This window comes from Dendrobates tinctorius, unplaced genomic scaffold, assembly GCF_039654945.1.
Source record: "Dendrobates tinctorius isolate UK_male_01 unplaced genomic scaffold, ASM3965494v1 ptg000065l, whole genome shotgun sequence".
Classification (NCBI taxonomy): Eukaryota; Metazoa; Chordata; class Amphibia; order Anura; family Dendrobatidae; genus Dendrobates; species Dendrobates tinctorius.
This window is the reverse complement of record NW_027361733.1, coordinates 28,249,780-28,321,868: the sequence shown is the minus strand read 5'-3', so window position 1 is coordinate 28,321,868 and position 72,089 is coordinate 28,249,780. Positions and strand designations below refer to the sequence as shown.

General features: G+C 43.4%; 1 protein-coding gene across 1 annotated transcript; it reads left to right on the top strand.

Annotated features, from left to right (window-relative positions):
• The first annotated feature begins 39,626 nt into the window (after positions 1 to 39,626).
• On the top strand, positions 39,627 to 64,446 carry LOC141094917 (uncharacterized). The gene is made up of 3 exons (XM_073580962.1): positions 39,627 to 39,775; positions 40,023 to 40,617; positions 64,326 to 64,446. Exons 1-3 carry the CDS (start codon positions 39,673 to 39,675, stop codon positions 64,444 to 64,446), a joined length of 819 nt encoding a protein of 272 aa, XP_073437063.1. The 5' UTR covers positions 39,627 to 39,672.
• Positions 64,447 to 72,089: the final 7,643 nt, after the last annotated feature.

Genomic DNA, 72,089 nt, shown 5'->3' with positions numbered 1-72,089 from the left:
CATAATGCTGTGTGATGTCACTATGTGATGCTGTAAATGGGACATAATGCTGTGTGATGTCACTTTGTGATGCTATATATGACACATAATGCTGTGTGATGTCACTATGCGATGCTATATATGGCACATAATGCTGTGTGATGTCACTATGCAATGCTGTAAATGGCACATAATGTTGTGTGATGTCACTATGCGATGCTGTAAATGGCACATAATGCTGTGTGATGTCACTATGTGATGCTATATATGGCACATAATGTTGTGTGATGTCACTATGTGGTGCTATTTATGACCCATAATGCTGTGTGATGTCACTATATGATGCTATATATGACACATAATGCTGTGTGATGTCACTATGTGGTGCTATATATGACACATAATGCTGTGTGATGTCACTATGTGATGCTATATATGGCACATAATGCTGTGTGATGTCACTATGTGATGCTATATATGACACATAATGCTGTGTGATGTCACTATGTGATGCTATATATGGCACATAATGCTGTGTGATGTCACTATGCGATGCTGTAAATGGCATATAATGCTGTGTGATGTCACTATGTGATGCTGTAAATGGCACATAATGCTGTGTGATGCTATATATGACACATAATGCTGTGTGATGTCACTCTGTGATGCTATATATGGCACATAATGCTGTGTGATGTCACTATGTGATGCTATATATGACACATAATGCTGTGTGATGTCACTATGTGATGCTATATATGGCACATAATGCTGTGTGATGTCACTATGTGATGCTATATATGGCACATAATGCTGTGTGATGTCACTATGCGATGCTGTAAATGGCACATAATGTTTTGTGATGTCACTATGTGATGCTGTAAATGGGACATAATGCTGTGTGATGTCACTATGCGATGCTGTAAAGGCGACATAATGCTGTGTGATGTAACTATGCGATGCTGTAAATGGCACATAATGCTGTGTGATGTCACTATGTGATGCTGTAAATGGCACATAATGCTGTGTGATGCTATATATGACATATAATGCTGTGTGATGTCACTCTGTGATGCTATATATGGCACATAATGCTGTGTGATGTCACTATGTGATGCTATATATGACACATAATGCTGTGTGATGTCACTATGTGATGCTATATATGGCACATAATGCTGTGTGATGTCACTATGTGATGCTGTAAATGGGACATAATGCTGTGTGATGTCACTATGCGATGCTGTAAATGGGACATAATGCTGTGTGATGTCACTATGCGATGCTGTAAATGGCACATAATGCTGTGTGATGTCACTATGTGATGCTATAAATGGCACATAATGCTGTGTGATGTCACTATGTGATGTTATATATGGCACATAATGCTGTGTGATGTCACTATGTGATGCTATATATGGCACATAATGCTGTGATGTCACTATGTGATGCTGTAAATGGGACATAATGCTGTGTGATGTCACTATGCGATGCTGTAAATGCGACATAATGCTGTGTGATGTCACTATGCGATGCTATAAATGGCACATAATGCTGTGCGATGTCACTATGTGATGCTATAAATGGCACATAATGCTGTGTGATGTCACTATGTGATGTTATATATGGCACATAATGCTGTGTGATGTCACTATGTGATGCTATAAATGGCACATAATGCTGTGTGATGTCACTATGTGATGTTATATATGGCACATAATGCTGTGTGATGTCACTATGTGATGCTATATATGACACATAATGCTGTGTGATGTCACTATGTGATGCTGTAAATGGGACATAATGCTGTGTGATGTCACTATGCGATGCTGTAAATGGGACATAATGCTGTGTGATGTCACTATGCGATGCTATAAATGGCACATAATGCTGTGCGATGTCACTATGTGATGCTATAAATGGCACATAATGCTGTGTGATGTCACTATGTGATGTTATATATGGCACATAATGCTGTGTGATGTCACTATGTGATGCTATATATGGCACATAATGCTGTGATGTCACTATACGATGCTGTAAATGGCAGATAATGCTGTGTGATGTCACTATGCGATGCTGTAAATGGCACATAATGCTGTGTGATGTCACTATGTGATGCTATAAATGGCACATAATGCTGTGCGATGTCACTATGTGATGCTATAAATGGCACATAATGCTGTGTGATGTCACTATGTGATGCTATATATGGCACATGATGCTGTGTGATGTCACTATGTGATGCTATATATGGCACATAATGCTGTGTGATGTCACTATACGATGCTGTAAATGGCACATAATGCTGTGTGATGTCACTATGTGATGCTATAAATGGCACATAATGCTGTGTGATGTCACTATGTGATGCTACATATGACACATAATGCTGTGTGATGTCACTATGTGGTGCTATATATGGCACATAATGCTGTGTGATGTCACTATACGATGCTGTAAATGGCATATAATACTGTGTGATGTCAGTATGCGATGCTGTAAGTGGCACATAATGCTGTGTGATGTCACTATGCGATGCTGTAAATGGCACATAATGTTGTGTGATGTCACTATGTGAAGCTATATATGACACATAATGCTGTGTGATGTCACTGTGGTGATGTAAATGGCACATAATGCTGTGTGATGTCATTATGTGATGCTACATATGACACATAATGCTGTGTGATGTCATTATGTGATGCTATATATGGCACATAATGCTGTGTGATGTCACTATGCGATGCTGTAAATGGCACATAATGTTGTGTGATGTCACTATGTGAAGCTATATATGACACATAATGCTGTGTGATGTCACTGTGGTGATGTAAATGGCACATAATGCTGTGTGATGTCATTATGTGGTGCTATATATGGCACATAATGCTGTGTGATGTCACTATGTGATGCTATGTATGACACATAATGCTGTGATGTCACTATGTGATGCTATATATGACACATAATGCTGTGATGTCACTATGTGATACTATATATGACACATAATGCTGTGATGTCACTATGTGATGCTATGTATGACACATAATGCTGTGTCATGTCACTATGTGATGCTATATATGACACATAATGCTGTGATGTCACTATGTGATACTATATATGACACATAATGCTGTGTGATGTCACTATGTGATGCTATATATGACACATAATGCTGTGATGTCACTATGTGGTGCTATATATGGCATATAATGCTGTGTGATGTCACTACGTGATGCTGTAAATGGCACATAATGCTGTGTGATGTCACTATGCGAGGCTGTAAATGGCACATAGTGCTGTGTGATGTCACTATGTGATGCTGTAAATGAGACATAATGCTCTGTGATGTCACTATGCGATGCTGTAAATGGCACATAATGCTGTGTGATGTCACTATGTGATGCTATATATGGCACATAATGCTGTGGGATGTCACTATGCGATGCTGTAAATGGCACATAATGCTGTGTGATGTCACTATGTGATGCTATACAGTATATGACACATAATGCTGTGTGATGTCACTATGTGATGCTGTAAATGGCACATAATGCTGTGTGATGACACTATGCGATGCTGTAAATGGCACATAATGCTGTGTGATGTCACTATGTGATGCTATACAGTATATGACACATAATGCTGTGTGATGTCACTATGTGATGCTGTAAATGGCACATAATGCTGTGTGATGTCACTATGCGATGCTGTAAATGGCACATAATGCTGTGTGATGTCACTATGTGATGCTATAAATGGCACATAATGCTGTGTGATGTCACTATGCGATGCTGTAAATGGCACATAATTCTGTGTGATGTCACTATGTGATGCTGTAAATGTGACATTATGCTGTGTGATGTCACTTTGTGATGCTATATATGACACATAATGCTGTGTGATGTCACTATGTGATGCTATATATGGCACATAATGCTGTGTGATGTCACTATGTGATGCTGTAAATGGGACATAATGCTGTGTGATGTCACTTTGTGATGCTATGCATGGCACATAATGCTGTGTGATGTCACTGCAATGCTGTAAATGGCACATAATGCTATGTGATGTCACTATGTGATGCTTTAAATGGCACATAATGCTATGTGATGTCACTATGTGATGCTGTAAATGGCACATAATGCTGTGTGATGTCACTGCAATGCTGTAAATGGCACATAATGCTGTGTGATGTCACTTTGTGATGCTATATATGACACATAATGCTGTGTGATGTCACTATGTGATGCTATGCATGGCAAATAATGCTGTGTGATGTCACTATGCAATGCTGTAAATGGCACATAATGCTGTGTGATGTCACTATGTGATGCTTTAAATGGCACATAATGCTGTGTGATGTCACTATGTGATGCTACATATGACACATAATGCTGTGTGATGACACTATGTGGTGCTGTAAATGTCACATAATGTTGTGTGATGTCACTATGCGATGCTGTAAATGGCACATAATGTTGTGTGATGTCACTATGTGGTGTTGTAAATGGCACATAATGCTGTGTGATGTCACTATGTGGTGCTGTAAATGGCAAATAATGTTGTGTGATGTCACTATGTGGTGTTGTAAATGGCACATAATGCTGTGTGATGTCACTATGTAATGCTATAAATGGCACAAAATGCTGTGTGATGTCACTATGTGGTGCTATATATGGCACATAACTCTGTGTGATGTCACTATGTGGTGCTATATATGGCACATAATGCTGTGTGATGTCACTATGCGATGCTGTAAATGGCACAAAATGCTGTGTGATGTCACTATGTGGTGCTATAAATGGCACATAATGCTGTGTGATCTCACTATGTGGTGCTATATATGGCACATAATGCTGTGTGATGTCTCTATGCGATGCTGTAAATGGCACATAATGCTGTGCGATGTCACTATGTGATGCTATAAATGGCACATAATGATGTGTGATGTCACTATGTGATGCTATATATGGCACATAATGCTGTGTGATGTCACTATGCGATGCTGTAAATGGCACATAATGCTGTGTGATGTCACTATGTGGTGCTATTTATCACCCATAATGCTGTGTGATGTCACTATGTGGTGCTATTTATCACCCATAATTCTGTGTGATGTCACTATGTGATGCTATATATGACACATAATGCTGTGTGATGTCACTATGTGATGCTATATATGGCACATAATGCTGTGTGATGTCACTATACGATGTTGTAAATGGCACAAAATGCTGTGTGATGTCACTATGTGATGCTGTAAATGGCACATAATGCTGTGTGATGCTATATATGACACATAATGCTGTGTGATGTCACTCTGTGATGCTATATATGGCACATAATGCTGTGTGATGTCACTATGTGATGCTATACTGTATATGACACATAATGCTGTGTGATGTCACTCTGTGATGCTATATATGGCACATAATGCTGTGTGATGTCACTATGTGATGCTATATATGGCACATAATGCTGTGTGGTGTCACTATACGATGCTGTAAATGGCACATAATGCTGTGTGATGTCACTATGTGGTGTTATAAATGGCACATAATGCGGTGTGATGTCACTATGCGATGCTGTAAATGGCACATAATGTTGTGTTATGTCACTATGTGGTGCTGTAAATGGCACATAATGTTGTGTGATGTCACTATGTGGTGTTGTAAATGGCACATAATGCTGTGTGATGTCACTATGTGGTGCTATATATGGCACATAATGCTGTGTGATGTCACTATGCGATGCTGTAAATGGCACATAATGTTGTGTGATATCACTATGTGGTGTTGTAAATGGCACATCATGCTGTGTGATGTCACTATGCGATGCTGTAAATGGCACATAATGTTGTGTGATGTCACTATGTGGTGCTGTAAATGGCACATAATGCTGTGTGATGTCACTATGTGGTGTTGTAAATGGCACATAATGCTGTGTGATGTCACTATGTGATGCTATAAATGGCACATAATGCTGTGTGATGTCACTATGTGGTGCTATATATGGCACATAATGCTGTGTGATGTCACTATGTGATGCTGTAAATGGCACATAATGCTGTGCGATGTCACTATGTGATGCTATAAATGGCACATAATGCTGTGTGATGTCACTATGTGATGCTATATATGGCACATAATGCTGTGTGATGTCACTATACGATGCTGTAAATGGCACATAATGTTGTGTGATGTCACTATGCGATGCTATAAATGGCACATAATGCTGTTTGATGTCACTATGTGGTGCTATATATGGCACATAATGCTGTGTGATGTCACTATGTGATGCTATAAATGGCACATAATGCTGTGTGATGTCACTATGTGGTGCTATATATGGCATATAATGCTGTGTGATGTCACTATGTGATGCTATAAATGGCACATAATGCTGTGCGATGTCACTATGTGATGCTATAAATGGCACATAATGCTGTGTGATGTCACTATGTGATGCTATATATGGCACATAATGCTGTGTGATGTCACTATACGATGCTGTAAATGGCACATAATGCTGTGTGATGTCACTATGCGATGCTGTAAATGGCACATAATGCTGTGTGATGTCACTATGTGATGCTGTAAATGGCACATAATGCTGTGTGATGCTATATATGACACAATGCTGTGTGATGTCACTATGTGATGCTATATATGGCACATAATGCTGTGTGATTTCACGATGTGGTGCTATTTATGACCCATAATGCTGTGTGATGTCACTATATGATGCTATATATGACACATAATGCTGTGTGATGTCACTATGTGGTGCTATATATGACACATAATGCTGTGTGATGTCACTATGTGATGCTATAAATGGCACATAATGCTGTGTGATGTCACTATGTGATGCTATATATGGCACATAATGCTGTGTGATGTCACTATGTGGTGCTATATATGACACATAATGCTGTGTGATGTCACTATACGATGCTGTAAATGGCACATAATGCTGTGTGATGTCACTATGTGATGCTGTAAATGGCACATAATGCTGTGTGATGCTATATATGACACATAATGCTGTGTGATGTCACTCTGTGATGCTATATATGGCACATAATGCTGTGTGATGTCACTATGTGATGCTATATATGACACATAATGCTGTGTGATGTCACTATGTGATGCTATATATGGCACATAATGCTGTGTGATGTCAATATGTGATGCTATATATGGCACATAATGCTGTGTGATGTCACTATGCAATGCTGTAAATGGCACATAATGTTTTGTGATGTCACTATGTGATGCTGTAAATGACACATAATGCTGTGTGATGCTATATATGACACATAATGCTGTGTGATGTCACTCTGTGATGCTATATATGGCACATAATGCTGTGTGATGTCATTATGTGATGCTATATATGACACATAATGCTGTGTGATGTCACTATGTGATGCTATATATGGCACATAATGCTGTGTGATGTCACTATGTGATGCTATATATGGCACATAATGCTGTGTGATGTCACTATGCGATGCTGTAAATGGGACATAATGCTGTGTGATGTCACTTTGTGATGCTGTAAATGGGACATAATGCTGTGTGATGTCACTTTGTGATGCTGTAAATGGCACATAATGCTGTGTGATGTCACTATGTGATGCTGTAAATGGCACATAATGCTGTGTGATGTCACTATGTGATGCTGTAAATGGCACATAATGCTGTGTGATGTCACTATGTGATGCTGTAAATGGCACATAATGCTGTGTGATGTCACTATGTGATGCTGTAAATGGCACATAATGCTGTGTGATGTCACTATGTGATGCTGTAAATGGGACATAATGCTGTGTGATGTCACTTTGTGATGCTATATATGACACATAATGCTGTGTGATGTCACTATGTGATGCTGTAAATGGCACATAATGCTGTGTGATGTTACTATGTGATGCTGTAAATGGCACATAATGCTGTGTGATGTCACTATGTGATGCTATGTATGACACATAATGCTGTGTGGTGTCACTATGCGATGCTGTAAATGGCACATAATGCTGTGTGATGTCACTATGCGATGCTGTAAATGGCACATAATGCTGTGTGATGTCACTATGTGATGCTACATATGACACATAATGCTGTGTGATGACACTATGTGGTGCTGTAAATGGCACATAATGTTGTGTGATGTCACTATGTGATGCTACATATGACACATAATGCTGTGTGATGTCACTATGCGATGCTGTAAATGGCACATAATGTTGTGTGATGTCACTATGTGGTGTTGTAAATGGCACATAATGTTGTGTTATGTCACTATGTGGTGTTGTAAATGGCACATAATGTTGTGTGATGTCACTATGTGATGCTACATATGACACATAATGCTGTGTGATGTCACTATGCGATGCTGTAAATGGCACATAATGTTGTGTTATGTCACTATGTGGTGCTGTAAATGGCACATAATGTTGTGTGATGTCACTATGTGGTGTTGTAAATGGCACATAATGCTGTGTGATGTCACTATGCGATGCTGTAAATGGCACATAATGTTGTGTGTTGTCACTATGTGGTGTTGTAAATGGCACATAATGCTTTGTGATGTCACTATGCGATGCTGTAAATGGCACATAATGCTGTGTGATGTCACTATGTGATGCTATAAATGGCACATAATGCTGTGCGATGTCACTATGTGATGCTATAAATGGCACATAATGCTGTGTGATGTCACTATGTGATGCTATATATGGCACATAATGCTGTGTGATGTCACTATACGATGCTGTAAATGGCACATAATGCTGTGTGATGTCACTATGCGATTCTGTAAATGGCACATAATGCTGTGTGATGTCACTATGTGATGCTGTAAATGGCACATAATGCTGTGTGATGTCACTATGTGATGCTGTAAATGGCACATAATGCTGTGTGATGTCACTATGTGATGCTATAAATGGCACATAATGCTGTGCGATGTCACTATGTGATGCTATAAATGGCACATAATGCTGTGTGATGTCACTATGTGATGCTTTATATGGCACATAATGCTGTGCGATGTCACTATGTGATGCTATAAATGGCACATAATGCTGTGTGATGTCACTATGCGATGCTGTAAATGGCACATAATGCTGTGTGATGTCACTATGTGATGCTGTAAATGGCACATAATGCTGTGTGATGCTATATATGACACAATGCTGTGTGATGTCACTATGTGATGCTATATATGGCACATAATGCTGTGTGATGTCACTATGTGGTGCTATTTATGACCCATAATGCTGTGTGATGTCACTATATGATGCTATATATGACACATAATGCTGTGTGATGTCACTATGTGGTGCTATATATGACACATAATGCTGTGTGATGTCACTATGTGATGCTATAAATGGCACATAATGCTGTGTGATGTCACTATGTGATGCTATATATGGCACATAATGCTGTGTGATGTCACTATGTGATGCTATATATGGCACATAATGCTGTGTGAAGTCACTCTGTGATGCTATATATGGCACATAATGCTGTGTGATGTCACTATGTGATGCTATATATGGCACATAATGCTGTGTGATGTCACTATGCGATGCTGTAAATGGCACATAATGTTTTGTGATGTCACTATGTGATGCTGTAAATGGGACATAATGCTGTGTGATGTCACTATGCGATGCTGTAAATGGGACATAATTCTGTGTGATGTCACTATGTGATGCTGTAAATGGGACATAATGCTGTGTGATGTCACTATGCGATGCTGTAAATGGGACATAATGCTGTGCGATGTCACTATGTGATGCTATAAATGGCACATAATGCTGTGCGATTTCACTATGTGATGCTATAAATGGCACATAATGCTGTGTGATGTCACTATGTGATGCTATATATGGCACATAATGCTGTGTGATGCCACTATGTGATGCAGTAAATGACACATGTTTTGTGATGTCACTTTCGATGCTGTAAATGGCACATAATGTTGTGTGATATCACTATGTGATGCTATAAATGGCACATAATGCTGTGTGATGTCACTATGCGATGCTGTGAATGGCACATAATGCTGTGTGATATCACTATGTGATGCTATAAATGGCACATAATGCTGTGTGATGTCACTATGCGATGCTGTGAATGGCACATAATGTTGTGTGATGTCACTATGAGATGCTATAAATGGCACATAATGCTGTGTGATGTCACTATGTGATGCTGTAAATGGGGCATAATGCTGTGTGATGTCACTTTGTGATGCTATATATGACACATAATGCTGTGTGATGTCACTATGCGATGCTATATATGGCACATAATGCTGTGTGATGTCACTATGTGATGCTATAAATGGGACATAATGCTGTGTTATGTCACTATGCGATGCTGTAAATGGCACATAAAGCTGTGTGATGTCACTATGTGATGCTGTAAATGGGACATAATGCTGTGTGATGTCACTTTGTGATGCTATATATGACACATAATGCTGTGTGATGTCACTATGTGATGCTATATATGACACATAATGCTGTGTGATGTCACTATGTGATGCTGTAAATGGGGCATAATGCTGTGTGATGTCACTTTGTGATGCTATATATGACACATAATGCTGTGTGATGTCACTATGTGATGCTATATATGGCACATAATGCTGTGTGATGTCACTATGTGATGCTATAAATGGGACATAATGCTGTGTTATGTCACTATGCGATGCTGTAAATGGCACATAAAGCTGTGTGATGTCACTATGTGATGCTGTAAATGGGACATAATGCTGTGTGATGTCACTTTGTGATGCTATATATGACACATAATGCTGTGTGATGTCACTATGTGATGCTATATATGGCACATAATGCTGTGTGATGTCACTATGCAATGCTGTAAATGGCACATAATGCTGTGTGATGTCACTATGTGATGCTGTAAATGGCACATAATGCTGTGTGATGTCACTATGTGATGCTGTAAATGGCACATAATGCTGTGTGATGTCACTATGTGATGCTATATATGACACATAATGCTGTGTGGTGTCACTATGCGATGCTGTAAATGGCACATAATGCTGTGTGATGTCACTATGCGATGCTGTAAATGGCACATAATGCTGTGTGATGTCACTATGTGATGCTACATATGACACATAATTCTGTGTGATGACACTATGTGGTGCTGTAAATGGCACATAATGTTGTGTGATGTCACTATGTGTTGTTGTAAATGGCACATAATGTTGTGTGATGTCACTATGCGATGCTGTAAATGGCACATAATGCTGTGTGATGTCACTATGTGGTGCTGTAAATGGCACATAATGTTGTGTGATGTCACTATGTGGTGCTGTAAATGGCACATAATGTTGTGTGATGTCACTATGTGGTGTTGTAAATGGCACATAATGCTGCGTGATGTCACTATGCGATGCTGTAAATCGCACATAATGCTGTGTGATGTCACTATGTGATGCTATAAATGGCACATAATGCTGTGTGATGTTACTATGTGATGCTTTATATGGCACATAATGCTGTGTGATGTCACTATACGATGCTGTAAATGGCACATAATGCTGTGTGATGTCACTATGCGATGCTGTAAATGGCACATAATGCTGTGCGATGTCACTATGTGATGCTATAAATGGCACATAATGCTGTGTGATGTCACTATGTGATGCTATATATGGCACATAATGCTGTGTGATGTCACTATGCGATGCTGTAAATGGCACATAATGCTGTGTGATGTCACTATGTGATGCTGTAAATGGCACATAATGCTGTGTGATGCTATATATGACACAATGCTGTGTGATGTCACTATGTGATGCTATATATGGCACATAATGCTGTGTGATGTCACTATGTGGTGCTATTTATGACCCATAATGCTGTGTGATGTCACTATATGATGCTATATATGACACATAATGCTGTGTGATGTCACTATGTGGTGCTATATATGACACATAATGCTGTGTGATGTCACTATGTGATGCAATATATGGCACATAATGCTGTGTGATGTCACTATACGATGCTGTAAATGGCACATAATGCTGTGTGATGTCACTATGCGATGCTGTAAATGGCACATAATGCTGTGTGATGTCACTATGTGATGCTGTAAATGGCACATAATGCTGTGTGATGCTATATATGACACAATGCTGTGTGATGTCACTATGTGATGCTATATATGGCACATAATGCTGTGTGATGTCACTATGTGGTGCTATTTATGACCCATAATGCTGTGTGATGTCACTATATGATGCTATATATGACACATAATGCTGTGTGATGTCACTATGTGGTGCTATATATGACACATAATGCTGTGTGATGTCACTATGTGATGCAATATATGGCACATAATGCTGTGTGATGTCACTATACGATGCTGTAAATGGCACATAATGCTGTGTGATGTCACTATGCGATGCTGTAAATGGCACATAATGCTGTGTGATGTCACTATGTGATGCTGTAAATGGCACATAATGCTGTGTGATGCTATATATGACACATAATGCTGTGTGATGTCACTCTGTGATGATATACATGGCACATAATGCTGTGTGATGTCACTATGTGATGCTATTTGTGACACATAATGCTGTGTGATGTCACTATGTGATGCTATATATGGCACATAATGCTGTGTGATGTCACTATGCGATGCTATATATGGCACATAATGCTGTGTGATGTCACTATGTGATGCTGTAAATGGCACATAATGCTGTGTGTTGTCACTATGTGATGCTGTAAATGGGACATAATGCTGTGTGATGTCACTATGTGATGCTGTAAATGGCACATAATGCTGTGTGATGTCACTATGTGATGCTGTAAATGGCACATAATGCTGTGTGATGTCACTATGTGATGCTGTAAATGGCACATAATGCTGTGTGATGTCACTATGTGATGCTGTAAATGGCACATAATGCTGTGTGATGTCACTATGTGATGCTGTAAATGGCACATAATGCTCTGTGATGTCACTATGTGATTCTATATATGACACATAATGCTGTGTGGTGTCACTATGCGATGCTGTAAATGGCACATAATGCTGTGTGATGTCACTATGTGATGCTACATATGACACATAATGCTGTGTGATGACACTATGTGGTGCTGTAAATGGCACATAATGTTTGTTATGTCACTATGTGGTGCTGTAAATGGCACATAATGTTGTGTGATGTCACTATGTGGTGTTGTAAATAGCACATAATGCTGTGTGATGTCACTATGCGATGCTGTAAATGGCACATAATGTTGTGTGATGTCACTATGCGGTGTTGTAAATGGCACATAATGCTGTGTGATGTCACTATGCGATGCTGTAAATGGCACATAATGTTGTGTTATGTCACTATGTGGTGCTGTAAATGGCACATAATGTTGTGTGATGTCACTATGTGGTGTTGTAAATGGCACATAATGCTGTGTGATGTCACTATGCGATGCTGTAAATGGCACATAATGTTGTGTGATGTCACTATATGGTGTTGTAAATGGCACATAATGCTGTGTGATGTCACTATGTGGTGCTGTAAATGGCACATAATGTTGTGTGATGTCACTATGTGGTGTTGTAAATGGCACATAATGCTGTGTGATGTCACTATGCGATGCTGTAAATGGCACATAATGTTGTGTGATGTCACTATGTGGTGTTGTAAATGGCACATAATGCTGTGTGATGTCACTATGCGATGCTGTAAATGGCACATAATGTTGTGTGATGTCACTATGTGGTGCTGTAAATGGCACATAATGCTGTGTGATGTCACTATGTGTTGTTGTAAATGGCACATAATGCTGTGTGATGTCACTATGTGATGCTATAAATGGCACATAATGTTGTGTGATGTCACTATGTGGTGCTGTAAATGGCACATAATGTTGTGTGATGTCACTATGTGGTGTTGTAAATGGCACATAATGCTGTGTGATGTCACTATGTGATGCTATAAATGGCACATAATGCAGTGTGATGTCCCTATGTGATGCTATATATGGCACATAATGCTGTGTGTTGTCACTATACGATGCTGTAAATGGCACATAATGCTGTGTGATGTCACTATGCGATGCTGTAAATGGCACATAATGCTGTGTGATGTCACTATGTGATGCTGTAAATGGCACATAATGCTGTGTGATGCTATATATGACACATAATGCTGTGTGATGTCACTCTGTGATGCTATATATGACACATAATGCTGTGTGATGTCACTCTGTGATGCTATATATGGCACATAATGCTGTGTGATGTTACTATGTGATGCTATATATGACACATAATGCTGTGTGATGTCACTATGTGATGCTATATATGGCACATAATGCTGTGTGATGTCACTATGTGATGCTGTAAATGGCACATAATGCTGTGTGATGTCACTATGTGATGCTGTAAATGGGACATAATGCTGTGTGATGTCACTATGTGATGCTGTAAATGGCACATAATGCTGTGTGATGTCACTATGTGATGCTGTAAATGGCACATAATGCTGTGTGATGTCACTATGTGATGCTATAAATGGCACATAATGCAGTGTGATGTCACTATGTGATGCTATATATGGCACATAATGCTGTGTGTTGTCACTATACGATGCTGTAAATGGCACATAATGCTGTGTGATGTCACTATGTGATGCTGTAAATGGGACATAATGCTGTGTGATGTCACTATGTGATGCTGTAAATGGGACATAATGCTGTGTGATGTCACTATGTGATGCTGTAAATGCCACATAATGCTGTGTGATGTCACTATGTGATGCTATAAATGGCACATAATGCAGTGTGATGTCACTATGTGATGCTATATATGGCACATAATGCTGTGTGATGTCACTATGTGATGCTGTAAATGGGACATAATGCTGTGTGATGTCACTATGTGATGCTGTAAATGGCACATAATGCTGTGTGATGTCACTATGTGATGCTGTAAATGGCACATAATGCTGTGTGATGCTATATATGACACATAATGCTGTGTGATGTCACTCTGTGATGCTATATATGGCACATAATGCTGTGTGATGTCACTATGTGATGCTATATATGACACATAATGCTGTGTGATGTCACTCTGTGATGCTATATATGGCACATAATGCTGTGTGATGTTACTATGTGATGCTATATATGACACATAATGCTGTGTGATGTCACTATGTGATGCTATATATGGCACATAATGCTGTGTGATGTCACTATGTGATGCTGTAAATGGCACATAATGCTGTGTGATGTCACTATGTGATGCTGTAAATGGGACATAATGCTGTGTGATGTCACTATGCGATGCTGTAAAGGGCACATAATGCTGTGTGATGTCACTATGTGATGCTGTAAATGGGACATAATGCTGTGTGATGTCACTTTGTGATGCTATATATGACACATAATGCTGTGTGATGTCACTATGTGATGCTACATATGGCACATAATGATGTGTGGTGTCACTATGCGATTCTGTAAATGGCACATAATGCTGTGTGATGTCACTATGCGATGCTGTAAATGGCACATAATGCTGTGTGATGTCACTATGCGATGCTGTAAATGGCACATAATGCTGTGTGATGTCACTATGTGATGCTACATATGACACATAATGCTGTGTGATGACACTATGTGGTGCTGTAAATGGCACATAATGTTGTGTGATGTCACTATGCGATGCTGTAAATGGCACATAATGTTGTGTTATGTCACTATGTGGTGATGTAAATGGCACATAATGTTGTGTGATGTCACTATGTGGCGTTGTAAATGGCACATAATGCTGTGTGATGTCACTATGCGATGCTGTAAATGGCACATAATGTTGTGCGATGTCACTATGTGGTGTTGTAAATGGCACATAATGTTGGTGATGTCACTATGTGGTGTTGTAAATCGCACATAATGCTGTGTGATGTCACTATGTGATGCTATAAATGGCACATAATGCTGTGTGATGTCACTATGTGGTGCTATATATGGCACATAATGCTGCGTGATGTCACTATGTGATGCTATAAATGGCACATAATGCTGTGTGATGTCACTATGTGATGCTATATATGGCACATAATGCTGTGTGATGTCACTATGTGGTGCTGTAAATGGCACATAATGTTGTGTGATGTCACTATGCGATGCTGTAAATGGCACATAATGTTGTGTTATGTCACTATGTGGTGATGTAAATGGCACATAATGTTGTGTGATGTCACTATGTGGCGTTGTAAATGGCACATAATGCTGTGTGATGTCACTATGCGATGCTGTAAATGGCACATAATGTTGTGCGATGTCACTATGTGGTGTTGTAAATGGCACATAATGTTGGTGATGTCACTATGTGGTGTTGTAAATCGCACATAATGCTGTGTGATGTCACTATGTGATGCTATAAATGGCACATAATGCTGTGTGATGTCACTATGTGGTGCTATATATGGCACATAATGCTGCGTGATGTCACTATGTGATGCTATAAATGGCACATAATGCTGTGTGATGTCACTATGTGATGCTATATATGGCACATAATGCTGTGTTATGTCACTATGTGATGCTATATATGGCACATAATTCTGTGTGATGTCACTATGTGATGCTATATATGACACATAATGCTGTGTGATGTCACTATGTGGTGCTGTAAATGGCACATAATGTTGTGTGATGTCACTATGCGATGCTGTAAATGGCACATAACTGCACAGCCTGGTCAGCCGGTCAGTCAAGTGTTACAGAAATGCATAGAAATATACGCAGCTGTCACCCTTGGGTCAGGAGAGCCGCTGGCCAGAATGTGCACTGTTCTGATCTCATTCCAATTTATTTTTTTTCAACTGTGTGACTGCACCCCTACTTATATATGTTTGAGGAAAAGGTGGTTCCAGGATGGGAAATCAACTTTCCACTGACTGATCGCTGATCAAAGGGTAAGTGCATGCGTATTTGTTAGGTTGTGCGGATTTTGTTGAAAAATCCGCAGGACAAAAGTCCTGCGGTTTATCTGCGGATTATCCTGCAGTTTTGCCCTGCGGTTTCAGGCTGAGTGCAGACGGACTTTTTAGCCCTGCGGATTTTTCCACGCAGAATTGAAGAAATCTGCAGGTCAAATGACCTGCATTTTTCCTGAGGATTTCTTCCTTTTTTCTTGCGGTTTTCCCCTGCGGATTTGGAGAATGGAGCAGGTGGAAAACCGCACAAAAAGAAGTGACATGCTGCATATTTTGAACCACAAGAAAAACGCGCCGAAAAATCTGCAGCGTCTGCACAGCGTTTTTTTTTTCCAATTGACTATCATGTTACTGTACATCACAATGCGGATATGCAACGTTCTGCGCGGTAAAATCCGCTGCGGATCCGCTGGATATCTGCATCCTGTGCACATGGCCTCACACCTCATAATAATGAGGTGTGATACCGCAGCAGAAACCGCACAAAGAATTGACATGCTGCGGATTGTAACCAGCAGCAAATCCGCGCGGAAAAATCCGCAGCATGTGCACAGCGTCTTTTTTTTTCCATAGGAAATAAAGGTACTGTACAACGCAGCAGAATCTGCTGTGTACCCGCACAGCCCAAACCGCTGCAGATCAAGAGCAGAATCCGCAGCGTGTGCACATACCCGAATGCTGTTCAGTACTTCTGCATTGCAGGGCATTAGTTTAGGGTCTCACACGCCAACATCCCTGGGTTACCCCATGGCCATGACAGCGTGAGCCCGCACGATCATGAAGGTGTACATATACGGCATGTCGGGAGGTTTCCAAACTCTGAAGCAATTATAAGGCTATGTGCACACGGTGCGTATTCTGCTTTGGAGTTTCCCGCGCAGAATTTACTAAATGCGCAGGTCAAATGACCTGCATTTTTCCTGCGGATTTAGTGCATTTTTTGTGCAGTTTTACTGCATGTTTTGTGCGGTTTTCCACCTTCGGATTTCTAGAATGGAGCAGGTGGGAAACTGCAGCAAAACCGCACAAAAGAAGTCACATGCTGCATTTTCCATTCCGCACCAAATCTGCGCGGAATGAAAAACTGTTTTTGGAGGAAATTTTTATTTTCCTAAATCATTTTGGGTTTTTTTGCAGCCCTTTGATTTATCAGTCTAATTTGGAGCTTGAATGAAGTAATGCAGTTTTTTTTTTCTCCATCAAAAAATTTTCAAAACCTCTTCAGGGAGTAAAAAATATTTTAAAAACTTTTCATTTGAACAGTAAAGTGTATTTCTCATCAAAATGAATTAGCAGAGTATTCCAAGCATTTCTTAAGACATTTTGAGGAGGATTTTTAGAGAGAATCCACTCCGAAAAAGAAAATAAAAACAATGAGCAGTTCTGGCTGACCTTTTCTTAAAGGGAATCTGTCAGCCCTTTTTTGAGATATCATATAATGATATCATTCAATTGTGTGTCACATAAGGATTCTCTTAGTACTTTTGCTTCCCCCTGACCCCGCTCCTTTCATGCATAAATACCTTTTTCAGATGTATGTAAACTGCCGCAGTCCGGTCCACTGGGCGGGGCTTATTCACCTGCTCCCCCCTCCCTGTCTTGCTCTACACAAGAAGAAATGCGTAGAGCAAGACAGGGAGGGGGGGAGCAGGTGAATAAGCCCCGCCCAGCGGACCGGACTGCGGCAGTTTACATACATCTGAAAAAGGTATTTATGCATGAAAGGAGCGGGGTCAGGGGGAAGCAAAAGTACTAAGAGAATCCTTATGTGACACACAATTGAATGATATCATTATATGATGTCTCAAAAAAGGGGTGACAGATTCCCTTTAAAGCTGCATTGCGACATTACTCTGCTATTTCTCTACAAAAATATATGAATAAACTGACAACTGGACTCTTCCCCATGGTTAGTGTCGGTGTAAGGTCACTTTTTTAAATGCTAATTGATAGTCAATATATTCGTATTTTTCCAGAAGCAAAGTAACATTAGGGAGTTAGAAGGCTCTGGAGCATGAAGACTTCAGTCTAATACTTATGGCTCCTTCCATGAAAAAAACAATGTCTTATAATTATATTTAATAGATAGACAAGCAACAGGTGTCCTCGTGGGTAACATCTATTTCGCTTTGCACTAGTGTTCATAAATGAGCCCCCTGTGTCTTTCCTTATACAGTAAAGTTGACTTTAGTGTTACATCTGATTTGCAGGCTGCACTCCAGTACAGCTCCCCTTATTATTCCTGGCCATGCTTTCAGCATGTGAGAAGATTAACAATACTTTCTCCCAAGTGATCTGCAATCTGAGCGGAGCAAACATCTGTCAATGAATAATGATGCCGATACTAGGCAAGCAGCGTATGGACTGACTAGGACAGTGTCATCCGGGCAAGTAGGTCATTGGTTATCCAGTTAGTTATTTTAGGAGTGAGATTACGCAGAAAAAGACTAGTTTTTTATGTGAAAAACACAATGGGTGCATAATATGATTGTCCATGCAAAGAGAAGAGGTCGCACGGGTGACCCGTTAAAGCGCTCGAGCAGCGCGAGACGGCCATTGTCAGCCTTTCTTGCACTCCTTATGTCACTCCCCCGACTTGACATGTTCATGATATGTCAATAAATCAGTGAAACTTCCATCTCGATGAGTGCGACCTCTTCTCTTTGCATGGATTCCCAGGATTGACTGTTTCCAGGTCTGGCACCCGAGATTCCCAGCTGCTGGACTTCTGTATGCCGCACATCATTTGAAGTCACACGGTAACAGCGGTGCCGTCCGCTTTTTATCTTGAGTTTTGTGACATAATATGATTGTGTTAATCATCAAGGCGAATCCAGGGGACGTGGTTCAGTCACAGCTCAGAATGTGATTAATGTGACCTCTTAGGAAGCAAATCAAGAGCGCTATTGTCTCTCTGACTGTGTCCCCAGCCAAAGCAATGTTTCCCTTATATCTTCACAAAATCTATCCCAAGTTAAGCAAGAAAAGCGCTCTGCATCTGTTTAACATACATTGCTGAAAAAATTACATTATACTAAAATACTACTACTTATAAGTTACGGTAGAAGTACTGTTTGAGACTAAAGATGGCGTTTTACATTAGATGGCTGTCGGCTGAATGATCCTGCGGCTGTTCGTTTGTCCGACAGCCATCTCAGCCAACTCTCCCATACAAAGGAGTGCTCGCTCGGCCGAATGCTCATGCGTTCTTTATGAGAGAGCCGTCCATTTAGACACTGTATTGCTCTGGAGGCAAGCCGCTGGCCAATGTGATCGGCAGTCTGAAATCGGATATACACGATCGACTTCTCCCTCCACAATCAGTCGCTAGTGTCCAATACACTTTAAATGGTCAACCAAACCCATCAATATCAGCAGGTAGTCTTACGTGTATGGGGGCCTTGAAACAGGCCATAGACAATAAAAAAGAATGACGAAACAGGTTTTTTTATTGTTTTAAGTGGAAATGTTCTTTAAGTCATTCATAGGCTTTTATTATGTTACTGGTCTTTTTAGGTTCTAACTTCTGGTCTTGGATTGCAGTCAAGTTGACAAGTCCATTTGTACTCAAGAAGAGTTTGATGATAAATGACAATCTCCTAAGTGCATCATAAGACAATGAGTTGGCAATTTTGTAAAATATTTATTTCTAGTGGTGGTTTTTAAGTGATGCCTGATATAAGCATTAGATTATTAGGTATTACTCCTAGTATAATAATATGACACCACCTGGCTGCAGAAAACTTCACATGAAACCCCAAAAGGCTATGACAAAAGGAGAAAAATTCAATCTTCACCCCTTCTCCATATGTCACAGGGCTCACTAGTGTGAAACTCTTAGATAAGTTCATTTTTTAAGCTCATCATTTGGTGATGGTTGTGGATAAATGCACTGCTTTCTCAGACCTGGAAAACATGCTATTATCAATAGACACATGTATTCCGCATTGTAGAAGACACTGGTCCAGAAATTATCAGTTCATTTATCTGTTTAACCCCTTTACCCCCAAGGGTGGTTTGCACGTTCATGACCGGGCCAATTTTTGCAATTCTGACCACTGTCCCTTTATGAGGTAATAACTCTGAAACGCTTCCATGGATCCCACTGATTCTGACATTGTTTTCTCGTGACATATTGTACTTCATGTTAATGGTAAAATTTAATTCAAATAACTTGCGTTTATATGTGAAAAGAATGGAAATTTGGCAAAAAATTTGAAAATTTTGCAATTTTCCAAATTTGAATTTTTATGCCCTTAAATCACAGAGATATGGCACACAAAAAACTTAATATGTAACATATCACATATGTTTACTTTTCATCAGCACAATTTTGGAACCCAATTTTTTTTTTGTTAGGAAGTTATAAGGGTTAAAAGTTGACCAGCCATTTCTCATTTTTACAACACCATTTTATTTTTACGGACCACATCACATCTGAAGTCACTTTGAGGGGTCTATATGATAGAAAATACTCAAAAGTGACATCATTCTAAAAACTGCACCCTCAAAGTGCTCAAAACCACATTTAAGAAGTTTATTAACCCTTCAGGTGCTTCACAGGAATTTTTTGAATGTTTAAAAAAAATGAACATTTAACTTTTCCTCACAAAAAAATTACTTCAAATCCAATTTTATTTATTTTACCAAGGGTAACAGGAGAAATTGGACTGCAAAAGTTATTGTGCAATTTCTCCTGAGTACGTTGATACCTGATATGTGGGGGGGACCACTGTTTCTGCGAATGGCAGAGCTCAGAAGGCAAGGAGCGCCGTTTGACTTTTTCAATGCAAAATTGGCTGGAATTCAGATTGGACGCCATGTCACGTTTGGAGAGCCCCTGATGTGCCTAAACAGTGAAAACCCCCACAAGTGACCCTATTTTGGAAACTAGACCCCCCAAGGAACTTATCTAGATATGTGGTGAGAACTTTGAACCCACAAGGGCTTCACAGAAGTTTATAACGTACAGCAATACAATTAAAAAATCATATTTTTTTCCACAAAAATGATCTTTTCACCCTCAATTTTTATTTTCCCAAGGGTAACAGGACCCTATAAGTTATTGTGCAATTTGTCCTGAGTACGCGGATACCCCATATGTGGGTGTAAACGACTATTTGGGCGCATAGCAGAGCTCGGAAGCAGCGCCATTTGACTTTTTTGGCTGGAATTGAGATTGGACATCATGTCGCGTTTGGAAAGCCCCTGATGTGCCAAAACAGTGGAAACCCCCCACAAATGACACCATTTTGGAAACTAGACCCCCAAAGGAACATATCTAGATGTGTGGTGAGAGCTTTGAACCCCCAAGGGCATCACAAAAGTTTATAACGTACAGCAGTACAATTAAAAAATCATATTATTTTCCACAAAAATGATCTTTTCACCCTCAATTATTATTTTTCCAAGGATAACAGGACCCCAAAAGTTATTGTGCAATTTGTCCTGAGCATGCTGATTCCCCATATGTGGGGATAAACCACTATTTGGGCACATGGCAGAGCTCGGAAGGGAAGCAGCGCCATTTGACTTTTTTGGCTGGAATTGAGATCGGACATCATGTCGCGTTTGGAATGCCCTTGATGTGCCAAAACAGTGGAAACCCCCCACAAATGACACCATTTTGGAAACTAGACCCCCAAAGGAACATATCTGTAACAACCCTGCTGGCATCACTGCATGGCCTCCCATCCCCCGCACATCAACTTACTCACTGCTCCAGGTCATGCTATGAATTCTGTCTGTTGCCAGTCCTGTGCTCTGTGCCCCTGCTCTATGCTTCCAAGCTATGTGTGTATAGGGAGGCAGCGCCAGAACTCTCTGGTTCTTATGCAGTCAGGGTGCACCTGTGTAATATGTCCCTGACCAATCATCTAGAGCCCTTGACTATTTAGTTCTGCCACTCCCACTAACCTGGGCCTGTGCAATGTATATACTCAGTTAGTATCTTGCTACTGAGGTAGCCAGGCCCTGTTCTGTGTATCTCCTTCTCTGTAGGAATACTCTTAGCCTTGCTTTGTGCTCTTCGCCTGCCCTCCAGGAGGCTGCATATCCAGGTCTCTGTGTCTTGGTCCTAGCTTTGTGTTTACTTGTCCTTCCGCCTGCCCGGAGGCAGAATATCCTGGTCCTTGAGTCTTTGTCCCTGTACCTTGTCTGAACTCTGTCCTACCTTAGTCTCCCTTTCTCCTTGTCTGTGGCTTCCTTCCCTGCTGTGTCTTTCCTTGTGTCCTCCCTGTCTGTGCATCTGCACCCTTGCAGCTGTCTGTGCATCTGCACCCTTGCAGCTCTGTCTGTGCATCTGCACCCTTGCAGCTCTGTCTGTGCATCTGCACCCTTGCAGCTCTGTCTGTGCATCTGCACCCTTGCAGCTCTGTCTGTGCATCTGCACCCTAGCAGCTCTGTCTGTGCATCTGCACCCTTTCAGCTCTGTCTGTGCATCTGCACCCTTGCAGCTCTGTCTTCTCTGCTGCTGCAGAACTTCCTGCTGCAGCTTCTCCAGAGACCTTGTGGTTCAGCTTTGCTCCGCTCCTGCTGCCGCTGCAGAACCTCTTTCTGCAGCTTCTCTCCACACTCCTGCGGCTCCGCCTACTCTGCACTCCTGTGGCTCCGCCTACTCCGCACTCCTGCCTATATCCATACCTGCACCTCCGGTGTGAACAGGTCCAAATACTGTTCCAACATATGCCACATCCTCCTGCCTACACCTGCACCTGCTGTGTGAACAAGTCCCTACCTTTTCCTTCTCATGCCGTGCTTGCTTGCCCTGTGTCTCCAAGCCGTGTTTGCTTGCCCTGTGTCTCCAAGCCGTGTTTGCTTGCCCTGTGTCTCCAAGCCGTGTTTGCTTGCCCTGTGTCTCCAAGCCGTGTTTGCTTGCCCTGTGTCTCCAAGCCGCGCTTGCTTGCCCTGTGTCTCCAAGCCGCGCTTGCTTGCCCTGTGTCTCCAAGCCGTGCCTGCTTGCCCAGTGTCTCAGCCTGCCTGTTAGTCACATCTGTCCAAGTGACTTGTCCGCGAGTGGGATCAGCAGCCACAGCTAGACACCACCCTGGAGTGGCACCCGACAGCTACCTGCCGCACAAGCCTGACCTCACCATCAGAGGCTCCAGTGAAAACCGAGGTAGCTGTTGTAGTCACGCCCCTTCCAGGGTAGTCTGGTTTGTGGCACAGTGGGGCCACAACCCCCCGGCTCACGCCAGTCAGCCAAGGTGCGAGCGTGACAGTTTTCACAGGCCATGGTCCCCGTTGAGTCTCATGTCCTTCCGCTTGCGGAGCATGACGAACTTTCTCTCTGCCAGTATAAGCAACCAGAGGTATTTGTTCTGTCCTGCGTGGTTCCGATTGTGGAGACCTCTGAACCAATCATTCGTCTCCAATGCCCTCTACAATCAGCTCCTGGCCTATGAAGAGCACGACCCAGCAGACCGCCCAGGTTCTATGGGAATCCTACTGAGTGCCAAGGGTTCCTGAAAAAGTGCCTGCACTACATCCTGCAGAATGCAGCTTGTTTCCCCTCTGACCGGGTCAAGGTGGGATACATCATGTCCTACCTAGCTGGTGATGCCTTGATGTGGATCTGTCCCCTTTGGGAAGCAGGGGACCCTGTCATCTTGAGCCTGGGGGCCTTCCTGGTGGCCTTTCGTAAAGTGTTCGACATGCCTCGTCCAGCTGCTCCTGAAAAGTCTTCCCCTCCAAGCTTCTAGAGACAGACCAGACAAGAGGAACCTGTGGGTGAAATGTCTCAACCACCTATGACCGTCAAGCCATCACCTGTTCCACAGTCTGCCGATGCGGCCTCCCGTGCAAGATCCAAGAGGTCTAAAAAGAAGAAGCGGGCCAAGTTGCAGCCGGAATCTGGCCTCTGCCCTGTGAAGCCTGTACTCCAGAACCCTGGGCCAGTAGGAGAGGCTGCCCCTGGCAAGAGTACTCCCTCTCCATTAAACTCTTTGACTGTTTCTCTGCCTTCAGGGAGCTTTGGTGTGTTTAAGTCGCCAGTCATACAGAGTCAGTGTGTGGTCTCTGTCATACAGCTCTCGAAGCCGGCGTGGGCATTGTCTCGAGGTGGCCGAGCCCTACTTGAGAACAGTCTAGTCCTGCATGGACAACTACAACTCCAGGTTGGAGCCTTATACATGAGGAAGTTCATCTTCCACTTGCTGACTGGTATGCCCATGGGTCACTCTGTTCCAGAGATTCTAGCTCCTGTTTATGTCTGGAAACCTAGCAGGGCACCGCACTTGAAACAATCTAGTGACAAGAGGTCTCTGGTTCCCTTGCATCAGAGTCGGTCAGCAAGGTCGCCTTCTTCATCTGGTTCCCTTGCATCAGAGTCGGTCAGTAAGGTCGCCTTCTTCATCTGGTCTGCTAGTCATCGAGTCAAGAGGTGATGTCGTCTCCGAAGAAGGGGAAGCGGTGTCAGTCTCCTCACACGTCTCCAGCGACTATACCAGTGATCTGCTCCCAGGAGCATCCCTGTCTCTTGATTGTCCTCCCCTGGATTACGGGCTGAAGATGGGTCCTAAGTATATGCCTTCAACCCCCGTGTGGCCAGTGAGTGAAGATACTGAGACAGAGATTTTCTCACCCTCTAACCTGGTAAGGACCAGTTTTTTCAGGGTAACAGGCTGAAGTGGCTCCCTGTATGTATGCCTCCAGCTTCCATTTGGCAGGTGGGTGAAGAGGTTGGAACAGTGACCTACATATCTCCGTTTCTCACCAACCGGGAGGAGGAGGTTCAATTTTTCTGGCACGTCGGGTTGAAGTCGGACTCAGTGAAGGTGTCTTCTGTTTCTAGTTGGCCGGTTGATGTAGGGGTCAAGTCTGAAGCTTCCAGGTCCCTGCCTTCTTTCAATCAGGAGGAAGAAGTCCTTGTACCCTCTGTGTTGGAAGCTGTTGGGCACCAAAAAACTTGGCACTCGGTGATTCCAGACGACACACCTACTTCGTCTCACCAGAAGGATGCCCTGTCAGCCTGGACTGTGTGTGGTCCCATACTCCTTCTGGTCATTCTGGCAGGCTTGAGGAAGAGGGGCCGTAAAGGGGGGTACTGTAACAACCCTGCTGGCGTCACTGCATGGCCTCCCATCCCCCGCACATCAACTTACTCACTGCTCCGGGTCATGCTGTGAATTCTGTCTGTGGCCACTCCTGTGCTCTGTGCCTCTGCTCTATGCTTCCAAGCCATGTGTGTATAGGGAGGCAGTGCCAGAACTCTCTGGTCATGGACATATTACACAGATGCACCCTGACTGCATAAGAACCAATCACCGATCTGTCACAGGCAGTGCTGGAGGCTTCCTCATGCTGGCGCTTTGCAGGCATGAGGAAGCCAGCTCCCTGCAGGCCACCAAAGGTCCCTGCCGCCATATTGGATCCGGGGATCTGCAGGGAAGGAGGACCCCGGAGCAGTGCAGCACATTGCGCTGCTCCGGGGGGGCTCAGGGATGCATGGAGGGAGCCCCCTCCCTGCCGATGCTTCCCTAAACCCCCGGTACACTGTGATCATGTTTGATCGCAATGTGCCAGGGGTTAACGTGCCGGGGGCGGTCCTTGACCACCCATGACACACAGTGCCGGGTGTCAGCTGTGATAATCAGCTGACACCCGGCCGCGATCAGTGGCGCTCCCCCTGTGAGCATCGCTGATCGCTGTGACGTACTATCCCGTCCATGGGCATAGGGGTCCGGGTCCCATGGACGGGATAGTATGTCAGATGGCAGAAAGGGGTTAAAGGAATATGTCTGCAGGTTTTTGCTATTTAATTTGAGGGCAACATGAGGTAGTGGCTGTGTCACAGATTTCAGGGATGTGTCACTTATTAGGCTGTGTGTTGCGGATTCAGTACAATGACTGCTTTATCATCAGGAGATTAACACTAGAGGACTACTGTTCCTGTGCATCCTGGTCCAACCTCGTCCTCAGCTCTGATTAGCAGTTCACTGTCAATATACAATGTACGTGGAAAGCTGTGGTGTAAACAGGGTTAGCTTTCAGAGCTCTGCTACATCTAAAACCTCTGATTGTATCACAACTGCTTCACCAGTAAACTAAGTGATACATCGTTGGAATCGAGGTTTCTTTTCCTGCGTTATGCTGCTCTCAGATGAGGTAGCAAAACCTGGTGACAGATTCCCTTTTACTGCAACATAATTGGTAAGTCTGTCTATATATCTATGTGTGTATCTATATAACCACATCACACATTTTAACCCATGGATGTAGTTGATACGACTTTGCATTGAGCCCCAGGAGGATGAATGCTCATAACAACCACAGTCACAGGTAGGAATTCACTACCATTCATTCCTGACACATGAATAATATCACCTGCTGCTCACAAGATACACAGTAACACTGGCTGCTGTGAAACTTCAGAGAGTCCAGTATATGCAGAATTCAGTCTTTGCGTAGCACATGGTGCCCTGCCAAGACTGCCAAAGGTAATCTGCATTACAAATAGAGGTATTATGCATCTGCTGGCCAGGCTCCAGAACCAATACACTCTGCTTCTTAAATGATTAATGGAACAAGCGCATAAGTGATATGGTGCAATGCAGAAAAATCTATTGTGTGGTTTGTATTTTTATTCTTCATTTTTTTATTGACTATTACATTTCCTCTACATAAAACAAACACATGAACTTGTTGTCATCTAAATGTCTGTTTGGCCGGCAGCTATCTGACTCCTCCATACACATAATTGCTCGGCTGGACAGTCATGGGCAGAAAATCACATTTTAACTGTTAATTTATAAATTCCAACTGGTCTGGATATCCATTTTACATTAAGAGTGTGCCCCTGTCCTCAGTAGTAACATCATAGGAGAGAAATTACTGCCCGGTACAAAATCAGCAGTGTTGAGACCCCTCAGTTTCTAGTACCACCTCTGGTCTTTAATCTCAAAGTATATGACCCAGGTGTCCATCATGTATTCCAATGTCACCCCTATCATTAGCAGACCTGTCTGTACAAACATCCCCATAGAGGCAGACAGGTCACTGCCTCCCACAAGATCAGCATATTTCTCTTCTGCTGCTGTGGTCAGTCCACATCCCCAGAGATATGGACATCTCATTGCCTACAATAAGATCAACACTCCTCTTCTGCTGTTATGGTTAGTCCACATCCCCTAAGAAATGGACAGGTCACTGCCTCCCACAAGATCAGCACAGTTCTCTTCTGTTGCAGGGGTTTGTCACCATCCCCACAGAGGTGGTCAGGTCACTGCCTCCAACAAAATCGGCACACTCTTCTTCTGATGCTGTGGTTAGTCCACATCCCTAAAGAGAAGTCACTTCTCCCTACAAAATCAGCACACCCCCCTTCTGCTGTTTTGTTTAGTCCACATCCCCAGAAAGGTGAACAATTCACTGCTTCCAAAAAGAACAGCACACTCCTCTTCTGCTGCTGTGGTTAGTCCACATCCTCAGATAGGAGGACAGGTCACTGCCTTCCACAAAATCAGCATACTCCTGTGACTGTGATTAGTCTTTTAATCTAATTTGCTACAGTGTTAATTCATGTGCACCAACTGGACAAATAGGACATGAGTAAATATGACAATCATTCCTAGGACAACATGTTAGTTACCAAATATAGAGAGGTTGGAATACTAGAGAAAGTGCGAAAGAACCTGTATAGAAACCCTCCTAAGGAACATGGCGTCTATTAGAATGGATGGAGGACTGAACCGAGACTGGAAATCTGGGATATACAGTTGTGAAGACATGGGGGGTCAGCAGGCACCCTGGGTCCGCTTGCCGGAACCACATAGACCAGGGATCGATGAGCGACGCGTGGAGCCGGGCGGGAGGACGCAGGATCGCCGCGTCTGACAGGTAAGTAGCGATCCCCGACCCCAGCGATGTCGCTGGTGAGATCTGCCTGTGTGGCAGCTCACTAGCGACCACCTAGCGGTGCACCAGCGATCCTGACCGCATCATCATATCGCTGGTCGGGATCGCTGGTGAGTCGCTAGGTGTAACGGTACCCTTAGCATATCAGAAAACGTCAGTCAGCAGTCATTAAAGATAAGAGCACACTATACACAAAAAAAGGTTGCACTCTATCATGCTAAAGCATGTCAATGTGGAATATGTGAAATTTGAATAGCAATAGTATTTCCTAATACTCCAAAGCCGTATTGCTATTCAAATTTCACATATTCCACATTGACATGCTTTAGCATGATAGAGTGCAACCTTTTTTTGCATATTGTATATGGGGGTAGCTCCTGCTGGTATGCACCTATTCACACTAGTCTGGATGTGCCAGTCAGATTTTTTGTCTTTTGTATAAGAGCAGCACACTGTTATATGGAATATCAGCTTACAAGTCGCTATTACAGGCTTACACAAGCAAAAATATAGATAACAGACTATTCTTCTTGGTCTGCTAAAAATAGTCGTGTGGGTAATTAAGATATAATCTGCTTTCTTCACAACAGTATATAACAATAACCATTTTCTTCAGATATTTTGCCATTGTTCCAAAATCTATTTTTTCTCTACTGCCGCACAAAAATCACAAAAATGTTATAAGATTCCTGATCATTTTGTTACCATGGGCACAATGATTATTGGTATAAGCTGTAATTATTAGATGTATTATTTACGGAGTTACAATTGTTCCTGCGGCCAGCTCAAGTTGGAGAGCGGAAACTGCTCTTATGAGAACTTACAAGTCTCCACAGTCATGTCCTGTTGCCATGGAGATACCATAGCTATTGTCATTACTCAAATGGTCCCAATAGATCCCTCAGAGACTTTCATTGCTTTTGAAAAGCTTGCTTCTTTGCTTTTTTTTTTTTTTTTCCTTCTTTGATTTCTGCTTTCTCAATCTTGACCCTGACAAGTACAATTTCTCCATAATAAATGGATGCTTACTACTGAAGAGCGAACACTAAAATGCTGGGGTGCTCGTTACTTGAATCGAGCAAATCGTAATGCTCGACCCAAGTAACGAGTATAATGGAACTCAATGGGAAATGCAAGCATTTTTTAGGCGGCCCCCACAATGAGGTCTATAGTGGGTCTAAAAATTGATGAAAACAATGCTTAAATGGCATGGGAACAGCATGGGGAAAAACCCTGGAAGCATCTCTGAATCCCAGGTCGGTGCTGAGAACAATGTTGTCAGAGTAATATGCCACTTTTACGGAATGACAATAAAACATACAAAACCACAGTTAACATTTTTTCCAATCAAATCCATTTTCAGAAACATTCTTTCCAAAATAATGACTTGTATATAAGCCAAAATAAATAAGCGAAAAAAAAAAGCTCCTCGATACCTTGGGCCATGTTCACCTGTAATGTTTCTGTTGTATTTTTGCAAGTTTGCATTGATGAAAGATAAAAAAAATTCTACACAAAATATAATTTTAGCATTTTAATACCTTATCTGTCTGTGTGGTGTGTGAGACATGATCAGACACATCCTGTTTAATTTATGAAGGAGGAATTCTGAAAGTCACAATTTTTTTTTAGGGCTATTTGAAGTATTTGTAGAGGGCCATCAGGTGGCCCTTACTATTGCTAAAGGGCCAGCAGGTGGCCCTCACTATTGTCAGAGGGCCATCACGCGGCCCCCACTCTAAAGGCCCCGTCACACACAGCGATATCGCCAATGAGATCGCTGATTTTGTGACACCACAGCGATCTCACCAGCGATATCGCTGTGTGTGACATGGATCAGCGACCGGCCCCCCTGCCGGGTATTGCTGATCGCGCTCGAACGTCCTGGGACGTTTTTTGATTGTTGGTCTCCCGCTGGCCAGAACGCATCGCTGAGTGTGGCAGCGAGAGACCAGCAATCAGCGATGCTGGACGCTGGTTTCCAAGGTAAACAGCGGGTAACTAAGAGTCGTGCGGTTCTTAGATACCCGCTGTTTACCTTGAAAACCAGCTTGCTCGCTGGTCCTGATCGCTGGAGGGGCTGTGTATGTGACAGCTCACCAGCGATCAGCTAACTGTGTCCCAGTGATCCCATCCACGTCGGATCGTTGGTGAGATCGCTGGGACATTGATGGGTGTAACGGGGCCCTAATTTTAGAGCACCAGCAGCCTGCCCTCACTAAACACTTTTGGAGGGTCAGCCGACGGCTATACTTTGCATAGTCATATACTACTACTGCAATATAATTTATCCATCTGAAGTAGGCACATTTTCTCTTTCTTATTAATACTGTAAAGTTTTATGGTGGCGGTTCAAAGAAATTTAGGGGTTGTTTTTCTGCCTCTGGCCCTGGGTGCCTTGACTGTGAGCAAGGCATCATGAAATGTGAAGATTCCCAAAGGATTTTGAGTTGCAATGTAATGCCTGGGGTGTGAAAGCTGGATTTTCATCCTAGATTATGGGTCTTCCAGCAGGACAATGACTAAAAAACATACTTAAAGAAGCACCCAGAAAAAGATGGAAACAAAGCACTTGAGAGTTCAGAAGTGATAATTCCAGCTCCAGCAGCGTAAAGTGTCCCACCACTACCTCTTACATACAGATGCTAGAGATAAACTGTGAATGAACACATTAAATCAGTTAATTTTGCCTGCTTTGATAAATTTCTGAGTACAGAAACATGAATCGATCAATGAGACCATGGAAAAAAGCAGCAGCAAGGCTTAGAATTTGTTAGGTAATCCCTGACTAGATGCCTGTCATATGCTATACCTACTCCAACACCACAACGTAGATGAACTGCAGATAAGACAGGTATTATTGTAGAATATAGAAGAGATTTGAACTGTCCCTGAAAATATTTTTTTTTGTACGTGGCAGAAACAAATTCTGGAGAAACGCAAGTAACACTGCCAGCTTTGATGAATTTCTGAGTACAGATCACCGTAAAAAACATGAATCACAGTCACTGAGTTCTTGGGAAAAAAGTAACAGAAGACTTAGAATGTATTATAAGGAAATAATCCCTGACTAGATGCATGTCATATGGTATACCTACTGAAACACCTCACCGTAGATGAATTCCAGATAAGATAAGTATTATTAGAACAGAATAGAATCTATTTAAATTCGCCCTGAATAAGCAATTAGTTTAATGTAGCAGCATCAAGGACTGTTATTTAATCAACCCTGTTGGGTAATATAGTGTAGCATTTCGCATCTACTCAACCTGATATGGCAGACACCAAGATCTTCTATACTTACTGTACAAACGCTCCTGTCCTGGCTGTGAAACCCTGTTTGCAGTGTGAGAACTCCCTATGTGATGAGCATCTAACAGCCCACAACAAGTCACTGGATCATGTACTAATAGAACCCATCGGCTCTTTTGGTTTAAAATATGTTTCCCTCAACTAGAAGGTGGATTCTCAGAAAAGTATTTTTTCCCATTACTAAGAAGTGGGTCTCCTAGACTGGTAAAGCATAAGCACTAAATGCAAGGGATGCCAAAAATTAGAAGGAGGCACTCCAATACCCCTTTGAAGAGATGTAGTGGAGGGTCTCAGAAAGCATTATTTCCCATTAGTAAGGAGTTGGTATTCTAAACTGGTAATGCCCATGCACTAAGTACAAGGGATGAAAAAAACATTTACTCTTGTGGGGTATACATACATATAAAATAATGTTCGAGGTAGGCTTCTAAAAATTATTTATGTGGGCCACATAAATACCCTTAAAAATTTATAGCGAGGGTAGCATGATCACCCTATTGGTATGGTGGTGGAGGAAGAGGAGAAGATGAAAATCCTAGAGCGCATACCCATGCTTGGGTGGGAAGGGGTGCATGGCAATATACCAGAAAAAAAAACAAAAAAAAACATTGCATTTGAGTTTATGCTCCGCTGCTGTCATCTGGAGGTGTACAGAAGTCTGGCCCAATTCAGCCCTTGTTAATTTTGATTATAGTCAGTCTGTCAGCATTTTCAGTTGACAGTCAAATGCACCCATTGGTTATAATACTCCAGGCGGGACTAAAAACCCTCTCTGACAAAACGCTAGCGGCAGGGCAGGCCCGGACTTCCAAGGTGTAGCGAGACAGTTCAAGCCATGTGTCTAGCTTGGATACCCAATAGTTGTAAGGCACAGAGGAGTCACGGAGGACGCTGGTATGGTCGGCAAGGTACTCCTTCAGCATCTTCAAAAACTTTTCCCTCCTTGTCAAAGTACACTATGCACCAGGGCCTGGGAGATAGGAGGGTCTGAGAAAACTGTCTCAGACCTTTGAGAGTGTTCCCCTGCCTCTGCTGCATCTGATGTGTGTCATAATAGTCTCCACTTCTTGGTTGTCCAAGCAATTGTGACCTCTGCCACCAGCGTTGTCATATTTTTTAAATAATTCCTCAACCAGGGCCTTCTGGTGCTGCAACTTTTTATTAGACCCCTCCGCCATGGGAAGGAGAGATGTAATGTTCTTCTTCTAGCACGGTTCTAGAAGGGTGACCAACCAGTAATTAGTGTTGGCCAAAATGTTTACAACGCGAAGGTCACGGGAAAAGCAGCGGAACATAAACTCAGCCATGTGTGCCAGACTATCAACAGTCAAGACATCCCTGTCCCAACCAAGAGGGCGACTGTCCATGTTATCATCCTCCTCATCTTCCTCCTTGTCCTCCCTCTCTTCATACTCAGGTCATACACACTGAACAGACAGGATGAAGGTGGTGTGGGTACTACCATCTGTAGCACAGGCAACCAGCTCCTGTTCCTCTTACTCCTCCTCCTCAGTATCAATAAGCATTGAGAAGATGAGATGAGACTGGGCTGTGTAGCATCATCCAATATAGTTTCTTGCTCCATCTCAACTTGCTCCGCCTGCAAAGTCTCCTCTTTAATTGTGAGCATTTAAGACAGAGAAGTGGGATGTTGAAGTTGATTATGGCATAATCACCGCTCAACATCTTGGTCGAGTCCTCAAAGTTTTGGAGAAGCACACAGATGTCAGACATCCCACTCATCAGCTCTGTCGGTGAGCTGGAACTTGCAAATGCTGCTGCTGCAGCACTGGTAGATCAGTGGCAGCTGTAGCTGACTTGCGGAAATGGGCACACACACGGCGTACTTTGACAAGTAGCTTAGGCAGATCTGGATAGGTTTTCATGCTGGAAACATCATCTGATTCCTGCACCATCTTTTACATTATCCAACATGTCTCCTGATGAACCATATGGATAAGGAAACACATTGGGGCTAAAACTCCATGATAAATTATTTTCTTACATAATAATGACTCCCTAATATGAATTACAGTGTGAGACTATTATGTCTTTATGAATTTTAGGTATCCTTAGGTAGATAGACTAGAAATTTATCACTTGTTAAAAATGAAAAAAGAAATGTATATCAAATGGAAAGGGGGGCATATCTAAATACAAATATAATTGTTGCGACTTTGGTCACAGACGCAGCCCAGCCAATGCTTCCAAGTCGCCAGACCACGACGGCGTGGGGTGTGCGTCCCAGATGGTAACGGAATGTGGACCCACTGGACCACAGAGGGAGACCTGAACCTACCAAGACTAGGGAAGGGCAGCGACCTGGGTCTGTGGCAGCTGAGCATGTGGACAAGGTGGTGACATGCAGGACTATAGACAACACCACACAACTTCAGGCATGAAGAAATATAAAGTCTACTTAGACAAGGACTCAGTACATAAACAAAACTTAACAATGCCAGGCTCCCGATTCCGCCCATTAAGGAAGGGTACACGTCTCAGGTTAAGAGATAAAGGCAGGAGATCATCACGGGATGATGCAGTCCAGGGTCATCTGGCACGGGCATACTAGGAGGACCTCTCTCTCGGACCTCAGGCTTAGCACAGGCACAGTAGGAGAACATCAGACACTGACCACGGACAGACGTCAGACGATGGCAGGGGGTCATCACAGGTTCATGCAGTCCAGGATCATCTGGCACGGGCATACTAGGAGGACCTCTCTCTCAGGCTTAGCAAAGGCACAGCAGGAGAACATCAGACACCGACCTCGGACTGACGTCAGACGATGGCAGGGGGTCTTCACCGGTTGATGCAGTCCAGGGTCATCTGGCATGGGCATACTAGGAGGACCTCTCTCTCGGACCTCAGGCTTAGCACAGGCACAGCAGGAGAACATCAGACACCAACCTCGGACAGACGTCAGACAATGGCAAGAGGTCATCATGGGTTGATGCAGTCCAGGGTCATCTGGCACGGGCATACTAGGAGAACCTCTCTCTCTCAGGCATAGCACAGGCACAGCAGGAGAACATCAGACACCGACCTCAGACAGACGTCATCACAGGGTGGACTCCAGGGAACTGGCAGGACATCGGGACACAGGCAGGACACGGACACCACAGGATCAGGAACACCAACATGGCAACTCAGGTCAGATCCAGGAAGAGCCGTCACCGGGGAACAAGGCTGGAGACTTCCCAGGAACACGGAAGAGGAGTCGATCCAGGAACACAGGCGGGACCAACTCTGGAGCACAGACTGGACTGCTAGGACCACAGTTGTCAAGCTCTGGACATGGGATTTAGGAAGGAACTCAAGCGGGATGGTGCAAGCACCGCCGGATTAAACCGGAGTCGGATGGAGCTAGAACCACATAACAAGCTCAGCACAGCATAGTAGACGATCAGCAAAATCACTGGACTCCATCTTCAAAAGACGAACCCAGGTTTGCTCACAGGACAACAGCTACAGGGAACTCACAATCACTGGGTACATGGTTCCAGACACAGAAGGACTTCAGGAACTTAACACAGCAGGAATAAAGACAGACTTTGGCACCAACACAGACAGGACAGGTCTAGGGACAAAAGACATCAGCTTTCCTAGAACTGATCGCAAGCAGAACAGTAATTGAGCACAAAACACACATGGCAAGGTTCAGGAACTTAAAGCAAAGCTCTGGCAATGCCCAACAGGAAAAAAGAACTTTATATAGGAGCTGCCCCTCAGCCATAGGCTGGGGACAGCAATTCAAGTGCACACACTATCCCTAATAAAAGCAGGAATGGTGTGGCCGCGTGCACCCTAAGCACAAACAGAAACAGAACCGCATGGCAAACAGGAAATGTCATGCACCAGCTGCAGAAGACCTCACAACACGTGGATAGCTTCCACAGCGGCAGTCAGGGACCGCACATGCGGAGGGTCATACAGCGGAGCAAAGACTCCACAACACCAGGGGAAGAGTCCTGAGGAGAGAATTTGCATAATCCCAGTGCCTTCTGGGATAAGTGAAGAGTCTCCGCGAGCTCAACGATCACTGGATTTTGGCTGTTGCAGTTGAAAAGAGGAAATCGGTAAACCGCGTGCCAATTTTGGCTCATTTTTATCACTTTGAAATCTCTAACAATAACAATATGGAAGAGGCCAGGAGCCATTTGGTGAGCTGCATTTCTTGCTACATGTTCACAGACTTACCAGTGGAAAAGCCAAACTTCACATGCCACAAATGCAAGCTTGTGTCCCTGTTGGAGGAAAAGTTGCAAAATCTCGAAGAGAGGTTAGCTACATTGAAGATCATTAAGGAAGGTGAAGAGTTCTAAGACAGAGCAGAATTATCTCTTCATGTTACAGAAAGAGAAGAAATTCGAAGTGCACCTGAAGAAACAGAGAAATGGAAACGTGACCCAGAGAAGCAGGAGGATCGGGCGACAGTCAGCGCCCATACTGCTAAGGAACCAGTACCAGGCTCTTACGCAGGAGAATGATGAAGAAATACATCAGGTTAAGACTTTGCCCACAAACAGCAACCTTGTACGCCTTCAGAATCCTCCTGGAAGGAGAAAGTAAAATGTTGTGAAGAAGAAACAGAGAGTGGTGGTCATGGGGGATTCCCTGTTGAGAGGAACAGAGGCCGCTATCTGCAGACCGGATATAACCTCAAGAGAAATGTGCTGTCTTCCAGGTGCAAAAATTAAAGATATGTCTGACAGGATATCAGGATTCTTCAGAGCTACAGATGACTACCCATTCCTGCTAATACATGTGGGGACAAATGACACAGCAAGAAACGACCTGGAAACCATCTGCAGAGACTCTGAAAACTTAGGTAAGAAGTGAAAGAACTGGGAGCATAGGTGGTCTTCTCTTCCATCCTCCCAGTGGATGGCCATGGAACAAGGAGGTGGAATAAGATTCTGCAGGTGAACAACTGGCTACGTCAATGGTGCCGTCAGCAAGGATTTGGATTTCTGGATCACGGAGTGAATTACCTATACGATGGACTACTTGCTAGAGATAGGGTGCACCTTACGAAGACTGGAAAACATGTATTTGGAAGTCGCCTTGCTGCACTCATCAGGAGAGCTTTAAACTAGAACAATGTGGGAAGGAAAGCAAAAGGCCAGAAAAAGCCATACACCTGACAAATGCTATTAAGAACTCTGCTATTAGAAGTGGAAAGGAAGAACAAAGACAAAAGAATCTATATAATAAAAATATTGGAGAAAGAGAAACCAATCACAAACTAAAATGTTTCTATACTAATGCACAAAGCATGGGCAACAAACAAGGAGAATTGGAACTACTAACGCAGGAAAAGAAATATGATGTCATTGGAATCACTGAAACTTGGTGGGACAATACACATGATTGGAATACAAGACTAGAAGGATACAACTTATTTGCAAGAAACAGACTTGATAAACGAGGAGGAGGTGTCGCATTGTATGTTAGAAACACGTATACCTGCACAGAGATTGAAGCTTCAGAGACTGGGAGTTCTGTGGAAACTGTTTGGGTAAGAATACAAGGACAGAACAATGGAAAGGACACCATTGTAGGCATTTACTACAGGCCGCCTGTGCAACGTGAATATATGGAAGAACTATTTATGCATCAAATAGCCAAGTTCTCCAAAAAATATGACATAGTTGTCATGGGAGATTTCAACTATCCTGACATTTGTTGGGAATCTCTCTCAGGTAAAACTAACAGGTCAACGAAATTCTTATCCTCTCTTGCTGACAACTTTATCTTCCAAAAGGTAGGGGAGAAAACAAGGGGAACTGCTACTTTGGATCTAATCCTTATAAACAGGGAGGAAATGGTTGAGGAGGTAAGAGTGGCTGGGACCCTAGGATGTAGCGACCATACTATTTTAGAATTTTGGATAACTAGAGGAGGAAGACATGTGAAGACTCAGAAGTCAAGGTTAGATTTCAGAAAGGCAGATTTTAAGGGTTTCAGAAAGAGAATTGGAGGGATCCAATGGCTGGATATCCTTAAGGACAAAAATGGCCAGGAAGGATGGGAAATCTTAAAAAATGAAATTCTCAAAGCACAATTGTTAACAATTCCGAAAAGAGGGAAGAATAGGAAGCATTTAGGCTGTGTGCCCACTAGGGTGACCGGATCTCTTATGGGGGGAAAAAAATGTCGGAATCTTGTTCGTCTGGACACCACAAAACGATTCCCCTTTCCAGATATTGAGATAGCCAAAATTTGAGCTCGATCAAACGACATTAACCCGTGCCGCTCGTTGCTCAAAGTTTGAAAAAATCCAAATTTTTGGACAAAAAGCTGACATATGGAGCCATAACTCCAGAATGGTAAATAATAAAAACACGCTTAATATCTCAAAAGAAAGCTAATGTTGTTCTTCAAAATTTATATGTTACACACAGGGTGCATGTAATTTCTATTTTAGGGATGGTGATTTTACTTCAGCGTACAACCGACCTTTTATTTATTCAGTTTAGTTTCTAAAGTGCCTTTGAGCTGGTTAGATCGAACAATTATCCAGTGAAAATATTTTAAGGTTTTTTTTAAATTTTCCAAGTGTGTGTGTTATTGTTTTTATAGCTATTATTATTATTATTATTATTATTATTATTTATTGTTATAGCGCCATTTATTCCATGGCGCTTTACATGTAAGGAGGGGTATACATAATAAAAGTACAATAATCTTAAACAATACAAGTCATAACTGGTACAGGAGGAGAGAGGACCCTGCCCGCGAGGGCTCACAATCTACAAGGGATGGGTGATAATACAGTAGGCGAGGGTAGAGCTGGTCATGCAGCGGTTTGGTCGATCGGTGGTTACTGCAGGTTATAGGCTTGTCAGAAGAGGTGGGTCTTCAGGCTCTTTTTGAAGGTTTTGATGGTAGGTGAGAGTCTGATATGTTATGGTAGAGAGTTCCAGAGTAGGGGTGATGCGCGATATTATAGTATTATTTTAAAAGATATTTGAAAATATTTTATTGAAATTAAAGTTTGTAATATATTTTGTTTTTCTAGTTAACTGTTATTTACCTATTGGACTCTGAAATGGCATTCACATCAGGTGTACAAAGCCGGAACAAGGATAAATTATTTCTTGTGGGCTATCCCATTCACCAGATCACCGGTTGTAAACTACCCTCAAATCGTCAAGTCTTATGTGCTTTATTTTATAATTTACGTACTGTGAAATTAACTGTAAGAGAATCAGCAAAACTGACCATACGAGAAGTGTTCATTTTTTGGGGGAAAGCTCGAATCCCGACTAAACATGAGCAAGATGCAATTACTAAGCTGGAAAAACTTCACGCCGAGTGGAGAAGTCTTCAAAAAGACCGGAAGAAAACATCGGAAACGGCCAAGAACAATTTAAACAGTTTGTTGAAAAGTTGAATGATCTCTTTGATATTGCTCGACAAGATGCCTTGGCTCTGATGAAATTGGAAGAAGATAAGGCATTTCTCGTGAAACAGAGGCAGAAGGGCAGCCCAGGTTCCATGGCTGGAGTGGATCTCAAGTTGTCTCGAGCTGAAGAAATCAAGGCGCAAAAGGAACTTGCAAAAATGAACCGACAAATCCAAGAAGAAACTTTTGATATTGGTGAGTTTATTTTATTATTTTTATTATTCTAAAAAGTAGATAAACAATAAGTAAATAGTTTCATTATAATTGAAAGAAAATTGTACATGAGAGCATCATTTGACATCTTTATGATTGAGTTTATATTCTTAAAATAATACTTATTGATAATTAGAAGTAGGTAATTTAGTACCTATGTATTATTACTATTCTGCTAAAACGACAAGTTTTTATAGTTTTTTTTTCTCTTTCTTTTGTTGCTTCTTAGAGACGGATGATGAAGACAAGCTCGAAGAAGGAAAAGAAGAAGAAGATACTGAAGAGGACAGCATCTACCAGGAACTTGAGAGCTTGGAGGAAATGGACATCCCTGAAGAAGCTGCAGAAGATCCAGGACCATCTGAGAGCAAGAGGATGAAAGTTTCATTTGCAAGGGGCGTTAAAGAGATTTTAAACATGAAATTATCCATTGTGTTAGATCGATGTAAGGTATCCGACAGAAATGCCACGAGAATTTTAATAGCTACTCTAGAAGCACTAAACCTTGACCCTCTTGAGTACAAAGTCTCGAAAACTTTATTACATTCTAGAAGGCAAATGTTCAGAGAACAATATACTAAAAAAAATTTAGATAAAGTAAACATTCCTGAAAAAGAGCCCGTGGTTGTCCATTGGGATGGTAAACTTTTACCGGGTGTTTTAAAACATGAGCAATGTGAGCGAATAGCTATTGCTATTTCATATGGCGAAAAGGAACAGCTGCTGGGAGTTCCTGTAACAGCAAGCAGCTCTGGAGAAGAGCAAGCCGTAGCTGTATATGAATGCCTACAGGAATGGGGTCTTCCCAACACCGTCAAGGCGATGTGCTTAGACACTGCAGCATCGAACACGGGAAGACTCAAAGGAGCATGCGTCCTATTGGAGCAAATGTTAGGAAGAGAATTGCTACACCTAGCTTGCCGTCACCATATCTTGGAAATTGTGTTAAGAGGCGTATTCGACACAAAAATGGGATCAACCACTGGACCTCATCGAGACATTTTCAAAAGATTCCTCACTGCGTGGCCCAAGATAGACAAAGGAAAATACGACACAGGTATCAGTGACAATCTAATACAAAAGCAGCTAACTCCAGAAGTAATTGCAAATGTTACTGCTGAATTCGAGACCAAATTAACTGAGAGCCACCCCAGAGATGACTACAAGGAACTGTTGCAGTTGGTTCTCGTATTTGTTGGATCATTAGACGGCAATGTTGTGGGTTTTAGAACTCCAGGAGCCATTCATCACGCTAGGTGGATGGCAAAGGCTATTTACTGCTTAAAAATGTTCATTTTTCGTCGTCAATTTAAGATGTCTAAAGAAGAAGAAAGTTCTGTGCGTGCCATTTCTGTTTTCCTAGTTAAAATTTATTGTAAAGCTTGGTTCAATGCTCCAAAAGCTCATCTTGCGCCAAAGCAAGATTTAGGTATTTTGCATAGTCTGTTAGACTATAAAGAATGGGACAACGACATTGCAGAAATAGCCCTGACCAAATTTTCGAACCATTTGTGGTATTTGAATGCAGAGTTGGTGGGATTATTGTTTTTTGATCCCACCATTACAGACGATGAAAAGTTGTTAATGGCTAATAAATTGCTCAGTAGCACAGATGAACCATCAGAGCATGCTAGGGTTGTAAATCCAAAAGTTAGGAAAGAAAAATTAAAAGAGGTTGTTGATGGAGGATTGGTAAATTTACTTACCAAAGAAACATTTACATTCTTTGACCGATTTAATATAAAAACAGATTTCCTAAGACAAAATCCAAACACCTGGCCTCAAAATAATGACTTCCAAGAAGGATTGAAAATTGTCAAAACATTAAAAGTAGTTAATGATATGGCTGAGCGTGGTGTTAAATTAATAACCGACTTTAACGACCTTCTGACAAAAGATGAAGAACAAAAGCAATATGTCCTGCAAGTTGTAAGCAAATGCCGAACATTATATTCTGACGTTTCAAAAACTACTTTAACAAAAGCTCTAGAATAGATTAGATAACTATGTAAAATTATCAACTCATGTAGGTACTACGTCTGTATCTTTTCTGTGTCTGTTCTGTATGTATTGTATACCTCATTTTTTTATTTTAAAATAAAAAATGTCATTAGACTTATCAGTATTACTTGTTTTTTTGTTATATTTCTACTTTAAACTCAAAAATATACCAAAAAAACCCAAAATTTATCACTTAATAACAAAATATACGAAGTATGCTCCATTGCTCCTAGTGGTACCAGGTCACGTTCTTGGGGCTAAAAGCTGTTGTAACTCAGTTTGACTTAAAATAACAACAATTATGTGTAAAATATAAATTTTGAAGAACAACATTAGCTTTCTTTTGAGATATTAAGCGTGTTTTTATTATTTACCGTTCTGGAGTTATGGCTCCATATGTCAGCTTTTTGGCCAAAAATTTGGATTTTTTCAAACTTTGAGCGACGAGCGGCACGGGTTAACGTCGTTTGATCGAGCTCAAATTTTGGCTATCTCAATATCTGGAAAGGGGAATCGTTTTGTGGGGTCCAGACGGACAAAATTCCGACATTGATTTTTTGTGGTCACCCTACGTTGCATTTTTTTAAGTATTTCTGCAGCGTTTGTGCCAGCTCAGACACTGCAGAAGTGCTTAAGGCTATGTGCCCACGTTGCGTGTTAAAACGCACACTGAAAACCGGACTCCTTCCCACAAATCACACGTTTTTTCGCGCGATTTCACAGTGATTTTACCGCGATTCTGTTCGCGATTTTGCCGCGATCTTCTCAAGCACTTTCCAAGCGATGTGAAGCATCGCTTGGAATGTGATTGACAGGTTGGTCACACTCGTCAAACATAGTGTTTGACAAGTGTGAGCAGCTTTTTACTATTGAGGCCGCCTATGCGGCTTCAATAGTAAAAGATAAAATGTTAAAAATGATAAAAAAATAAAAAATCGGGGTATATTTACCTTCCGACGTCCCGCGCTGCCATCCCGGGCCTCAGCGTTCCCAGTAATGCCTTGCGAGACCTGTGATGACGTTGGTCTCGCGTTACTATAGCGAACTCGTGAGACCGCTAGAGTCACGCGAGACTACGTCATCACAGGACCTTGCCGCAAGGCATTACTGGGAACGCTTAGGCCCGGGAATGCAGCGCGGGACGTCGGAAGGTAAATATACCCCGATTTTTTATTTTTTATTCTTTTTTTTTACAGGGGTATGGTACCCAGGGCCTGGAGGTTCATGCATTCCTATGGGTGCGGAATCGTGGCAATTCTTTGTGATTTCGCACAAAAGAATGATCATGCTGCGATTTTTTCCGCGATCCGATTCTGTCGCTGAAGAAAGCGCAGCATTAGCACAGCATGTGCAGAATGCCATAGGAATGCATGGGGTGCGTTCTGTACACGATTTTTAAACATTTTCGCAGCGTTTTTGCACCGAAAATCGCGGCAAAAACGCTTAAAAATCGCATCGTGGGCACACAGCCTAAAAGAAGCTTCACATTAAATTGCATGCGTTTTTGGCTTTTTGTGCCAATACATGCATTTTTAAACGCTCAGGAATCGCTTAGCGGCTAAAAACGCAGCATGCTCATTAATTTCCGCATTGCTAAGCATTTTTAGCCGTTTCTAATGTTCCCAGAAAATGCATGGAAAAACACGCGTCAAAAACACGCGTCTTTTGTGCAAAAAAGCTCAAGAAACACGCGGAAATAAAACGCATGTTTTCTGGGAAGGGGATCAGTTTCCTGAGCGTTTAAAAACGCTAACGTGGGCACATAGCCTTAAGGAAACCAGGATGGATGAACACAGAACTTAAGCACATGCTAAAAAGGAAGAAAGAAATGTTTATAAAATGGAAAGAGGGAGGCATATCTAAAGAAGAATATAATGCTGTCTGCAGAACTTGCAGGGCACAAATCAGATTATTAAAGCTGACAATGAATTGAGGCTTGCAAGAGATGTCAAAAGCAATAAAGGATTTTGGGGATATGTCAAAAGTAAAAGAAAAGTCAAAGATGCTATAGGATTTTTACAGGATGAAAATTATGAAATGGTAAGACAGGATTTTGAGAAAGCCGAATTTTTAAATTCCTATTTTGCTTCTGTTTTCCCTCAGAAAGGAAATGTAACATCAACTGTTCTTCACTGTCCAATTAAGGGAATAGAAGAATCCAGGATATCTATAAACAGAAACATAGTGAGGAAACACTTAGCTAACCTAAATGAATTCAAGTCTCCAGCTCCAGATGAATTACACCCGACAGTACTGAAGGAGATAGCAGAAGAATTTTTGAACCCCTCTCCATAATTTTTTAAAATTCTTGGAGAACAGGAGAAGTCCCAGAAGACTGGGGAAGAGCAAATGTTGTTCCTATCTTCTAAAAGGGGAAGAAGGTGGACCGAGGCAACTATAGGCCGGTGAGTCTGACTTCTATACCAGGAAAGATCTTTGAACAAATTATTAAACATCATGTATGTAAGTACCTGGATATGAATGAAGTGATTAAACAGAGTCAGCATGGGTTTGTATCTAATAAGTCATGTCAGATTAACTTAATTTCCTTCTATGACAGAATCACTGATTGGGTGGATCAGGGAAATGCTGTAGATATAGTATATCTTGACTTCAGCAAAGCATTTGACAAAGTATCTCACACAATCCTTATTGAATCCTTATTGAAAAAATGGCTAAGTATGGAATGGACAAGGCAACTGTTAGGTGGATTTATAACTGGCTTAGTGATCGGACTCAAAGAGTGGTCGTAAATGGCTGCACATCCAGCTGGAAGAATGTCTCAAGTGGGGTACCACAGGACTCTGTCCTGGCCCTGTATTGTTCAACATCTTTATCAATGATTTAGATGAAGGAATTGAGAGTAAACTGATTAAATTTTCTGACGACACAAAGCTAGGAGGGATAGCTAATACTAGAGAAGAGAGAGGATTCAAAGATATAAATAAACTGGAGCAGTGGACAGCGACTAACAGAATGGTTTTTAACAGGGAAAAATGCAAAGTACTACATCTGGGCAATAAAAATGAAAAAAAGTATATGCAGAATGGGAGGAATAGGGCTAAGCAACAGCACATGTGAAAAAGACTTGGGTATACTAATAGATCACAGACTGAATATGAGTCAACAGTGTGATGCAGCAGCAAAAAAGGCAAATGCAAGTCTAGGATGTATTAACAAAAGAATAAAGTCTAGATCATGTGAAGTCATTATTGCCCTCTACTCCTCTTTGGTCAGACCTCATCTGGAATACTGTGTCCAGTTTTGGGCGCCACATTTTAAAAAAGACATCAACAAACTGGAGCAAGTTCAGAAAAGAGCGACCAGAATGGTGACCGGTCTGCAAACCCAGTCTTATGAGGAAAGGTTGCAGGATTTGGGAATGTTTAGCTTGCAGAAGAGAGGACTGAGAGGAGACTTAATAGCTGTCTACAAATATCTCAAGGGCTGTCACATTGTAGAAGGATCATCTTTATTCTCATTTGCACAAGGAAAGACTAGAAGCAATGGGATGAAACTGAATGGGAGGAGACACAGATTAGATATTAGAAAAAACTTTTTGACAGTTGAGAGTGATCAATGAGTGGAACAGGTTGCTACAGGAGGTGGTAAGTTCTCCTTCAATAGAAGTCTTCAAACAGAGGCTGGACAGACATCTGTCTGGGATGATTTAGCGAATCCTGCTTTGAGCAGGGGGTTGGACCAGATGGCCCAGGAGGTCCCTCCCAACTCTACGATTCTATGATTCTAACACATGCACGGCTATGCAGCAGAGCAAGGAACTGAGCAGAATCCATACAGGTAACAGACTACAGTATCCCAGCTAGTTAGGGGGAAACTAGGATTAGGAATAAAACAGAGAAATGCAGAGTAACGTCGGGAAACAAGGTACAAACACACCGGCGTAACAATAATGCTCTTTGCAGGGAATGCAGGGCAAGAATTAGAGCTAAAGCCAATAATGAAGTAAGGCTTGCAAGGGAGCCCAAAAGCAGTAAAAAAGGATTTTGAGTGTATGTCAAAAGCAAAAGAAAAGTCAAAGATGCTATAGGATTTTTACAGGATGAAAAGGTTGAAGTGGTTGAAAATGATGTTGAGAAGGCCAAACTTTTACATTCCTATTTTGTACCTGTGTTCTATAAGAAAGCAAATACAACATCAACTGATCTTCATGGTATCATCGAAGGAATGAAAGAATCCACTCTATCCATAGACAGAGAGATGGTGAGGGAATACATAGATAATTTAAATGAATTTAAATCTACTAGTCCAGATGAATTGCATCTTAGGGTACTGAAAGAGTTAGCAGAGGAAATTGCAGAACCATTAGCCAAAATCTTTGAAAAATCCTGGAAAACAGGAGAAGTCCCAGAAGATTGGAGAAGAGCAAATGTTGTCCTTATCTTCAAAAAAGAAAGAAGATGGAGCCAGGAAATGACATGTCAGTGAGCTTTGTTCTATACCAGGAAAGATATTTGAACAAATTATTAAACAGCATGTATGTAAGTACTTGGATAAGAATCCAATAATTAACCAGAGCAAGCATGGGTTTGTAGCAAACAAGTCATTCAAAACTAATCTAATTTCCTTCTATGATAGAATCACTGACAGAGTGGATCAGGGAAATGTGGTAGATATAGTGTATCTCAACTTCAGCAAAGCATTTGATAAAGTATCTCAAACTGTCCTTATTGAAAAAATTACCAAGTATGGGATTGTCAAGGCTACGGTTAGGTGGATTCATAACTGACTCAGTGATTGTACTCAAAGAGTGATAATAAATGGTTGCACATCCAATTGGAAAAGTGTTTCAAGTGGGGTACCACAAGGCTCTGTCCTGGCCCCAGTGTTTTTCAACATTTTTATAAATGATTTAGATAAGGGAACTGAAGGTAAACTAATCAAATTTGCAGATGATGCAAAGCTAGGAGGGATAGCTTACACTAGAGAAGACAGAGAAGGGATTCAGAAGGATCTAGATAAGCTTGAACAATGGGCAGCAAATTATATAATGGTATTTAACAGGGAGAAATGCAAAATTCTGCATCTGGGTAAGAAAAATGAAAATTACATCTACAGAATGGGAGGAATAGAACTAAGCAACAGCACACGTGAAAAAGACGTGGGTATACTAATAGATCACAGACTGCACATGATTCATCAGTGTGTTGCAGCAGCAAAAAATGCAATCACAGTTCCAGGATGTATTAGGAAAAATATAGAGTCTAGTGTTATGAATGGGAAACTGAGGAGGAAAAAAGACCACAAGTTAAGTCTCAGAAAACCAGAGAGGTTGATAACTATGCAGATTGCAGATCCCTGATCTTACCCGCACAACTAGCAGCAGTCGTGGAGCGTTCCTACGTTGTCCTAGATGCCTCGTCACAACCGGAGAACTACAGTGGGGGAAAAAAAGTATTTAGTCAGTCAGCAATAGTGCAAGTTCCACCACTTAAAAAGATGAGAGGCATCTGTAATTTACATCATGGGTAGACCTCAACTATGGGAGACAAACTGAGAAAAAAAAATCCAGAAAATCACATTGTCTGTTTTTTTTTCATTTTATTTGCATATTATGGTGGAAAATAAGTATTTGGTCAGAAACAAAATTTCATCTCAATACTTTGTGATATATCCTTTGTTGGCAATGACAGAGGTCAAACGTTTTCTGTAAGTCTTCACAAGGTTGCCACACACTGTTGTTGGTATGTTGGCCCATTCCTCCATGCAGATCTCCTCTAGAGCAGTGATGTTTTTGGCTTTTCGCTTGGCAACACGGACTTTCAACTCCCTCCAAAGGTTTTCTATAGGGTTGAGATCTGGAGACTGGCTAGGCCACTCCAGGACCTTGAAATGCTTCTTACGAAGCCACTCCTTCGTTGCCCTGGCGGTGTGCTTTGGATCATTGTCATGTTGAAAGACCCAGCCACGTTTCATCTTCAATGCCCTTGCTGATGGAAGGAGGTTTGCACTCAAAATCTCACGATACATGGCCCCATTCATTCTTTCATGTACCCGGATCAGTCGTCCTGGCCCCTGTGCAGAGAAACAGCCCCAAAGCATGATGTTTCCACCACCATGCTTTACAGTAGGTATGGTGTTTGATGGATGCAACTCAGTATTCTTTTTCCTCCAAACACGACAAGTTGTGTTTCTACCAAACAGTTCCAGTTTGGTTTTATCAGACCATAGGACATTCTCCCAAAACTCCTCTGGATCATCCAAATGCTCTCTAGCAAACTTCAGATGGGCCCGGACATGTACAGGCTTAAGCAGTGGGACACGTCTGGCACTGCAGGATCTGAGTCCATGGTGGCGTAGTGTGTTACTTATGGTAGGCCTTGTTACATTGGTCCCAGCTCTCTGCAGTTCATTCACTAGGTCCCCCCGCGTGGTTCTGGGATTTTTGCTCACCGTTCTTGTGATCATTCTGACCCCACGGGGTGGGATTTTGCGTGGAGCACCAGATCGAGGGAGATTATCAGTGGTCTTGTATGTCTTCCATTTTCTAATTATTGCTCCCACAGTTGATTTCTTCACTCCAAGCTGGTTGGCTATTGCAGATTCAGTCTTCCCAGCCTGGTGCAGGGCTACAATTTTGTTTCTGGTGTCCTTTGACAGCTCTTTGGTCTTCACCATAGTGGAGTTTGGAGTCAGACTGTTTGAGGGTGTGCACAGGTGTCTTTTTATACTGATAACAAGTTTAAACAGGTGCCATTACTACAGGTAATGAGTGGAGGAAAGAGGAGACTCTTAAAGAAGAAGTTACAGGTCTGTGAGAGCCAGAAATCTTGATTGCTTGTTTCTGACCAAATACTTATTTTCCACCATAATATGCAAATAAAATGAAAAAAAAACAGACAATGTGATTTTCTGGATTTTTTTTTCTCAGTTTGTCTCCCATAGTTGAGGTCTACCTATGATGTAAATTACAGACGCCTCTCATCTTTTTAAGTGGTGGAACTTGCACTATTGCTGACTGACTAAATACTTTTTTTCCCCACTGTACATAAGCCTAAAGCAGGAAAAGAGGAAAACTAACTGCCCCAGAGCAGACCCCAAAGGAAAGACAGCTCCCCCACATGTATTGACTGTGAAACAAGATGAAAATACAAACGAAGGCAGGAAAATAGGCTGAGCAAATGATGGGGCCCGGCTAAGTAAAAAGGACAGAAAAGGAAAGACACTGTCTGCAATCTGCCAAAAAAAACCTACAAAAATATTGTCCAACACTTCTGATAGCAAAATTAACTCTGAAGTCACTAGACTTCTAAACCTATATCAGCACTCTGAAATATTCTAAGACAGAGCAAAAAAGAGGCCAATCTAATAAGGGACAAAAAGCAGATTGGCAAATACTGATTAATAGGAGTGGAATTTCAGCATAGCCCCAGCAGGGGCAGGCTGATTACACAAAAAACTGAATTGACCAACAAGCGCAAGTGTGAACATTAGCAAAAAACAAACTTAACTTGAGAAGACTGGAAGAGAGCTGAAGTCCAGGACCTGAGAAGCAGACTGAATCACCAGCACCCGGATAGGGTGTCGGCGGTCTTATATCCAGTCTGATACTCCAGAGATCCAATCGTTATCTTCCTCATCAGGTGGCAGATCACTACCACTTAAACCAACCGCACTACCTCCTGTCACCACCAGAGGGAGAACAGAAGGGGAACTCTCAACTGGTGGAGCAGAAAATGAGTTCATGACAGTACCCCCCTTGAGGAGGGGTCACCGAACCCTCATCCATGCCACCAGGCCGATCAGGACGGGCCCGGTGAAAAGCACGAACCAATTTATTGGCATGAATATCAGAGGCAGAGACCCAAGAATTATCCTTCTGGCCATAACCCTTCCATTTGACCAAATAGTGGAGTCTCCGTCTAACCAAACGAGAATCCAATATTTTCTCTACCTCATATTCCACATTGCCTTTAACCAATACAGGATCAGGAGGTGCCGCCACAGGAACTACTGGCTCAACAAACCTCTTCAACAGTGACTTGTGAAATACGTTATGGATTTTGAACATAACTGGAAGAGCCAATTGAAAAGAAACAGGATTAAGAATCTCCAAAATCTTAAGGTCCAATAATTCTTGGCTTAAATTTTGGAGATGCAACCTTCATAGGAATATTCTTAGACGACAGCCAAACCATATCACCCACTTTAAACCGAGGACCAATGGTCCTACGCCGGTTGGAAAAACGCTCGGCCTTTTCCTGAGAGTGACAACTTATCCACCACTTGGTCCCATATCTGCTGCATTCGCACAACCACAGTGTGCACACCTGGGCAGGACGAAGATTCCACTTGCCCTGAAGAGAATTGAGGATGAAACCCAAAATTACAGAAAAAGGGTGACATCAGAGTGGCAGAACTAGCTCTATTGTTCAGCGCAAATTCGGCCAAGGGCAAGAATGAGACCCAATCATCTTGATCAGCAGATATAAAACATCTTAAATAAGACTCCAGGGTCTGGTTTGTTCTCTCTGTCTGCCCATTGGTCTGTGGAAGAAACGCGGAGGAGAAGGATAACTGAATTCCCAGATTGGAACAAAAGGCTTTCCAGAATCTGGAAACAAACTGGACCCCTCTATCGGACACAATGTTCTCAGGAATCCCGTGTAACCGAACCACCTGTTGTAAAAACAAGGGCACCAACTCAGCGGAAGATGGCAACTTTGGGAGTGGTACAAGATGGACCATCTTCGAAAATCTATCACAAATCACCCAGATAACAGTCATCATCTGAGAGACAGGAAGATCAGAAATAAAATCCATTGAGATATGGGTCCATGGCCTCTTGGGCACTGGCAGTGGCATCAGCAACTCACTAGAATGAGAACAGGGTTTAGACCGAGAACAAGTCCCACAGGACTGTACAAAATTCCTGACATCACGAGATAAGGCAGGCCACCAAAACGACCGACTCACCAAATCTCTGGTACCAAAAATACCCAGATGACCAGCCAATGCGGAGCAATGGACTTCAGACATCACTCTCTTTCTCCACTGGTCAGGAACATACAATCTTCCCATAGGGCAACTCTCAGGTTTATCCTCCTGAAATTCCTCCAGGGCACATCTCAAATCGGGCAAAATGGCAGAAAGAACTACCCCCTCACCTAGGATAGTAGTAGGCTCGGTCACATTAAGAGAATCAGCAAAGAAACTCCTAGAAAGGGCATCTGCCTTAACATTCTTAGTGCCCAGAAGAAAAGAGACCACAAAATTAAAACACGTGAAAAACAAGGCCCATCTAACCTGTCTAGGATTCAAGCGTTTGGCCGACTCCAGATAAATCAGATTCTTGTGATCGGTGAGGACCACAAATTGATGTCTAGCTCCCTCCAACCAATGTCTCCACTCCTCAAGTGCCCATTTCATGGCCAACAATTCCTGATTCCCCACGTCATAGTTGTGTTCAGATGGGGAAAACTTTCGAGAAAAGAAGGCACAGGGATTCATCTTAGAAGTCACAGGGTCTTTTTGGGACAACACAGCTCCTGCACCAATCTCAGAAGCGTCCACCTCTACTTGAAATGTAGGTGAGACATCAGGTTGGCGTAAAACTGGAGCTGAAGTAAATCTCCGCTTAAGCTCCTGAAATGCTGAGACAGCCTCAGGAGACCAATTCAGCACATCAGCTCCCTTCTTGGTCAGATCAATCAGTGGTTTGACAATGCTAGAAAAATTACCTATAAATTTACGATAGAAATTAGAAAAACCCAAAAACTTCTGAAGAGCCTTCAAAGAAGTAGGCTGAACCCAATCATAAATGGCCTGTACCTTGGCCGGGTCCATTTCAATAGTCAATGGAGACAGGATAAATCCCAAAAATGAAATCCTCTGTACACCAAAGAGGCACTTCGATCCCTTAACAAACAGGGAATTCTCCCTCAAAATCCGGAACACAGTCGGGATATGTTCCACATGGGAATCCCAATCACTAGAAAAGATCAAAATATCATCCAGATAGATGATCAAAAACTTATCCACAAAGTCTCGGAAAATATCATTCATAAAGGATTGGAAGACAGAAGGGGCATTAGAGAGCCAAAAAGGCATCACCAGGTACTCAAAATGTCCCCCCGGAGTATTAAACGCAGTCTTCCATTCATCCCCGTGCTTGATGCGAATAAGATTATACGCCCCCTGAGGTCAAGCTTAGTAAACCAGCAGGCACTCTTAACTCTGGAGAATAAATCAGACATCAGAGGTAACGGGTACTGATATTTAACCGTCATCTTGTTAAGGGAACGATAATCAATACACGGTCTTAATGAACCATCTTTCTTGGCCACAAAAAAAAAACCAGTGCCTAACGGTGACGAGGATGGTCTAATATGACCCTTCTCCAACGACTCCTTAATATAGGATCGCATAGCATCATGTTCGGGTACAGATAAGTTGAAAAGCCGACCCTTGGGAAATTTACACCCAGGCATCAACTCAATTGCACAGTCATAACTCCTATGAGGAGGCAAAGACGCAGACTTACTCTCACTAAAAACATCAGAGAAATCAGCCAGATAATCAGGAATATCATGAGACTGAGGAGAGGTGGAGATAACAGGAGTGTCCCTAAGAACACACTGACAACCCCAACTCACCACAGACACAGATTTCCAATCCAAAACTGGGTTATTTGTTTGCAACCAGGGGAACCCCAGAACAATAGTATCATGCAAATTATGCAGCACCAAAAATTTACAATTTTCTTGGTGGTCTGGGGCAACTCGCATTATCACCTGGGTCCAAAACTGAGGTTTATTCTCCGTCAAAGGAGTGGCATCAATACCCCTCAAAGGAATGGGCGTCTGCAGAGGCGTCATGGACAAACCACAACGTTTAGCAAAGTCCAAATCCATCAGATTCAGAGTTGCTCCTGAATCCACAAAAGCCTTAGTGGAAAATGTGGACAAGGAGCAGATCAGAGTAATTGCCAAAAGGAACTTAGGTTGTATACTGCCCACAGCAAATGTGTGTGCAAAACGTTTCTCTCATTTAGGGCAGACAGAAATAGTATGAGAGGCGTCTCCACAGAAAAAACACAGCTTATTACGCCTTCTAAACTCCCGACGTTGCGCCCTAGACAAAACCCCATCACATTGCATAGGTTCAGACATTTGTTCAAAAGGTGGCAGCGCCTCCCGTGTAGTTTTACGTTCACGTAAACGCCGATCAACTGGAATGGCTAATGATATAGAGCCATCCAGACCAGAGGGAACAGGAAATCCCACCATAACATCTTTTACGGTCTCTGACAAACCTTTCCGAAAGAGAGCTGCCAATGCACTATCATTCCATGTAGTAAGGACCGCCCACTTTTGGAATTTTTGACAGTACAACTCTGCAGGATCCTGACCCTGGTTTAATGCCAACAGGGTTCTCTCAGCTTGATCAACGGCATTAGGCTCATCATACAACAACCCCAAGGCCTGAAAAAAGCATCCACATTAGTCAGAATAGGATTTTCAGGTGTCAGAGAAAAAGCCCAATCTTGGGGATCGCCGCGCAGCAAGGAGATGACAATTTTAACCTGCTGCACAGAGCTCCCCGATGAGTTAGGCTTCAAAGCAAGAAATAATTTACAATTATTATTAAAATTGAGAAATTTACACCGATCCCCAGAAAACACATCAGGAGTAGGAATCTTGGGTTCAGCAGCATGTGACTGAATGAGGTAGGTGGAAATTCCCTGTACTTCAGCAGCAAGCTGCTCCACACCATCAGACAGTTGCTTAATCTCCATTAGGAAAAAAAATCCTCCTACGGCCCGAGAGAAAAACACATAAAAAATAAAAAATAAAAAAATAAAAACATAATAAAAAAAGAATTCTGACACTTTTTTTTTTTTTTCTTTTTTTTTTTCTCTAACAATTCTTTCCTGCTTTTGAGTACCCTAGAATCTGCGGAATGGTTGGTGATTCTGTTATGAATGGGAAACCGAGGAGGAAAAAAAGACCACAAGCTAAGTCTCAGAAAACCAGAGAAGTTGGTAACTATGCAGATTGCAGATCTCTGATCTTACCCACACAACTAGCAGCAGTCGTGGAGCGTTCCTACGTTGGTCCTAGATGCCTCGTCACAACCGGAGAACTACATAAGCCTAAAGCAGGAAAAGAGGAAAACTAACTGCCCCAGAGCAGACCCCAAAGGAAAGACAGCCCCCCACATGTATTGACGGTGAGACAAGATGAAAATACAAACGAAGGCAGGAAAATAGGCTGAGCAAATGATGGGGCCCGGCTAACTAAAAAGGACAGAAAAGGAAAGACACTGTCTGCAATCTGCCAAAAAAACATACAAAAATATTGTCCAACACTTCTGATAGCAAAATTAACCCTGAAGTCACTAGACTTCTAAACCTATATCAGCACTCTGAAATATTCTGAGACAGCGCAAAAAAGAGGCCAATCAAATAAGGGATAAAAAGCAGATTGGCAAATACTGATTAATAGGAGTGGAATTTCAGCATAGCCCCAGCAGGGGCAGGCTGATTACACAAAAAACTGAATTGACCAACAAGCGCAAGTGTGAACATTAGCAAAAAACAAACTTAACTTGAGAAGACTGGAAGAGAGCTGAAGTCCAGGACCTGAGAAGCAGACTGAATCACCAGCACCCGGATAGCGCGTCGGCTGTCTTGTATCCAGTCTGATACTCCAGAGATCCAATCATTATCTTCCTCATCAGGTGGCAGATCACTACCACTTAAACCAACCGCACTACCTCCTGTCACCACCAGAGGGACAACGGAAGGGGAACTCTCAACTGGTGGAGCAGAAAATGAGTTCATGACAGTCTAGATCACGTGAAGTAATTATTCCCCTCTACGCCTCCTTGCTCAGACCTCATCTGGAATATTGTGTGCACTTCTGGGCATCAAATGTAAAAAAAAAAATGATATTGAAAAGCTGGAGCAAGTTCAGAGAAGAGCTCCCTGGATGATGAGCGGACTGCAAACTATGCCCTACGAGGAACGGGTGAAAGGATCTGGGAATGTTTAGCTTGCAAAAAAGAAGGCTAAGAGGAGACTTGCCATAATAGCTGTCCACAAATATCTGAAGGGATGTCACAGTGTAAAGGGGTCATCATTATTATCATTTACACATGGAAGCATGAGAAGCAATGGAATGAAACTGAAAGGGAGAAGATACAGATTAGATATTAGAAAGAAAACTTTTTGACAGTGAGGGTGATCAATGAGTGGATCTAGCTGCCACAAGAGGTGGTGAGTTCTCCTCCAATGGAAGTGTTCAAACAGAGGCTGGACAGACATCTATGTGAGATGGTTTAGTGAATCCTGCATTGAGCAGGGGGTTGGACATGATGACCCTTGAGGTCCATTCCAACTCTAACATTTGATGATTCTATGACTAGAAGTATTTTTTGTCTCCTGTTGTCTCCTGTTTTCCCACTCACTATTATCTATAATAGGGTTAGCAGGGAATATGGGGGAGCCATTGATAAGTAGGGGTGCCACAAATCCTGGTGTGCTAACCTCCACTATTGGGCAGAATCAGTCCTAGGTGAGACTATAGGACACAACTGGAAGGTTATCTGGAAGTTTTATCTTTTAGTTATTACCTAACTATCAAACCCTGAGAAATACTTACAAGATATACATTGGGCAGAAAAAAGTATTTAGGCAGCCACCAATTGTGCAAGTTCTCCCACTTAAAAAGATGAGCGAGGCCTGTAATTGACATCATCTCCCATAGAGCAGTGATGTTTTGGCCTGTCGCTGGCTAACATGGACTTTCAAGTCTCTCCAAAGGTTTCTATGGAGTTGAGATCTGGCTTGGCCACTCCAGGACCTTGGGATCATTATCATGCTGAAAGATCCATCCACATTTCATCTTTACTGCCCTTGCTGATGGAAGGAGGTTTGCACTCAAAATCTCACAACACATGGCCCCATTCATTTTTTCATGTACAAGGATCAGTCGTCCTGGTCCCTTTGCAGAGAAACAGCCCCAAAGGATGATGTTGCCACCCCCATGCTTCACAGTAGGTATGGTGTTCTTTGGATGCAACTCAGCATTCTGTCTCCTCCAAAAGTTTTGTTTTTATAAAACAGTTCTACTTTGGTTTCATATGACCATATGATATCCTCCCAATACTCTTCTGGATAATCCAAGTGCTCTCTAGCAAACTTCAGAAGGGCCTGGACCTGTACTGGCTTAAGCAGGGGGATACGTATGGCACTGCAGGATCTGAGTCCCTGGCAGTGTAGTGTGTTACTGATGGTAGCCTTTGTTACGGTGGTCCCAGCTCTATGCAGGTCATTCACTAGGTCCCCCAGTGTGGTTCTGGGATTTTGATCACCGTTCTTGTGATCATTTTGACCCCAAAGGGTGAGATTTTGCGTTGAGCCCCAGATCGAGGGAGATTATCAGTAGTCTTGTATGTCTTCCATTTACTTATTATTGCTTCCACAGTTGATTTCCTCACACCAAGCTGCTTGCCTATTGCAGATTCAGTTTTCCCAGCCTGGTGCAGGGTTACAATTTTGTTTCTGGTGTCCTTTGACAGCTCTTTGGTCTTCACCATAGTGGAATTTGGAGTGTGACTATTTGAGGTTGTGGATAGGTGTTTTTAATACTGATAAAAATTTCAAACAGGTGCCATTACTACAGGTAATGAGTGGAGGACAGAGGAGCCTCTTAAAAAAGAAGTTACAGGTTTGTGAGAGCCAGAAATCTTGTATGTTTTTAGTTGACCAAATACTTATTTTCCACCATAATTTGCAAAATAAATCTTGTAAATCAGACAAGGTGATTTTCTGGATTTGTTTTCTCATTTTGACTCTCATAGTTGTGGTCTACCTGTGATGTCAATTACAGGCCTCTCATCTTTTTAAGTGTGAGAACTTGCACAATTGGCGGCTGACTAAATACTTTTTTTCTCCACTGTATACCAACTATTCCCCTTAAAAAGGGGTATTACTATTTTTTCTAAACAATTAACACTGTCTGTGAGGTTACTATACCTTATTTAAGAATAGGATTGTCACAAATTTAATCTGTGCTTTCATTTCTTATCTGAAATCTATTTGTTTTTCCACCTGTTTTCAGCATGGATATCTATGGGACACATGGTCAGGGGCCGGTGAGTATGGGTGCCACATCTCGTTCTCCATAGGGTGCCAACCTCTGCTGTCAGGTAGAAGCAGTCCAGGCGTTAAGAATAGGACTGTCACAAGTTTAATCTGTGCTTTCATCTCTTATCTGAAATCTATTTGTTTTCCAACCTGTTTTCAGCAGGGATATCTAGGGGAGACAAAGTCAGGGGCTGGTAGGTGGGGACGCCTCATTTCGTACTCCATAGGGTGCCAACCTCTGCTGTCAGGTAGAAACAGTCCAGGGATACGCCTAGGAACCTTGTATGACTTTTTTAGGCTGTGAACAATTTTGTCTAAAGATGTGATAGAGGTATATGTTATTATGCATGGTCTGATTATCTAAATTGCTATAATTTATCTAAGCAATTTCATTTTTAGTGTTTGTTGCACAGGGTTTGGTGTTTTATAAGTAATTTGTTAATAAAAATATAATTTTAAGGGATTACATGTTCACACTAGGTTTTGAGAAAACGCTGCACCACTAAATTGAACACGTGGGCCAGGCATGGTACTGTACGGGTGCCAAGCTTCAGAGTTGCCACCAGGTTAAAGCCATTGTCACACACGACCATGCCTGATTGTAGGTTCAGGGGCGAGAGTCACAGATCAGTCTGGTCTGTAAGGCTATGTGCACACGTAGATTGTGGTCCTGTGGATTTTTCCGCACGGATTTTTAAAAATCTGCAGGTAAAATCTCAGGTCAAAAGACCTGCGGTTTACCTGCAGATTAGCCTGCAGTTTAGCCCTGCAGTTTCACACTTCTACAATGGAGAAGGTGTGAAACCGCAGCGGAATCCGCATAAAGAATTGACATGCTGCGGATTTGGACCCGCAGCAAATCCACACGGAAAAATCTGCAGCATGTGCACAGCGTTTTCCAGTTTACCATTGAAAACAATGGTACTGTACAACGCAGCTAAATCTGCTGCGGACCCACAGAGCCTGAAACGTTGTGGATCCGCAGCAGAATCCACACCGTGTGCACATAGCCTTAGACCTTTCAACGACTCTGCGGCGATGTGTGGTTACCTAAGCAAATGCTTGGTCGAGGTAGTGCTACAGTGCTTCCAGCTTGTGACTGATGTTGACTTTTCTTAGATGTGGACGATAAGGAGGAGGAGGTGCAGGAACTGCTGTAGAAGGTTGAGGCAACCCTGATTGAACCAGGGCCCGCAATCCTCGGTGTCATTAGCACATGTTCCTTCTCAGGGTCCCGGCTTCCACATTGTTCACCCATTGTGCCATCAGAGAAATGTAGCGTTCCTGGCCACAAGCACTTGTCCCCGTGTCTGTGGTTAAATGGACCTTCCCAGTAACAGCGTTGATCAGGGCACAGCTAATGTTATGGGACACTTGCTTGTGTAAGGTGGCGATGGTACACCAGGAGAAATAGTGGCGGCTGGGGACTGAGTACCGAGGGACGGCCGCGACCATGAGGTTGAGGAAAGCCTCGGTCTCCACAGGCCAAAATGGCAACATTTCCAGGATAAGCAGTCTGGAAATATGGTTGTTTAATATTGTTGCCTGTGGGTGTGTGGCTGCGTATTTACACTTGCGTTTCAAGAACTGGGGTAGGGACAATTGAACGCTGCGCTGGGACAAGTGGAAGTGGTTGCTGGTGGTGGTTGCAAGTGTGCAACAACAGGTGCAGGGTGGAAGGCATATTCGCCTACATCATGGACAGTGGATTGGCGTGCATGTAGAACAAGGGAAGAGGCCATGGTGTCACCCACAGACACTGTTTCTGGACCATGGCGTTTGGCCCAAGTAGTTGATTGCTTTGCTTGCATGTGCCCGAGCATGTTGGTGGTGGTCAGGCTGGTAGTTGTGCTGCCCCTACTGATGCTGGCATGGCAGATATTGAAAATGGCCTTTTTTAGGTTAACTGGACTGTCTTTAAAAAAGTGCCAGACTCATGAACACCTAAACCTTGGCTTGAAAACTTCACCCGTGTCTCTGGGCACTTGGTATGGTGGAAGGGGGATCAGGGTGAGGATTATGTGGTCCAGAATCACAGCTACTGAGACTGGACCGTGTAGAAGACAATGTGGTGCTGGCAAACTGACTGGAAGCATTTTCTGCTATCCATCCAACAACCTTTTTACACTGGTCTGGCTTCAAGAGTGGTGTTCCACACCCCTCCTACAAAGTGGGACTGGAAGCTAGATCAACATGATGTGTGTGTTTGTTGTGCTCCTGCAGCAGGCGCAGTTTCACCTTGCCCACGGCCTTGGCCTATGCACTCACCATCAGCATCATGTCCACTTCCCTGTCCCTTACCACACACCTTTCCCATTTTAAATTACGTATGTTATATCCCTGTGGAGAAAATGTTGCAATATTACAATGGCAGGAAAATATGCCCATTTCAGATGGACTTCTTAGACTGCAGTATTAATATAGCGATGCTATTTCTAACCAAACAAATTTTTTTGTGTTTTGAGGCATAATTGTAGCATGATAAATGCCATATAAAATTTCACTGCTGAAGCAAAATTGCAGTATTACAATGCCAGTAAAATTTCCCCACTTCAGATGGACTTCTTAGAATGTAGAATCAATATAGTGATGCTATTTCTAACCTTTTTTTGTGTGTGTGTTTTGAGGCACAACTGGAGCATGAAAAATGAAAACTGTCTAAAATTTCACTGCTGAAAAAAATTGCATTATTACTATTGCAGGAAAAGTTGCACACCTCAGATGGATTGGTTACACTGCAGGAGCAATATAGCGATGCTACTGAGATCCAATCAAGTCTGACTGTATGCTTTTGATGCATAACTGCTGCAATAAAAATGGTACATAATAATATTTCCTTGCTCAGAACAATGAGAGCAAAAAGATTATTTCTCTAGTCACTTTCCACGACAGCCATATCGGAGGATGTCTCCCCGCCCTAAAGGGAGACAGGAAATGCACAAGAGGTTAAATAACTCTCCCCTTCCTGCTATATCTAGTGTTTTTCCTGTCCCCTATGGGGCATGAAGAGGTCCTGAGAGTGCTGCCATGGCCGGCGACCGGAGGCACTACAACATCAGATACCTGTAACGCCGGGCAGTCAACAGTCGGGGGCTCTGCTCTCCTCCATAGGAAGGCTGCTCCTGTCTCCACTTTGGTGGTACTCGGGACCCTTGCCCGCCCCTCCTGCGCCCCACCAGCAGGGTAAAGTGGGGCGGTGCTGTGTGGCCGGGGTCCTCCTGGAGCTCCCCGGCATCCTCCTCCCCATGCGGCATGCGATCCGGGCACGCACGTGCACACCGGAGATGGCGTCGGGACTGGCGTCGAACTTCTGGTTTGCCTTCCACCTGCGTGCCAGGTGGGAACGCACACGCGACTGTGAGCGTGGTCCGGGGCCCCAGCCACAGGCCCTTCTTGGTTGAGCATGGCTGCTCTCGTCAGAGGATGGAGCACCGCTGAGTGTGCAGGGGCAGCCGCTGAGCAGCTGGGGAATTCAGCTGTGGGGAGAAGTGAATGAAATGATCCTCACCCGTGGACTGAGGGGAGGAGGAGCACTAAACACGCTGAATGGACCTTGGTTATTCTAATCCTGGTCCGGGTGCGTCCAGGTAATGCCATTATCTGTACAGTGACTGTGGCAGACTGACCATGGACGGCGACAAACCCTTACTGCCTGCTACTGCGGGCATAGCGTCACCCTCCTACTGTAAGTAGCGAGGTGGGTCCCGCCCTTTCTGTCCAGAGTAGTCTCGGTGGTGGCTTAGTATGCCTTCTCTCTATCTTGTAGGGAGACAAGGCCTCTGACCATAAAAAGAATAAACAAGGTGTGGTTCCAGGCCTCCCTCTTCATATAGGGGTAGGTTTGTCAGCCCTGCACGGACGATGTATTACATACAGAGCAGCCCTCCCTACTGGACAGTATAAAAACTCTCATCGGACAAGTAGTCCAATCTTCTATGACGACATTTTCCCAGCCACAGCCCCCTCCTGCTAGGTGGGCATCGGCACCTGTATAATCTGATTGACTCTGGTGAATTTGATACCTCTAACTCCGAGGATGCTTGGGAAAATGAGGGTTCCACTTCCACCCTCAGATCTGGAAATACTATCTCTCTTCCGAAGGTGCCTCCGGCCATTCTAGGCTGAGCATGACTACATTCGTCACGGCCGCTAAGCAGCTTGAGGCTGGGCCGGGATGGGAATGAGAGACCAGATTAGTTAGTACGGGAGGAGGAAGTGGAATTCTCTATATAAGATGAGATGTTTGGAGGGGCTGAAGCCTTCACGGCTGTTAATGGGCCCCTCCCGAGACAGACTTGATGTCACCTCAGAATTGAGTAATCGGTTTTTCCCTTGGACAGAGATGGCTCCTTATGGGAAGTCCCTACAGTGGACGTGCAGGAGAGCGGCTCTTCCATTTAAGGGCAACTCTCAATGGCAAGCTTGCTCAGGAAGTCCTGGGACGCCTCCACAACCCTGCTTAAGGACAATATAGCCCCTACGTGTGTAGCCGGGTCCCTGTCTGCTGGTGGTGTACGCCGGAGGATCACCTCACTCAGGGGACCTCCAGGGAAGAAACCCTTGACTCTCTTTCCCTATTACAAAAGCGACAGGGTTCCTAGCGGATGCTTCTGCTAAGTCCGTCCGGGTAGCAGCAAAATCTGCGGTGTCAACCGGCCCTTCTAGGTTCGGCAGGTGGCGACTGCTAAGCAGCTTGATCCTGGGCCGGGACCCGAATGGGAGACCAGCCTACAATCGCAGGTCACGGGTCATGCATTTACCTCTCCAATTCAGCCAGGGGAACTCTGAGGCTGAAAGCTGGGGGAGGAGACTTTGTCAAACGTCTATACGTTTCTCTTTCAGGGAAATTATTATGTGGAGAAATCTCTTCTGGAACCTACGAAACGATTTTTTTCATCTACCTCCCTGTGACCAGTCCTCCCAGAATTTACAGTTCTCCATTCGGGGGCCGACCCTTGAATTTCATAGATTGTTAGAATCCATAACCTCAAACCAATGGGTTATTTGCACCTTTCACGATGGACTGAGATTGAGGTTCGAGAGTCCTCCCCCTCAAGGCCTAAGAGTGACGTCCTTGCAGGGGTACCTCCAAAAATCCTTGTTGTCAGACAAAAAGACACTTCTGCAAGGCGATTTCCCCAGTTCCACGCTCTAAGTGACTGCTCCCGTCTGGTGTCACTAGGCGGCTTGGAGCAGGTCCGGGACCAGAATGGGAGACCAGCGGGGAGGTAGGCAGAGGCCACTACTCTCGCCTCTTCATAATTGTAAAACCATCAGGAAAGCAGGGTTATAATAAACTTAAAACCCTTGAACCAAGTGGTAAAGTACAGATGATTCAGGATGGAGTCGGTTAAGTCGGCAATCCCCCTCATAGGACAAATTGGGTGTTGGCCACAATAGACCTGAGGGACTCTTACTATCATGTCCTGATTCATCCAGACCACAGGGAATTCCTCAGGTTTGCAGTTTTCCAGGGTCCCCGGGTCAACCACTACCAGTTCAATGTCCTGCCGTTTGGGGTGCCATCAGCCCTTCGAGTGTTTACCAAGATAATAGCAGAGGCAATGATCTTCATTTGCCAGCAGGGGATTTGCATTGTCCCATACCTAGACAACCTTCTAATAAGGGCTCCATCCATGTCTCGCCTGAACCAGGACGTAGGAAAGTCCCTGGAGATTTTACAGTCCTTGGGTTGGATCCCCAACCTGGAGAATTCGGACCTTCTTCCTTCGACAGGGAAGAAGTTGTTAGGGATACTCCTGGACTCAGGAAGGTGAACATCTTTCTTACCCAGGGAACGACAACTCGACCTTGTTCGGAGGTCCTCCAGGTCGGAGACCAGAGAACACAAACCGTGAGATGCAATGTCTATCCTAGGTTCGCTTACAGCGTGCATCCAAACTGTTTCCTGGGCTCAAGCCCATACTCGGTTCCTTCGGTCCTATGTACTCCGGTGTTCGAAGAAGTATCGGAATACTCTGACCAAGAGAACCCCTCTTCCTGGTCATGTGAAGACGTCTCTCCTATGGTGGCTGGACTACCAGAACCTCCAGCGGAGAGCGTCAGCTAGGATCAACTCTCCCTGAAAATTGTCACCACAGACACCAGTCAGAGAGTCTGGGGTGCTATAGTGGAGAAATCACACTTCCAGGGGGTATGGCCCCCAGACATCAGAGCCAGCTCCTCAAATGTGAGAGAACAGAAAACTGTGGAGGAAGCGTTGAAAGCAGTATCAACCCTTGTCCAAATCATCATGCACGTGTCTGCCCAGACAATGCAACTACAGTGTCCTACATCCAGCACCAAGGAGGCACGAAATTCTTCAACCAAAAAATTGGTAGCTGCAAGAAATTTGTCTTGGGCAGTGAAACGTCTGTTGTCCATATCATCAGGCTAACTTCCTCAGCAGGAAGGACGTTCATTCCGGGGAATGGAGCCTAGACCAAACAGTATTTGCCTCTGGTGTCAAGGTGGGGAAATCCCGATGTGGACCCTTCTTTGCCAGTGACAAAACACAAAGGTGTAAACTTTTTTCCCTCAGTCCCACCGACGGAGCATGGGGAGTAGATGCCTTCTCCCATCCGTGGCAGTTCAATTTGGCTTACACCTTCCCTCCAATTCCCACGGTAGCGAGAACACTGCAGAAGATACGGGCAGAACAAGTCGCTACAATCCTAGTGGCTCCCTTGTGGCCAGGGAAAAGCTGGTACAGAGCCCTACGGAACATGGCCCAGGAAGGCCCAATACTTCTGCCCCTAGAGGGCCAGTCTCCTTTACTAAGACCCTCTACTGCACCCAGACCCACACAGAATGAACCTTGCGGCCTGGCTACTGAAACCAGAATTCTAATGGCTTAAGGCCTTTCCGAAGAAGTGATCCAAACTCTACAGGGCCACCGGCCATTCTAGGCTGACCATGGCTAACGCCATTTACGGGAAGGTTTGGAAGATGTTCTCATCTTGGTGTTCCCTAAGTGCCCTGGACCCCTTCCATCCTAATATCACAGATCTTAGAATTTCTTTAAGATGACTTAGTTCTAGGGCTCCCTCCTAGTACACTAAAGGTACTGGTATCAGCTCTTAGTTCATTTTACAATCAAGATCTGGCAAGCCATCGCTGGATCAAGCGATTCTTAACCTCAGCAACTAGAATCCGTCCCAGACTCTGTAGTCAGTTTCTCCATGGGACTTGAACCTAGTTCTCAAAGGCTTGACCAGGGAACCGTTGAGCCACTGTCTTCCATGGCTCTGGAAAACTTAATACTAAAACTGTGTTTTTGGTAGCAATTACTACCGCAAGGCGCATAGGAGAATTACAGGCCCTTTCAATACAGGAGCCATACTTGACCATCACGGAAGATAGCATCTTCCTAAGGTTAAATCCCGCCTTTATACCTAAGGTAGTCTCAAACTTTCATAGGTTCCAGGACATTGTATTACCTTCTTTCTGTACAAACCCCTCCAACATGAAAGAAGAAGCCTTTCACACCCTCGACGTCTGTAGAGTAGTTCTCTTCTACCTCCAGCAGAAGGAGAGTTAGAGGATTGACCAGATTTTATTGATTCAAATTTCCGGTCGGAATAAAGGCAAAAAGGCGGCAAAAAATTACAATCATGAACTGGATCAGGCAAGCTATCAGCCTCACCTACTCGTCACAGAACGTTCCTCCTCCTTCATCTCTGAAAGCCCACTCTGCTCGTCAGTATCAACATCATGGACAGCAAGAGGGAACGCATCTTCTGAGCAGATATGCAGAGCCGCCACCTGGTCGTCTGTACATACATTCACCAGACGCTATACGCTAAATTTCAACAGGGATTTAACGTTTGGCAGATATGTTCTGCAGGCTGTTGTCCCTCCCTAAGAAATTAGTTGTTGGTATTTCTCCAATATGGCTGTGGTGGAAGGTGACTAGAGAAAATAGAATTAGTCTTACCGATAATTCGGTTTCTAGGAACCTTCCACGATAGCACTAATTTCCCTTCCTATCTGATACTCTTATTGGATGATTCCTACACCTTGGTGGTAACTATACATGCTAGTGTGTCCAGAAAAAACACTGGATATAGCAGGAAGGGGAGGGTTATTTAACCTCTTGTGCATTTCCTGTCCCCCATTAGGGCGGGGAGACATCTTCCGATATGGCTATCGTGGAAGGTTCCTAGAAACTGAATTACCGGTAAGACTAATTCTATTTTTTATCCCCGAGAAGGAGTTTTGGTATGAGTTGCAGGCTGTATCATAAAGGATGTGCAATTCAATCTAGCCTGTCCTACACAATCCTTTCAGCACAATCTCTCCCTAAGTGCAGATAACAGCAGTATTACTATTGATTATTATTAGCCCTAAGAAGGGCTGTTGCTGTACGTAAAAGAAATGTTAATGTTATTGAATCCTTGGTTAATATACAGCTACAATTCTGTTTTTCTCTCACCAACACCTCTCCCTATGCTGCTTTTTCTGGGATAACGTGTGCCAAGCATAGAATCATGGGTCTTATATAGACCTGATGATGCTATGCGATGCGACCAGCCAATCACAGTAGTGCCACAACCAAGATGGCTATTGCAGGCAATCTCTACATGTTTTTTGGCTGTCTAAAAAGCACCAAACATGTGGGATGGGGACTCAAGCTCCCGCTCGAGCATTAAAAGAATGCCCGCCGAGTAAAGAGCATCCCGAGCACACTGATGCTCGTGCCAGTAGTGACAAGCACGCTCGCTCATCACCAATGTTTACATCCCATCCAGCATCCCTTTAACCTTTCATTCTTGCTTGTCTTTGTTACATTTTTTACTCAGCTTAAATTCCTAATCACCACAGTCACCTATGTTGTCTCCTATGTAACGTCATCCCCCTGAATAAGCCTCCACCACAAATCTGTTATTATTGTCACCTTTTCTCTCCCTCTTGCCTCTCCTTTCCCACTGTGCTCTGTGCATTTTCAATCCATTATTGATTTGTTTTCGTTCTCAATCCTTGTCTCTCGATTTTTGTGTCATATTTATAATCTCATCTGTGACCATTATTTTATGAAGCTGATCACCAGCATTCTTTTTCTACGTGGTGGGTAGTGAAAGGTTGAAAGAGGGCTTGCTGCATTTTTATGTTCTTATTTTCTGTTTTTTGATGATTCTGAAGTGCTGGCTACAAGGTTTTACTGCTAGATAATATTTTGAAAGTATAAGAATTAGTGATGAGCGAACGTGCTCAGATATCCTGTTATCTGAGCATGCTCAAGTGTTATCCAAGTATCTCAAGCGTGCTTGAGTAATATGTGTCACGGGGTAGTAGGGGGAAACAGGAGATGTGGAACCTGGGCCCCTGAACTGCCCCTCAGGCTAAGGGTGTGCCCTGACTCTCCTTAACTTGGGGGCACACTTGATGGTAGTGAGGCCCAAGTCCCCGACCTGTCCCTATCTCCTGTTTAGCCCTAAGATAAACCCCAAACCCCCTCCCCAGGAGGAGAGACAGGGAAATCGTGTACTGCACCAAATAACCAACATGGAAGGATATGACAGACACCTAAGTGTAAAATAAACTAAAAAACAAGACTTAGCTTCTCTCTGCTGCTAATGCTCTGAGCAGCAGAGTAAGGCACCAGAACATGGGGATAGCTGGAGCTCCACTGCAACACAGCCTGCTCCTGAGTCCAGCTTGGTTGGTCTCCAAATGAATAATATCACCAACAGTGAGTGCAGCACCTGATGACCCTTTATAGGAAGGAGGGAGTGGTTAAGCATGTAGTAACACCAGCGGCCACTGGGGGGAGAAACCCAGCAGCAGACTCACTAAACTTGTAGTAACACCAGCGGCCACCGGAGGCAAAAACCCATATTAACCCCCGAGGGCCAGAAAGGAAAAGGTTTATATAAAAGAGTCCAGACTCTGACACAGATCCAAAAATGGATCGTGACAATATGTTAGAGTCTCTGCGACTGCATAATTTGTGGCTGTTAAACAGCCGCAACACATGCATGGATTGCATGTTTATCAGGCAATCCCGTATGTGTTGCGTCTGTCTAACAGCCGTGAATCATGCAGCCATGGGGACTCGAACATATTACCCGAGCACGCCTGAGATACTTGAATTACATGATATCCGAGCACAGTCGCTGCTTACTAGCAAGAATATAATGTGTATATGATACTTTTTGGAGCTGTAGCCTGTTGTTTTTGTCTTGAAAAAGGAGTCTGTGTGGCTCTGAAATGCGTTGACAAATAAATAAACCATACATTTATATTGCGCTATCATGTGTGAAGTTCTACACAGTTTTACAGTTCTACATCCAGCAGCACAGCTATCCACCCGTGAATACTCCTTCGTCCACGTCAAATACCTGCTAGGATGATCCTCTTGCACACGGAGTAACAGAGATTGGGATTTACATACTTTCAAATGAAAACCAAAGAAATGAACAAGGCCATAAGTTGGTACAAGTGTAATGTGTAGGGGCACATTCACACTGCTCCTACACATTAGAATGTCCCCATTTTACATTGAGGTTGGCTCACACATGGTAAGGTTTTCATACTAGAGTTAGGACTATGCCGATTGAGTACACCTTGTCGCAGTGGGATGGCTTTTACGCTTTTTCAATCAAAATAGCGTTAATTACCCAATGTTATATGTACTATTACTATTTATTTCTTTACTTACTACAGGGTATATCTTCATTTTGTTTTTATCTTAAGTTTTGTACGTTTTCGAATGAGTTGTGCATGTCACAACCTATATAGATGAGCACACTCCCTTTCCTAACTCCCATGTTTTTACTCTATTACCCTATGTGAGCATTTGTCCCCATTTAAGTACACACTTAATAGATCAATTGTTGACATCCACGCAAAGGATCGGAATATTGTATAAAGTGATTGTAAATTTATCTTGAGCCCTCTATAGAGAAGAAGGTCTAAGGGTCCCAAATCCACCTTATAGTACCATTAGTGCTGCAAATGGGCTCCATGGGAAGCAACGGCATCATACACTTTGCAAGTGTCTAATCTCAATGGAGAGTGCATGACAGCATTATTAGGCCCTTACATCACCTTTCTGTACCCCATCATAGTTTTCAAAACTCTTTTGTGTTATTTTCACTTTTTTTCAGCTGCAAAGGTGTTGTCCAGGCCTACTCTTCTGACAAATCGAACATCAAGCATAATAGTGCATGATGGGCAGTACAGCTATGGAAACAACCCACCAAAACACCAAACATATTAGTCATATTTTAATTAATAGAACTCATACTTACAGCATGTTGCATTTTGGCGCGCACGGCGCACCGTCAAAAGTGCGCAGCACGCTACTTTCACACTGGCAGCGCATGATCTGCGCACCCTATGCTAAAGATAGGGTGCGCCGATCGCATGCGTGCAAATGCGAAAGTAGGCGGTGATCCCGGATGGGGCGGGCAGGGAGCCGGATCGGGGCGGGGCTTAACAACGCAGGGCGCAGCGTTGTTTTAACGCGAATGTGAAACCAGCCTAAGACTTATAAGTACCCCATACAATGAAGCCATACAATGCACTGCATAAAAAGCAAATGCAAATGCAATGATTCTTCTTTCTATGTGTAAACAATAGTTTCCCTTTAATCTTAGCTTTCCCCCATGCACTTAGCCCTTTGTCTCACCTCCCTAACACGAGTATGATTATCGACGTGTTTTCCAACCTCTTCTGTTATTTTTCTACGTTCTTTTTTAACACCTTTCTTCTCACACATCAAAAACCTAATGTCTCCTCGCTTCTCTGAGCAAAATCTGATCCTTCACTGAGGCGGAAATATATTGAAATGCCACTGGATCTGTCCCCATCTCACCTGTGCCAAATTCATCTTATTTCCACCCACACATCTAGATTTTTTCCGCTCAGAGTTAGCTGCAGTGGCATAAAGAAGGCCGCAAACATAGCAAAGTATGAATACGTGGACACAGGAAAAGTAAGAGCTTCTGCATTCTCCTGCAAGCCACTGTGCCTTAAAGGGAAGGTGCCATCCCAAAAAAAAATTTTCCGCAATTGAAAAAATGTAAAGAATTAATGTTTACATTTTCTTAAAAAATATTATCATTTGTTTTTAATTTTGTAAAATATGAAAAATAATTTTAAAAAGTTTGGCATTTCCACTTGTTAACACTAGGGGGAGCATCTACTGAAGTTTGGCACAAAAACCTAGTGTACAACTAGCTCACATTACTGTCCTGCAGTAATTATGGGCATACAGTGTCCATGATGTTTGATTTTGATATATGATCATGCCCTAAAATGGACACTGTATGGGTGGAATCTGCTGACATGTGTGTGATGTCACTCATCTCCTCCCCTTCTGGGTGTTTGCTAAGGGAAAAGAGAGGATGACATTTAGGAACACAGTGAGCAGCCATTTTGATGGGACCTGCAAAGTTACTGACTGTCTTTGCACGTAAAGTCTGGATCAGAACAGGCCATCAATCAGCAGAAATGTTTCCTGGATTTCTGTGGAGCAGACAAGCAGACGGTCCATCCATGTGTATAAAACACAGCGCTCTATGTACAATCCCTGGCACCGAACAGGGTGCCCCCCCACAGACCAGCACACTGCTCTCCTGAAATACTCTGTGCTGCTGTCACTGCTCCTTCCACCATACATCAGGCCCCTGTCGCCTCGCTTTCACACATCGCCAGGACGGGATCTGAGGAGAGGAATGGGGTCTTCGGTCACCGAGGATGGCAGGCAGCAAGGATTCTGGGAGCAGAGTGACAGCAGCACAGAGTATTTCAGGAGAGCAGTGTGCTGGTCTATGGGGGGCACAGAGGGAGATATATGGTAGAGGGAGCAGAGTGACAGCAGCACAGAGTATTTCAGGAGAGCAGTGTGCTGGTCTATGGGGGGCACACAGAGAGATATATGGTAGAGGGAGCAGAGTGACAGCAGCACAGAGTATTTCAGGAGAGCAGTGTACTGGTCTGTGCGGGGCACACAGATATATGGTAGAGGGAGCAGAGTGACAGCAGCACACAGTATTTTAGGAGAGCAGTGTGCTGGTCTGTGGGGGGCACACAGAGAGATATATGGTAGAGGGAGCAGAGTGACAGCAGCACACAGTATTTTAGGAGAGCAGTGTGCTGGTCTGTGGGGGGCACACAGAGAGATATATGGTAGAGGGAGCAGAGTGACAGCAGCACACAGTATTTTAGGAGAGCAGTGTGCTGGTCTGTGGGGGGCACACAGAGAGATATATGGTAGAGGGAGCAGAGTGACAGCAGCACACAGTATTTTAGGAGAGCAGTGTGCTGGTCTGTGGGGGGCACACAGAGAGATATATGGTAGAGGGAGCAGAGTGACAGCAGCACACAGTATTTCAGGAGAGCAGTGTGCTGGTCTATGGGGGGCACAGAGGGAGATATATAGTGGAGGAGCAGCACAGAGTATTTCAGGAGAGCAGTGTGCTGGTCTATGGGGGGCACAGAGGGAGATGTATGGTGGAGGAGCAGGGAGACAGCAGCACAGAGTATTTCAGGAGAGCAGTGCTCTGGTCTATGGGGGGCACAGAGGGAGATGTATGGGGGAGGAGCAGGGTGACAGCAGCACACAGTATTTCAGGAGAGCAGTGTGCTGGTCTATGGGGGGCACAGAGGGAGATATATAGTGGAGGAGCAGCACAGAGTATTTCAGGAGAGCAGTGTGCTGGTCTATGGGGGGCACAGAGGGAGATGTATGGTGGAGGAGCAGGGAGACAGCAGCACAGAGTATTTCAGGAGAGCAGTGCTCTGGTCTATGGGGGGCACAGAGGGAGATGTATGGGGGAGGAGCAGGGTGACAGCAGCACAGAGTATTTCAGGAGAGCAGTGTGCTGGTCTATGGGGGGCACAGAGGGAGATATATAGTGGAGGAGCAGCACAGAGTATTTCAGGAGAGCAGTGTGCTGGTCTATGGGGGGCACAGAGGGAGATGTATGGTGGAGGAGCAGGGAGACAGCAGCACAGAGTATTTCAGGAGAGCAGTGTGCTGGTCTATGGGGGGCACAGAGGGAGATATATGGGGGAGGAGCAGGGTGACAGCAGCACAGAGTATTTCAGGAGAGCAGTGCGCTGGTCTATGGGGGGCACAGAGGGAGATATATGGGGGAGGAGCAGGGTGACAGCAGCACAGAGTATTTCAGGAGAGCAGTGTGCTGGTCTATGGGGGGCACAGAGGGAGATATATGGGGGAGGAGCAGGGTGACAGCAGCACAGAGTATTTCAGGAGAGCAGTGCGCTGGTCTATGGGGGGCACAGAGGGAGATGTATGGGGGAGGAGCAGGGAGACAGCAGCACAGAAATCAAGGAAACATTTCTGCTGATTAAAGGCCTGTTCTGATCCAGACTTTGCATGCAAAGACCCCATTCCCCTCCTCAGATTCTGTCCTGGCGATGTGTGAAAGCGAGGCGACAGGCGCAGTCTGGGGTGACACTGGGAAGCAGGCTGGGGGGGAATGGAGTCATACAGTAACGATAAAAATGAGACCCCTCTCTTCAGCTGCCTCACCAGCCCTCCCCTGACTGCACCTATTACCCCTGACCCGTGTGCAGGTGCTCAGCCAGAACCACCCTAGAATGGGTCCCCTTTTAGCAGATCACAAATAATACCGCCATATACTTCACACACAATGCCGCCATATAGATCATACACAATGCCACCATGTAGATCACACATAAAACCAGCAGGGTGACAGCAGCACAGAGTATTTCAGGAGAGCAGTATCACATGGCAGAGAATTAGATACACGGCTCAGCAGACAGTATCACACAGGAGAGGATTAGATACACGGCTCAGCAGACAGTATCACACAGGATAGAATTAGATACACGGTTCAGCAGACAGTATCACACAGGAGAGGATTAGATACACGGCTCAGCAGTCAGTATCACACAGGATAGGATTAGATACACGGCTCAGCAGTCAGTATCACACAGGATAGGATTAGATACACGGCTCAGCAGTCAGTATCACACAGGAGAGGATTAGATACACGGCTCAGCAGTCAGTATCACACAGGATAGGATTAGATATACAGCTCAGCAGGCAGTATCACAGGAGAGGATTAGATACACAGCTCAGCAGGCAGTATCACACAGGAGAGGATTAGATACACAGCTCAGGAGGCAGTATCACAGGACAGTATTACAGATATGCTCACACTGGTGTAACTGCCCCCCCATACACTA

What these genes read in the sequence shown, in the direction of transcription:
- LOC141094917 (XM_073580962.1), top strand. Translation starts at nt 39,673, where the DNA reads ATGGCTGGAGTGGATCTCAAGTTGTCTCGAGCTGAAGAAATCAAGGCG. An exon ending in AGAAGAAACTTTTGATATTG is followed by an intron (nt 39,776 to 40,022) that starts GTGAGTTTATTT and finishes GTTGCTTCTTAG; the next exon opens with AGACGGATGATGAAGACAAG. An exon ending in CCCAACACCGTCAAGGCGAT is followed by an intron (nt 40,618 to 64,325) that starts GTGCTTAGACAC and finishes AAACTTTCATAG; the next exon opens with GTTCCAGGACATTGTATTAC.